The following is a 72,089-nucleotide window of genomic DNA, read 5'->3' on the forward strand; positions in this document are numbered from 1 at the left end:
GTACGCCAGACGCGCTTTTCATCTACATAAGACTTATCAGTGACGCTCATATCAAAATATTTATAAAGCCAAACAAGTACAAAGTTGAAGAGCATTGAGGATTCAAAATTCCATAAAGTTGTGCCAATAAATGTTTTCTTTAATTTTTACGGAAATTAAAGGATTTAATTTTCATTTGAACCTAACATTCTTAAAATTGAGAATGGAAATGGGGGATGTGCCAAAGAGACAGTTACCTGTCAAAAGAGCAAAAAGCAGTCGAAAGCCACCAATGGTTTTCAACAAAGCGAAAACATCCATCACTCGAAGGCGAGCTTCACCTGGCGCCTAAACACACATGTGTACTAGTTCAAACTCCTAAACATAAAAAAGAACTTACTATTAAAAAAATACAAGACTGAAAAAAAGCAGAGACTCATGGCTTGGAACAAGCACACTGACTATATTCATGGTGTTAAATTTGTATTCTTCATTTTACTTTTCTCTCTCGTCGAAATCTGTAATCATTGATTAAACAAATAAAATATATATTTGAAACAAATCTTTTAAATAATTTAAACCAAAGCATGGGATTCTAGGAGCATGTGAAAAGTTTCTTGATTCACAATACAATTTTAGTATATGCTACTTCTATGTATGTATAAGTTTACCTTGCCATTAAAATAGCCTGATACAAATTTTGAGTGTGTAGCCTATGGAAATCCAAGAAGGCCAACACAACTAAATACAGTTTCAAATAAAACTATGAGATATGAATAAACAAAGCTTTCCCAATGTCTTGTATATATTTAAACACAATGTATCTCGGATGATCCTACATTTACTTTTTTGCTAAAAAATCAGATATGACTACAATAGTGGAACATAAAGCCATAATAGAAACATACTGGTTCTCAAATAAAGGCAACAGTAGTATACCGCTGTTCAAAACTCGTAAATCTGGGGACAAAAAACAGAATCGGGGTAACAAACTAAAACTGAGGGAAACGCATCTCAAAACTAGATCGCACAATAAAATCCAAATTGTGCATCTATGATATTTCTCTACTTATGTTATGTTCTGGTGTTTTCTGATGTGTATCCCAAAAGAAACATTGTCACTAGAGTGCAATAGTAGTTCATCTTGGCTGTATTTGAAAAAACCTTTCCGAATTACGGGTCCTAAATACTCTTCAGCTCATGTTCTTCAAGTAATTGTAAGTACTATAAGGTAAATCTGTAAGTAATATAATTACTCAAAATGAGTAAAGAGTAATTATATATATTTAAGTGCACCATTTTACCAGGAATAGCTCATCCAAATAAAATAATTGCAAATGTAAGACTGGTGATTTCCGTATCTATTTAAATAATCCACATGAACATATTTAATTATTTGGGAAATAAGCGGGACAGTCTAATGTACAAAAAGCACATAGGTCAGTCACCATGTGGTGAAAAGGGGACTTGAATTTTGTTCACCTGCAGATCACTGAATAAATTGTATCAATTCTTTTTTAACTAACTCGTTGTCTTAGAAATAATTAAAGACTGAGTCTATTGAAAATTATTTTACAAATAATTACTGAACATTCATCATTTTCATCTTTTTAAGTGTATTGTCAATCATTTATCGACAACAAAAACCTTCAACATTATTCTATGAAACATAAATCTATAACCTGATAACATATAATAAACACATGCTGATGTCGTGCTGAAATTATATCAACAATTACATTGTACCTCTGATGAGATATTGTGCACAATGCACAAATTTTTATTTTTAATAACATGAAGACAAAGGTCTCATCATGATATTTTGAAATAGAGTACCGTTTTATATCTCATTAGTTCCCGTTTTTCGTGATTCAATTCACATTTCTAATGCAAGTAGTATATTTCTTTTTAAAGTGCTATCTATATCTCTGTACAGACAGTTACAAAACTTTATATCTGTATTTTCAACTAAAAAGAAAATACGGGGTTATTTATACAGTTTTATTTGAATATGAAAACATTGTTTGAAAGACTATTCATTTGGTTTTTTCTTTATCTAAGGAAACTCATGAAAATTGTACTGATTTTATGCTACAATCATTGAAAGTAGTATATCTTTTATAATCTATTTTTCAATTTCCTTGTTGGCCGATATTAATGATATCTAACGCATGCGCGTCTGGGGAGGGGCACAATTTTGGACATATAATGTTTGTTGGTAATTAAAATGTAACGTTAGATTTAACAGAACTGTTGATATTATATTCCGTTTTCCTTTTGTATCATATTGCATTGCGTTCTTATTTGGAAAGGTAAGTTCATTTTGTTTATTCAAATTAATGTTAAGGATAGTAGTGATTATGAAACAGAATTATTTAACTTGATCATATCAACACTTTTAGCGTTTGGTATGCCCACAATTCAATTGATTAATAATTTAAAATAATTGATATGAAATTGAGAATTGAATGTGTGAAAGAGACAACAATCCGACCATAAAACAGACAATATAGATTGTTGGGTTTCATTAATTTTGATGTTGTAACATATCAAGCGCGAGCCACAATGTGAATTGTGTTGGCAAGCAGGCGAGGCGGACAAGAAAGATGTTTCACGTTGTGTCGAGCGGTTGATATTTTACGGTATCTTTACGAAGAAAATCGTAAAATCTGTTAATCGTTCTTCTTTTTGTCTTCTTATATGGGCCTTCACAGACGAATGTAAGTTTGATGTCTCCTGACAGATTGTGTCGTCGCTGAAAAAGTCCTGATGACAATTAGTGCCGTCGCTGTCAACGGCTGCTTAAACACTGTGCTGTCACTGATAACGCCTGCTCACACATTGTACCATCGCTCTTATCATTTCACTTTCAGCCATGGCGTTGTCAGTTTATTTTCGATTTATGAGTTTGACTGTCCCTCTGGTATCTTTCGTCCCTCTTTTATCCTCTCCTCAAGCTTTTTGACGTCGATGATAATGCCTGATCACGTCTTAACACAGTGATACTTAAGAATCGTCTGAACAGGGCGAATAAGATGACAGGAAGGACAACATCTCATCAAGGCGGGAATGGCGTAATAAATATCTGAACAACATTTGCCGGAATATTACTGACCAGTATAAAGACATCTATTTATTTCTCATAATTTACGAAGTCATTTTAAATCGAATGAGATTTTGTCATAGTGAATTTATTGCTTGCAACATTTTCGAACTTTTGCTAACGGCTGTTGTTTGCAAAATAATTAATATCTATCACTATTATTTAAAGGGCTTTTTAAAATTAATAAATGCAATATATTTAGTTTTTCAATACTATTTATTAAAGGACGTTTATGGTCCAATGTACTTCTTCCTTTCATAAAGCCATCATCATGCAGGAATAATTTCATCATTTTTTTTGGTTTAAAGTACATTCAAACACCACAGTACAGTTAACATGAAGTTTGCGCTAAACCCAAACCCGCGGTATGACAAAACAGTTCGTGTGTCTGACATGGAAATCTGAGGGATTGGAGTATAATAACAAAAGACCTGAATAAATGTACATTGCAGGAGTTGTAACAACCACTGACCATCCTTGTTAATAATGCCATCAACGAAGTCTTCACTGTGCTTAAACTTAAGTTACCCACAGCCCAAGATGGCGGACTCTAAACTCGTTGATATTCAATTCATACAAATTGTACCTTTTGCGACGTTTTTCATGCAGAATGTAAATATTTATAGGATTATTGAATAAAGAAATGACTAACAATTACCATAAATTTGTTAATATAGAGTTCACTAAAGCGCAAGGTCAACTTTAAAAAATGCATAAGATGTCCGTAACTTTTTGATCGAAACTAAGCAGACTGTCCGTAACTTTATATTTAGATGTGGGTAACTTTTGATTTAAAATTTTAAGAATTATAATTTCAACAATTAGAAGACAATTAACATCATATTTGTAAACTTCGCGGCCGTTTATACTACTCATTCACCACCAAATGTGATTTTATTAACGCATCATACTTACACCACAGACTTTTATGTGGGGTTTGTGGTACTCCATCCTGGTTATGGTTTGAACTTTTATTTACTGAGGTGCGTCTTATCGACGTTTTTCGCTTGTCAGACCAAGGCTTTTCCATACTCTTTAATGATTTGAGTTTAATTATATGTTTGCGGTTTACCTTCACCTCTGTTTCTTTCTATGTGTATTTTGATGAATACTCTTTGACGCGGCTCGGTATTTATACATCCGACCAGTTAGTTATAGTGTTATTTTTTTTAATATGTTTCCTAGTATGTATTTTTGCTTTCTTTCTATGTTATCAGGGGTTGTTAGACTATTAAATTACCCTGTTGTCCTACGTAGTTATTTATATTTTTATATACTATGTCGAATTGTTACTCTATGTTGACTGCTCTTTTCCTTATATTGTCACTGACTTTTACCTATTGTGTTTTTTTAGTTTTATTCAGTTTAATGAGATTTAATGCAACTTGCATACAAATGAAATATGCAGCTAGCTGTAAAACTAGGTTTATTCATTTATACAAAATGTCCTTTTTTTTAAGTTTTCCCATTTACTGTAAATCTTGGCCAGGGTGCCGCAATATCACCGTGCGCAACGTACCAGTGTGTCCAGATTGACACCCCTTTTATTTTACTGTCAATGCTGATGGGATTTGTTTTTTGTATGAGAGAAAAGTGTTTTTGGCTTTTTCAAAAAGACGGAAAAAGTTTGTGCACTTAAGTCTCGTATAGTCTATCCACTGCATGCCTGGGCAATTTGGGTTCCCCTCCAAAATCCCGGATTCACGCTACCCTTGTCGTTGCTGGTAGAAAATCAGTAAGTGTATACATGCTACATGTATGTGTAAAAAAATACTTGTGTAGACTACTTGTTCAAAAATAAAAACGAACAATGATGTTTCAACAGTTTATCTGCTATGATCGGAAACAACCATCCGAACTAGGCGATTCGGGTACCCCGACGTTATACAAAATGAGACCCGAGTTTTGCGGATTTATCGTGATTTTTTTCATATTTTACCCAATTTTGTCTTCCATCGATACAATGAATTATATCATACTAGACATCTACTTCGTTTTGTGAATATGTATTCGATGCAATCTCTATCATCAGTTTAAACATTACATCCGCGTATGTCGATTCTTTGAAAGTTACGGACATCTCTATTGGTATGATGAAAAAAGTTACGGACAAGTTGTTTTGAAGTTACGGACAGCCTAAGTGTTTAAAATCGTGCTGTGATCGTTTATTTTGTAGAATTTAATCACCTTTCCAGTTTAGGGGTTTCCCTTAACGATTAATACAACTTTTAAATTCAGTTGTTTAATTGATGCATTCGTGGTATTGTTATTCTATAGAAGAAAAGTATCTAACCGACGCAAGGTGGCTCCATCTTGGGCTGTGGGTAACTTAAGTTACCGACAGCCGTTTAAGCACAGTGGTCTTATTCTTATAAAATTCAACGAATATTATCATAAGCAGAGGCTTTTTCGCTTTTTGAAAACAGTCAAGTGTTCAAGTCCTTATCAAAAGAAATATCAATGCGACTCATCATAAAATGTAGCTTGATTTTATATTCATAACTAGTACAATTCAATTGAATATATTATAAATCGAATACCATTTTATATTAGAATTAAGTTATATTACAAGAAATCGATCAATCACTGTGTTTCACCACCTCATCAAATAAACACAGATAATGTCTTGAATAGCTTTAGTTGGTTATTGCTGACATTATCAAATGAACACATATAAGATATTTAGCTTCCTTTAGGGATTTTTCTGATTTTCATTCTTAATTTTCAAAAGACAAAACCAACGACAAACATCGCGAATAGAGTAAACTTCTGCAGGATAAAAAAAAATCAGCAAATCAGCAAGGAACACAAAAACATAAGACACAAAATATCGATCTATAGGTAATCTCAGCTACTGAAGCTACTGACTAGTTTAAAACCAATGAATAATTCAGATTACTGTTTCCCAGATTAAGATGTCATTTAATAAATGCGCTTTTCTTTCGTTGTTAACACAGCCAATTTTTATTTCCAGTACGACTCGATAAAAATACGGACAAATATTATTCTACCGAAATATGTTAAAATGAGCATATATGATAGAAAATAAGTATTTCTTCTATTATCGTATTAAGACCCTTTAACAGTCTGAGAAAAATCTGTAAGACCATAAGTGAATATAATGTGAAGCAATACATATGTATGAATGTTTTAATATACTAAATACTTGTTCCATATGTGTTAGAACCGATAAAAACAATATTCAAAGAAATCATTACAATACATAATCAATAAAATTTAAGAATTTATTTTCTTCATCAATAGAGCTATAACCTTAAACATATCTTAGTCTATCTGCTATATAAACACAACGACATACAAATATCCAATTTTTTGAAGGCATTGTAATGTATATAAATTTTTATTTCTTTAAACGAATCTTCATTTTTTTAAAATTTAAATAAATTACATAATAATGTCTTTTTCGAGTAGAATCATCCACAGAAAGCGGACTACCCGCTGGATTATCATGACTATCCTGTTACTGTTGACATTTTTTTTGATAACTATTGAGCAATTGTATTGAGAATGACCTCTTGCTGAGATCAGCATGTAGTGATATCAGATGACCAGATTCCAAAATGACAAAAAAGACAAAAAGATATCGGTGAGGTTTGCACTAGCTTAATTTACAGATCTTAACATATCTTACTGCTAATAGCCAATTCTTATTGTTTATTCTTTTTTTTATATTCAAAGAACCAATACTTGTATGTATTTCAGTTACACGGTTAATATTGATACACAAAAATAAAAAGTCTACCTTATGCAAAAGATATGAACAGCTTGGTGTTCACGTTCCTTCTATGCTTACAAAACATAGTGACACCCGCAGCTCTTACACATGTACATCAAACCAGAGCTGCAGACTTCCTATCAACTACAGATAAAAGAACACTACCCTATATTGAAAACAGGAATATTGATACACCATCCCTCGATAGTACGTACAGGCAGTCTCAAAGGCGTCAGCATGAACTAGTTAGAGAGTAAGTATTACTTATTATTTGTTTGCTGAAAACATTTTGGCACTACTTAAACAATGTTAATAGATTATATTCTACACAATAAAATAGAATATTACCTGTTTTTTATTTAGATAAGTAGATGAGTTGTTTGATTCTTAATACATAGTAGAAAATATGCAACCGACTTTAGAAGAACTGTCAAAATATTTATGACAGTTTGTTTAATTGTTTAATTGATAATTTTAATTAGATATAGCTTTTCTACCTGGCTGGTCTCAAATTTACCTTATCGAATTAGAGTTCACAGTCTTCACATTATGCAAATAAGATGCAGGACAAAAAAAGTCTACTCATTTAGTTTTGTGCCAATTTGTCATCGACTTCTGTGTTTTAATATCCCTTCAAAATCTTTTGTATCTCTTTTAATATCCTTTCTTGCCTATTAAGCCATGGTGTTGACAGTTTAATTTTCGATCTTGAGTTTAAATGTTCCTCTTGTCTATTTCGCCTTTTTTTTTAAACGTTTTGGAAATGAAAGCCAATCTTTCTTTAAAATATCTATATTTCAGTAAAGTACTTGTAATTTTCCAAATATGAATATACAGTCATTGGATGGTGTAAACTTTCCACTAAAATCATACACCATTACACTATTGACCATACACCATTACAACATACACCCAGTGCTTGTACACCATACACGTTACACTTTTGCAACATACACCTTACACATTACACCATAATGCAATTTATTTCAAAGAAAGCGTGCAACTACAAAATTATCTATTTATTAGAAAAAACGAATTTTGATCACAATATTGGAAATAGATGTATAAAATGAAAAATCAGTTCTTATCAAAATTTTGTTTTCATAGTTTGAATGTCGTTAACCATTCATTCACACCATTCCCGATCGCACGCAACACCATAACGTCATTCCCCTTACACCATTCACCTTCTACCATTGCACCATATGCCATACACCATTAAACTATACATGTTATTTTTTTTAAGTTAACACAATTCAAGTGTCGGTTAGTGTATATAAAGGTATATAATATGAAACTTAGAGCGAGGGACTTGACACCGAGCTCTTAGTTTCATACTATATACCTTTCTATACTCTATCAAATTTTGCACATATTGTCAACTTGAGTTATTCTGTAATTAGACATGTTTTGGTGACTAGATGTAGCTTATTTGCGTAGTTTTGTAAATCTACTCACTTATATCATTGTAAAAATGGGATTTCAAAAGGCCCTTGACTTTAGAATGAAAAGAAGGTAGCTGCTGGTGTAAGTATGTTTATTGATATAAAGTGGTGTTTTATTATACATGTACTTATGTACATGGTAAGATGACAAAATAAATTGACCAAAAGCAGACAATTCTTAAATTGCAGTGAAAGCTTTACATTCTAGAAAACATTTTTTAATTTTCACATAAAAACTAAAACTATATTGAAAATGCTTTTGAATGAGTACAAAAAGTTGGATCCCCTCCCATGTCTTTGTTTGAAACACCTTTTAAAAATGGCCGGATCTACCCCTGCTATGTACCCATAGGTAGTTTAGTGGATAGTTTACAGGCATGAAATATGTCACTGGACATTAGGCAACCAATAATCGACCAATTTTTGACGAAATATGTCAAATTGCTTTATCAATAGTTTCCCTTCAAAAGATTCATGGTTGTTGACTCTGTTTGTGTACAAAGTAATTGCATGGAAGATAAAGGATTACAAATTTTAGATGGAGTTGTACTTTAATCAAGGCATAAAAACCATAATTGTTACTCTTTATTTTAATGAAACAACTTTAATTGTCAACACAAAAAAAAGGATGTTAAAAATCTGTTTGAAAACTAATTACAAACTATTTAGTTAAATTTGGAACACAGTATTTATTTCAAAATAGCCAGTAGCAAGTTTTGTTCTAATATCTTGATTACAATACAATGAAATCTTATCCTTGTGGTCATTCATGCGTAGTAACTTAGTACACGGAAAAAGTATGTACTATGAAAATTAGAAAGCAAATTCAAGCATTTTGATTGGGCGAGAAGTTGTAAGTTTGTGCTAAGGGCAATATATAAAACAGAGAAAACGAATAAAGGAACAATCTCCCCATCCACCGAAAAACATTGAATAATATATATATATAATATTAAATGAATGTTTTGTTTTCTCGCGATCGATTTATGACTTATGAATACCGATATACTTTCTGTTGCTTTTATTTATCTAGCTATTAAACAAGGTTTTATCACTCATACCATTCCTTCATTAAGAAAATCATGTAACAAGTCAGGAATATGGCAGTTGTATTAATTCGATTTGATGTGTTTCAGCTTTTGTTTCAATTTAACAATGACCTCTTCATTTTTAACCTTTATTGGAATTTGTTAAAATCTGGTTTTACTTTTTGATATTCCTTAAGCTAGAAACAAATCAATCTCGAAAATATAACTGCTCAGCTGTTTTTTTCAACTAATCTTTTCACAAATACGGTGGTCAAAATCGTTTTAATACAAATAGCAGTCTTATATGATATGCAAATTAGTGTTTAACTGATATTTACAGAGAAAGATCAACAACTGGAGAAACTATCGAACAGTGGGTTTCCAGTGTGCCTCGCTTTTCATCACAGTATGACAGCCGGTATGTATTACACAATAAAGCATGTGTTGTTTTAAAATACATATAATTTCTTATTACGATTAATAGACAAAAGTCGGATTAAAGTGTCAGTGTGAGGTATTTATTATACTTTGATCTATTTTACTACTCTTATCTTGTAATGTCTCTTTACAGAGTCCATCAGTATCAACATCTGTCTGAAATTAAACCAAACATGTAAAATATACAAAAAATCCTAATCTGTTCATAGCAAAATTCTAACTTCTTATGGCACTAAATATAAATCATAATTTTGGTATTGTCTGGCAACAACTGTTACACATTCTACATGCATGTTGTCTAAAATCTTAAGACACTGTACATAGAGTATTCTTATTCTTATCCTGTTGATTAATTCACATCACAAATTTAACTGTGCCAGGGTTGCAACTGTTTATTTCTATTGGGTGTCATTACATGAGATAAATAAAAACTATTAATTTACTGTTCGTTCTGATATTTATGTCTAAAGATATCTAAATCTACTTACGCATTGACATCTCATCAAATACCCAAGTTATAAGTGAACATGGTAGATTAATTCTGACAAAAAAAGATATCGTCCATACGATACATTCTCCCCGGTATGCTCCTCAACTAGTTATATAATAGTGAACGGAGTCCAGCCCAGTAGTCAGCACTTCGGGGTTGACATGAATATCAATTATATTTTTAATGAATTTCCTATTGACAAATTTTGAAATTTTCGAAAAACTAAGGATTTTTTTTTATCCCAGGAATAGATTACCTTAGCCGTATTTGGAACATTTGTTTGGATACTTTGGATCCTCAATGCACTTCATTTTTGTACTTGTTGGGCATTATAACTACTTTGAAGTGAGCTTTTATGGTGAGTTTTAAGTAGACGAAACGCGCGTCTGGCATATTAAATTATAATCCTGGTACCTTTTATAACTACTAGGCTACTTGCTGTACGAATTCCAATCTTTGTCTATAATTATTGTCCTCAACCAAGTTCCCAGCAGGAACACGATTCCTTGCTCTACCAAATGATAAATTATTTGGACACAAGTAAGATCCTTCATTTGGGTCGTGTTTTTTGTACCTGTCGGTCTCCCATTTATCAAATCAGAAACCTCCAAAAAATGTCACAACGGATGTTCCTATAGCAACCTCCAAACTTCTTTTCACAGATTTCATCAGTGATTCGCTAACACCATTTTCCCATGGGGCATCTGAGAATTTCGAATCGACCCCGTCCATTTCTTTGTCTTCACCAAATGTCTTAATTGGCTCCCAGTCCCATTAGTTAACAACCTGCTACATTTCGTGCCCGTTGCGTACCGTGTGTAGCTCCTACTCAGACTATGTCAAACGGTGTCTGAGCAAAAAGTTGATGAACCAGGGGTATGTCAAAGAACGGTTCGTCCTTTTTTCTGAAAAAGTTCATCAGAAGATATCAAGACCTTGTTGATAAATATTCCGCTTCAAATTCACAAATAATACATGATGGTCTTAATGTATATATTCTGCGTACTGACGTTGTTTGTTATATTAACTAGGTGTTATATTGTTCTTCTATTTGTCTTTGTTCAATTATTAATGTTACTTTTACTGTTTGGTCTGTTTAATGTGATATATATTTGACGTGGCTCGGTACTTATATATCCCGTCAATGTGTTTGTATTAGCTTTCATTTTGCTGGTTTGTTTTGTATATGCGACATATTATTCTATTAGATGTCATTGTGTTATTGTTTATTATATATTTGATAATACTGTGAACGACAAACAACAAATTATCTCATTCGTGTAGTATTATTAACTATATATGGATACTTAAAAATTCTAAAAAATTGCTGGATAATTTTAATCTCGGTTTATTTCTGTAATGATCTAATTAAAAACCGATCTCTCATCGCTCCTGTTTCTGATATGTCGCGTGGGAGATCTAACGAAACCGGCTTTTAGGTCACATGTGAGTGAACTAAAAGATTAGAATTTATAATGATATGCAAATGAGAAACAGGAGCGATGAGAGATCGGTGTTTAATTTGATTGTTTCTGTAATTACTTCTAACGTAACTTTTATAACCCTGCATACCACCATACACCATGTGAAATTAAAACTGGTTTGTATAGACATTGATCGACAAATTTTTTTTTATGTGACGTTTGTATTTTCTGACGCCCAACATACGAAGCAAGGAATGTGTTTGTTAATTTGATAGATTCTTATTGTGTTTTTTGTATATGTTTATTTGTCTTGGGATTGTAACACAGTGATGATTGCTGTAACTATATTTTGACTGTTTTACCGATTATAAAATTGAGAATGAAAATAGGAATGTGTCAAAGAGACAACAAACCGACAATAGAACAGACAACAGCAGAATTTCACCAACAGGTTATGTCTATTGTGTTTACGCATCGTTGTAAAAATAACGGAATTTGATTCGACTATCATAAAAGTGAAAGGTTTAGCGCTATAATACCTGGTTCAATCCATTTGATTAGGGACTTTCCGTTTTGAATTTACCTCGGAGTTTAGTATTTTTGTGATTATACTTTTTGTTAACCTTTTACTAGAAATATATCTATTATTGTTATTTGGACAGAGATGTATGTCATGTGCTGCTATTTATAGGCACTTATATTATTGTAATTTGGGATATATTATAATCAAAAAGGGATAGGAAATTAAAGAAATTAATAAAACTGTTCTTCTGATTAGTGGTGAAGTATAAGGTAGTTCTTCCTGCATGGAGAAAAAGATCACACTTCGTCAAACAGTATTGAATTCTGAATAAAAGAGGGGCGAAAGATACCGGGACAGTCAAATTCAGAGATCAAAAAATTAACTTTTCTTTTTTAAAAGACTATCAAGGATTGCTTTAATTTTACTCTCTGCTAGATCTTTGATACAAAAATAAGTCTAGGTTTGTTAAGAAAAGGTCGAGTAAGATTCAAACTAGGTCGAGTATTGTTGACATTAGGGCGAGCATGGTTCAACAGCGTATTAAAGGATTAACTACTGGTCGAGTTAAGGTCAAGTACAAGTTAAGACTGTCAAGTATGGTTTAGACTACAGTCGAGTGTTATCAAATAAATTTCAAATCAAATAGACTGGTCGAGTCAAAATCAGTACTGTCGAGTACAGTTATAGACCATTTCAGACTTTTACTGGTTTTAGTATATGTTATTATTGGCAAAGAGACAATCCGATATTTATAACATTTCAAGAAAATCAAATGATCGAAAAAAGATAGTTTGCTGCACTAATGATTTTGATACAAATATTGTCCAAAATAATAATATTACAATAAAAGCCATTGTATGAGGCCAATTACGAATATATCGATCAAAATGATTACGACCCCGGACTCTGTCCTTATTCAAAATACTCTTTTAGAGCGATGTATCTTGGTACCGACCTCACATAAAGGCTACAATTGTATAGTGTGATATATTTTATTTCAGTTATCTAGCAAGCAAAGTTATAGGTAAACCTATAGTTTATCCAAGATATGGTGATATTCCTGGAACATGGGCACAACGAACAAGAGATGCCAAACAGTTTATTGAGGTATGACAAAAGCTGACAGCTTGATAAGATTGAATTAAACTTCAGTATTTACTTAAAAAGTAAAATCACAAAAATACTGAACTTAGAGGAAAATCAATGCGGAAAGTCCATAATTACATGGCAAAATCAAATAACAAAACGCATCAAAAACGAATGGACAAGAACTTTCATATTCCTGACTTGGTACAGGCATTTTCAATTTTTTTAAATCTGGTTTTATAGCGCTAACCCTCTCACTTTGATGACAGTCTCATCAAATTCCGTTATATTTACATTGATGAGTTAACTAAACAGACACAATACATCAGTCATCATCGTATAACAATTGTAAAAGGACCAATTTAACAGAACACAAAACACATCTATCTACAAACACATTCATTGATTTGTGTGTCTGACGTCCAAAAAACTCTGTATTGGTTATAATTGTAGTGTGATACAAAAGATAAAACAGCACATATTCACAAATGTGATTAAGAGTGGATCAAACTAAATTCCATATTATTATTCTGAGCTTCGCCTGTGAAAGATATATTTTCATTGTAAAATGATAAGTGGTATAAAATTTATAGATGTGGTTTTATTGTCAATGATAAAGCTCTCCACAATGCACCAGATCAAACAAAAATAAAGGAATATAGGTAACCGAACGGCCACCAACCATCAGCAAACCCTTACCCCATAGTCAGCTATAATATGCCACAAAATAAAAAAAAACATAAATAAAGGCAACAGTAGTATACCGCTGTTCAAAACTCATAAATCCATGGACAAAAAAACAAAATCGGGGTAACAAGCTAAACTGAGGGAAACGCATTAAATATAAGAGGAGAACAACGACACAACATTGAAATGTAACACACACAGAAACGGACTAAGCATTAGACAATATCCTATGAGAATAACAGATATAACATCAAAACTAAATACAAGAATTTGGGATAGATAAGTACCGCGACACGTCATATAGTTATGTGAATTCACACTAAAAAATAAGAGAAAACAAATGACACAACGGAAACACAACGTTAAAATGTAACACACACAGAAACGAACTATAATATAACAATGGCCATATTCCTGACTTGGAACGGGACATTTTTAAAGGAAAAAATGGTGGGTTGAACCTGGTTTTGTGGCATGCCAAACCGTAGCAGTTCAAACTCAAAAACTAACTGCCCAATTTATACAGAAAGAAATGAAGGAAAGAATAAAAAGTTCATTTGTTCATGTTCTACTTGAATGATTCTTAGGGTTCCTAAACAAAAATATTTACTTTGTTTTTTTGCTGATATTATTTTTAAATGGCAAACCACATGTTTAAATGCGTTTAAATACTATTACATGTTTATATTATCTTTTAGGTGGAATTTAAACATGCAATCTATATACAGAAAATAGATATATATGAAACATTCCATGCAGGGGGTGTAAAAAAAATTTCTGCTAAGAAATCAAACACTCAAAATACGTATGAAGTTATATGGCAGACAAAATCAGTTACTGACTTGAAAAGCAGCAGAATATTTTCACCTAACTTTAAGGTAGTATTCTTAAATTTCTTAAATGTTCATATAATGATTGTAAGAATGTTTTATATCAGGTCATTGTTAAGATTTACTAGTCCTTAAATTTGTTTAAAGATTGACAAAGGTTTAATTCATTTTAGAAAAACGAACTTTACTAGTTTAATATGATCCAACAATTTATTTTAACAACAAACATGTGCTTCATTTTGCACTAGATTTCGGCCAATGAATTGGTAACTAATCCAGCACAAAAAGTCAAGTACAAATAACTGTATCAATGCTTTTAAATATGGAAAAATTAATACAAATTCGGAAGGCAAATTGATGTTCCGTAAACACGTGATTTACACCATGGAATTTTATTCTTAATATGTATACACTGTATTCAAAATAATTTGTATGTTATATATAATTTATACTTTACTAATTTAGTACATTTACTGAGCTTTTCCCCTGGAAATTCAGAAACTAATTACAGGGATACTCGGGCAAACGCTGTGATCCGAGTCAATTGTTTTTTTGTTGATTTTTTTACCGTGACTAAAATATTTTATTGCACTCTATTGCTGTTAACAATTTACTTAGTGTACAGCATTGCATTAAGTATCCCTGATATATTAGTTATTAGATATCCAGGGAGAATATCTAATAAAAGTTACATTACAATATTGCAATATTTTAAATGATTTCATGTTTAACGGAGGATTTCACTTCCATCTGATAGTGGTTTTTAATATTCAATAAATGTGCATCGTGTTTGCCATCATCATCTTTGTAGGTTTGGATAAATGTAATGCATAATACTTAGACAGTTTGTCTTATTAAAAAGGTAAGTTGACCATAAATTACGCGATGTTTTTAATCATAAGTGAAGTTTTTAACTTATTTGAAAATTGAGGTATTTTAGACTATTAAGGTAAGATCATATAAACTACTCAGGTAAACATGATTATACACAACATCAGATTGTACAACACAAAGTTTTCAGAAATAAAATAAAATAAAAAGTAAAAGAAGTAGACAAAAAGTGTGTATTATACAATATTGAATAATATATTATTTTTTAAACCCGTGTTAGATGTTAAAGTACATTATAGTCACCTGACATGCTCAAGTCATGTGACCTCAGAGATATTTATTATTACTTATGTAGTTTAGGGTTTTTATTATGAATTTACTGTTTTTTCATTTAATTACATTATCCGAGTCAATTGTTAAAACAGCAGATATGTAATAAAAGATATTTACTTGGGGAAAAAAATAATAAAAATTAAATTATCCACAAGAAGTATATTTTGTATGGAAATTTTATTTTTTCTGCTAATAAATGGGAAAACAAATAAACTCATCATAGATACCAGGACTAAATTTAGTATATACGCCAGACTCGCGTTTCGTCTACAAAAGACTCATCAGTGACGCTCGAATCCAAAAAAGTTTAAAAGGCCAAATAAAGTACGTAGTTAAAGAGCATTGAGGACCAAAATTCCTAAAAGTTTTGCCAAATACAGCTAAGGTAATCTATGCCTGAGGTAGAAAAGCCTAAGTATTTCAAAAAATTAAAAAAAATTGTAAACAGTAAATTGATTAATATAACCATATCAATGACAATTATTGTCAGCACAAAAAGTGCTGACTACTTGACTTGTGAAATTGTTAACTGGAAATTTGCAATCGTCCCGTTTGCCATAGATGTTAGTGTGACGTCGTATTCTGTGTCAAATTGAGGAACAGATCAAAGGTATGAAGCAGTCTTTCTAGTTACAGTAGTATCTTCATTTTAAGTTCACTGGGATATATGAGGTTTGAACAGCGGTATACTACTGTTGCCTTTATTTATTTGAGTATTCGGTAAAATCTGGGTTATTCGCTGATATTATCAATATATTTGAAAGTAAAATATAAGAATTTCGCAAGGTGCTTTTTTCCTTTTGTCTTTTAGAAGGTTCTGACTGAATTCACTCCATACGCGTACAAAAACAAATCGGCCAGTAGGGGTGCACAATTAATATCCATTGAAATAACGACTGTCTGTTGAAAAATCAACCCTCAAAACTCAACTAATATATTGTCAATCAAAAAGTATAGCATTTTGATAATATCATCATCAGTATATTTCTTCTTGTATATTCAGTGTGTTTCTTCACAAAATCAGAGTTATTATAACCCAAAACAAGAACTTTGTATTCTACAATTTCCATTTTTATCGTAAAAGCTCTTTTAAAAGAGATGTTGAAGTCGATCCTCTGAATCTCCATCTGGTTAACACCACTAGTAAAATATGTCTCATCACAATATTTTTTAAGGCCATCTTTTACTATAGAAAGAATAGAAGTTAGTTCTTCAGAAAGATGATTAGTCGAACATTTTGATGATTCAGTTATTTATCATTCTTTATATATATTAAAAATTAAATACACAAAAAGAGTTTTAAAAGCATAATATATAATTCTGTACACCGCTTGAAAAGAAACTTTTTTTGTATATATATATATATATATATATACAAATCCATTTCATTTGTACTGCAACGCCAGAGCGGTTGTGACCATTTACTTTTACTTTCATCCGTCATTCTGTCATTCATTCATTCCGCAACGACCAGTTGTACGGATTTTATTTCTAAAGGCCTTTAAATATTGAACTGATTTTGAGTATGTTAGTCTACTGAAGTGAGTTACAGATCGAGTTCACGATTTGTTCATCTCCGCTAATCTGTGCCGTTGAACGGTCTTTAAACTGTTTGTACAAGAAATAGTTATACGGACCCTTTTTCAAATGTTTACTCCTTAAATGGATCGAAGTTTTTTTGCGGGCTGAGCTATTTAAGCTGTGTAAACAAATTTAGTTTTTGAAAGACCAAAAACACATAAGCCATGCATGTGTCGTATAATTTCTATCTTTTACGAATAGTGTCCAGATTTGAATCCAAAATGGTGATGTGGAATTAAAAAAAAAAGCGCACTATACCAAATTAAGACCGTGTTCACATTTCGTGATTGAGTCAAATTCGGTGTGGTTTAAGTGTACTCAACACTTAAACAAATCTGTTTTACATTCCTATTGATAAAAAAAATCAATGTTCACAAGTAGTTTCAAAAAAATGTTCGACTTTATGCAGTGGATAGTCGATGAATATTCATATATTGAATAAGGACTGTTTAAAAAACTAGGTTTATTTAATCCATTATTTTCTACTATAGAAAATACCTATACCAAGTCAGAAATATGACACATGTTATCCATTAGTTTGATGTGTTTGAGCTTTTGATTTTGCAATTTGAGACTTTCTGTTTTGCATTTTCTTTGGAGTTCAGTATTTTAATGATTTCATCTTTCAGATAATATAATAAATTAAAATACTAACCTATAAAGTGTGCATATACAATGGCCTATAATGGTTTACTTTCATAAATTGTTATTTGGATAGAGAGTTGTCTTATTGGCACTCACACCACATCTTCCTATATCTATATATAGTTTACTGAATAGAAAAGATACCTATAAGAAGCGAAGGATACCTTAATAGTTCATTGTCAGAATTAGTGTTGAAAGGTTATTTAAATTATTTTTATCTGTGATGACTTCCTACATTTACGATGTCATTTCGTTGAAGCCATTTTTTTTTATCTGTCTAGACTTTAAGAGTGAACTTTTCAGGGTACTTTAAGACCCAATTTCAGCATAAAATCTTCATTAATGGCTAGAATTTTTAGGAAACATACAAAGTCTCACATTTCGTTTCTTTATTGATTCAAAATACATCGAGAAATATGAAAAAAGAAATGATAAAATCAAATATAAATCCATTTGAGTTGGGTAAATATTCATTTTGTTTTCAAAAAGGTTTTCCACATTTTTCAAGAAACGTCACTTCCGACAAACATGACAAAGATTGATATGTACAAAATAAAGAAGGAATATATATTTGACATTGCACCTTGACAGATGACAAAAACTTCCAAATGTGTCTTGAATTCTTCAGAGACTTTGAAGGTTTTGATAATTGACGTTGATTGTACTGTAAAAATTAGTAAATATTGACATTGAATAAAAATGTATAACAACACTACGGAACTCTAAGTTTAGATATAGATTAAATCGATGTCAGGCCATACATGACAATTTGAGAACAGTTATTTGCAAGCGTTTGTATTAGTTTCGACTTTCAGAACAACTTTTAACGTGTACTCAAATCACATCATTGTCATTCATATTTTGAATATATATTTTCGACTTTAAACTTTGAATGTATGATACCAAATTCAGAATCTTAATGTTTCTTGATTTACCAGAGACTATCATTTCCATGTAAAGTTTTGAAGATTGACGTGGATTGTACTGTATCAAAATCCTGGGTGGAAATTGATGCAGTAAAAATTACTGGAAAGAAGCATATTTCTTTACCTTCAAGTAAGCCTAAAAGAACTGAACAGTGGGTATCCAAGGTCATATCATACTCCTCTCAGTACAGTGATAAAAAGTAAGTACATTAGTCCAATGTTCATCTTTCAGTGTCATTATTTGATAGCTTTTAATATATCCATTTGTTTGATTAATTAATATAGATTATTCTTTATAATGTAAGAAACTTTTTTGTGCAACCCGATTATTCGAGTCTATTATCCTTTTCTTTATTGTTAATTTTCTTATTCTAATACTATTTTTTATCTAGCAAATAATTTAAACTTAATAGGAAATTATAAATCTTTCACAAAATTTTATGTAGGTATGTATTTTTAAATTTAAGTGCAAAGTATGTCGCTGTGATTAGGAAACATCTTTGATAAGGCAAGGAAATGACAAAAATTTGATGATCCGACTTCATATATCCTAGTCTTGGATTCACCGAAAGATAGTGTATGATTTTAAGGCAAGAAAAGGCAGTAAATTGCTAAACAACACAATGTCTTGATAATTATAAAAAAGACGAGAAGTACCTAGAATTGTCATGGAGTAAACATCGCAAAAAAATAAGAAATTGAATTTTGTATTTATCTATTCACTGGTCGCAAACAAATTGTGACGTATTTCTTTTCTATTTTTAATTTTGTCAAAAAAAAAGGACAAGTCATGCTGTAAGAGTCACTTTAATGATGTAAAATACAAATTGTGTCATCAAGTCAGTGTAACAGTCATTTTTAATTCAGATGGTCTGCATCTAAAGTCATAGGACCACCTAATGTGTATCCTAGATATGGTGACATTTCTGAAGCATGGGCTCAGAAGAGTAGAAATGCCCACCAATATATTAAGGTAGATATTATTTTACTGTAAATATTCCGATTGCACTATGCAACGCATTGTGATGACCAATACTCATATCATCAATTATTTTGTATAAAACTAATTTCGATTTACATCAATTATTTCGCTCTCTTGTGGAGAGTTGTCTCATTCCCACTCATACCACATCTTCTTTTATAAATATAATAAAATATTTAATTAAATTAATTTTCTTATATGTTACCAGCATACAGACTTTACCTAACTTTTTCTTATATACACCTGGGCTCTAATATATATAAGTGTCTAAGAATGTAACTTTAACACACTAATGAGTGTTATAAAATTAGTTGTTATATTTTACATATTATTAACGCAATATTTCGCTAAACAAATTAGCTTCATCGAGCGTGTGCATCTATCTAGGTGAAATCGGATGCATGACAAAAAATATCTTTGAATTTTGAGCTACACAAAATTCGTGTAAAAGTTTAACATATTGATTGATGGTCTATATAAAACATATTTTTGCCGTTTATTGTAAATTACAATTTTAAAATCTAAACAAATAGTTGTTTTAGTTAAATAGAATGAAATTCATGATTTATTCCTTTGGTTTTGGTTAGAACTGTTTTTCATCTCTCTTATTTAGTCCACCAGGTTCAAGAGTACGCAGCTGATGCATCCAGAACCTTTCCCTCTGTTTTCTCCTTTCGGAGTCCCAATTTTGGTTTACCTCAATTATTTGAAAGAAGATATTATCAAAAGTATGTCCTGTTCTTAAAAGGTGTCTCGTAATTGGACAGTTTCTTCCTTTTGTATAGAACGACCGGTGATTGTTAAGTCTGATGTTGAATTTAGTTTCTGTTTCACTAACATACTGCAGCTTGCAAGTTCCACAAGTAAGAATATAAATACTATTTTCCGTTTTGCAATTAGATGTTACATAGATGTTGTATCGCTGCTTTGTTACTGTGCTGCTGAATGAGTGGTAAGTGTTAACGGCTTAACAGCACTTGCAAATGCTTCTACCGCATTTTTTGCCAAATTTAGAAGTTTCTTGTTTCTTTACTTTTGATGTCACAAGTATGTCTTTGAGATTTTTGGGTCTGCGATAGGCGATAGCAGGAGGTGATGGAATTTCTTTTAAGAAAGAGTCATTATTTTTTGTGTCAGTCTGATCCACACCTAGATAGATTGAATGTTGATTGTTGCTATTTTTAGAGACTATATATATATATTTGATCCGATGGATAAATCTGTTGTAGAGTTGTCACTGACTCAGACGTACTTATAAATATAATTATTTTCTGTGACTGTATCTTGCATTAATTTGTAGAATCCTTTACTATAGATAATTGAGCTGATCTGTAACAATAACATCTCCATGCTTTATATATCATGTACTGTTGTACGACGCTAGATTAAAACTGACGAGGAAAGGTAACACATGGCCACCGAAAGCTTTATTATATTTTTGAAACCCAGGTGGTCGTGTGGTCTAGCGGTACGGCTACAGTGCAGGCGATTCGGTATCAAGATATCTCAGTAGCATGGTTTCGAATCCCGGCGAGGGAAGAACAAACAATTTGCGAAAGCATATATATATAGATAACACCCGGCCACCGAAAGCTTCATTTTTATGAAGCCCAGTTGGTCGTGTGGTCTAGCGGGATGGCTACAGTGCAGGCGATTCTATGTCACGATATCTCAGTAGCATGGGTTCGAATACCGGCAAGGGAAGAACAAAAAATTTACGAAAGCAAATTTACAGATCTAACATTGTTGGGTTGATGTTTGATTTCAAGATTATGGTCTTTTTTCGACAACAGAAAGAAAAAATTTGGATATACCAGTTACGAACTCTTGAACCTGATGGACTAAATGAGAGATACGAAAAATAAAATTAAAAACAAATCAAAACCATAATCTTGAAATCATACAAATTGATTTATAGAAGATCATACAATTTATCGAACATAGATATACACAAAATACATCAGTTATACATAATTCATAATGTCACCCGGTCGACAATGTCGGATGACATATTGCTTTTCCTCTGTTTTTTAATTATTATGCCAGCTTTTTTGTCCATCCGTTTTCTCATAGACATGTGTACCAATTTAAATGAATAGGTACCACAATGAGAACCACAAACTCTAGTTGTGTGAGAACACTTTGAAATTTTTTAAATGGCAACCATTACCATGGAATCTGCAAAAACGTAAAAAAAAAAAAAAAAGGCTAAATCTTTTATTAATGAATCTGAATAAAACTTTATGGAAATGTTGCCTGTTAAGTGTGGAACCGCTGACAATATTTAGTTTTTTTCGAAATGGCTGCCATTGCAATGGAAACGTACAAAACGTTAACATTGCCCCTATTTGAAAACATATTAAAGTGCTATTTTTTTTCAAACAATATAGTATCAAACCGAATAATACTTCGCTCATATGTAACATGTGATCAGTCAATGTGACTTTTATCTTTGGAATTTTGGAAAAGGTCACCGTTACTGTGGAAACAAGGAAAATCCAAAATGCTCCAAATTTATTGAAAATTTAAATAAATGTTAAATGGCAAGTATAGATGACTGTTTTAAATATAAATTTACAAAAATGGCTGCTATTGCCATGAAAACAGTAAAAATCAGAAAAAATTCAAACTGGTCAAAACTTTCTGGTATTCAACTTTAAAATTTTCTAAATGGCTTTCGTTTAATGGAAATAGGGGACCAGGAGGAAATTTTTGCTTTTCCTAAAATCTAATTTTGGAATAGCAATTCTTGAAATAATTATTGTTGTATATAGATGACATGTAGTCTACGCGATCATAGGAAATAGTATATGTTGCTTGCGTTCTTCTACAAGACATGAAATCGGGCACAACTGTTACATTTTGATATGCGATATATATGGAGTTTTTCATACACAACTTTGAATTTTATATCATCAGTACATTATCCATAGTTCAGTGACTTATACGGCTTAAATCATCTGGTTAATTTACCACTCTTTTCATAAATTGTTTATCAAACTTGAAAATATTCGTCTACAAAATAGTTATGCACCTTTTGTCCGCTTTTTTTAATATTTGAAAATGAAACCTCGCTTACGTGAATCATCTGATTCCCTTTAACAAGGATTTAAAGTGGATCATTTTTTACTGTCATATATATTCTACTACTGGCATCTGCAGTATAGGACTTTTACTATATTTCGGAATATTGTGACCGGAAGACCTTATAAAATCAATTTCTTACGTTATTGGTGCATTATTTTCAAGTACGTTAAGGTCGAGATAAATAGTATTGGCGCGATGCATAGACGAAGGTCAATACTATTGATCACGACAAGCTACTGTAATAAATAAACATATGATAGATATCAGGATATTAATCTTTTATTTGAGCCTGTGGCGCGTTTCGTATACAAAAGACTCATCAGTGACGCTGGGATAAACAAAAATTAAAAGGCCAGATAAAGTACGAAGAAGAAGAGCATTCGGGATAAAAAAATCCTTAAGTTTGCCAAATACAGATACAATAAACCTATTGCTGATGTAGTAAAGTCTAAACATTTATAAAAGATTAAAGATCAATATTAAATGATCAATCATTCATTCAATCGATAAAATGACTGTTTATATAAGGTGAACTTAAACTGGGATTGCTAGATTAAATTTGAATAATCAACTTTCAAATGATGTGTTGCTAACATGAAAGAGGGGGACAAGATACCAAAAGGACATTCAAACTCATTAACACTATATACATGTAATGGTTTGTAAATCCAACCGTATATTTAACGTAATTTGGCTAATATTTTTATATTAACAAGACGTGTTGAAACAAAGACATATTTGCAAGTTGTATGTTTGAAAAACATAGCGTCGCTGGGCTTCTAAAATGTCGTTTATCGCAAATTTTGCGGTTTGGGGTTTTACACATAGAAAGATTTGGCGGGTCTTGTTACATGTTCTTCCAAAATGTCCCATCTCTTAGCTAATCGAATTCATTCTAAAACGACATGTGACAAAACTGCCACAATTGATTGTATTGGTTCAATATTAAGGAATAAAATGAACTTGGACCAAAAGAAGGTTTTTGTCATTAGTATGGTTGACAAGACAGAAGCGAAACAGAAGAAAGCTGAAAATAGTAGACAGAAATATTCATTCAAATACCTTTTGAAGAAAAATGAACATCGAGTGTTGGTGTTGAAGAAAATGTTTTTGTCTACTTTAGCCATAGGAGAACGGACACTCTACGACTGGTTGATGAAAAGTGGAAATGGTATTCCTGAAAAGCCTAATCAAAGATCATCCAATCATCGAAATCCAGATGGAAATGCAAGCGCCAAAGAATTCTTGAAATTGTTGCCTAAAAAGCCTTTTCATTATTGCAGAGCAAGTACGTCAAAGATTTACTTAGAACCAAATTTCACCAGCTTTAGTGAACTATACCGCGAATATAACAACTTTTGTTCCAATAGAGAAAAAAACGTAATAAGTATCAAAGTTTTTCGAAGGATTTTTGAGGACGAACATTTGTCATTATTTCAACCAAAAAAGGACCAATGCGATATATGTTGTGCTTTTGAGATGAGCAATGCTTTTGAGGAAGAAAATAGAAATCATGTAGATCGAAAGGAAAAGACGAGAGCAGAAAAAGCTTCTGATAAAATTAGGGCACATACATCTAATGACATTAAAGTAGTGACTCTAGATCTACAGGCGGTACTTTTATTCCCATTACTCAAGGCTAGTGCCTTGTATTATAAGACTAAATTAGGGTGCCACAACTTTACAGTTCATGAAATGGATTCAACACACGTAACATGCTATTTCTGGACTGAAAGTGAAGGAGAACTCACAGCAAATTCTTTTGCATCCTACCTTAGCGATTTTATAGATAAGCTTGAGGGTTCGAAAGAGCTTGTCATCTACAGCGATGGCTGTACATATCAAAACAAAAATGTAACGGTATCAAATACACTTCTTCGCCAAGCCTTTGAAAAAAAGATCACAATCATTCAAAAATATTTAGAAAAAGGACACATACAGATAGAGTGCTATAGCATCCACAGTACTATAGCAAGTAAACTAAGAAACAAACCAATCTACTGTCCGCAGAACTATATAGATCTCATTAAAGATGCAAGGCCACACCAACCCTATGATGTAATATATTTATCACACGAATTCTTTGAAAGTATAGTGAATTGAAGTACTACTCATCCATCCGACCAGGAAATAGGGTTGGAGATCCTGTTGTTACGAATATAAGAGTTATTAAGTACACAGAATATGGGTCAATTCAGTACAAGTTAAATTTTCTGACCAATATCAGGACCTCCCAAGAAGATCGAAAGTTGGTCTACCCAAGTGTAGATGATACTATTGAAAGACTATATTTATCGCAAGTGCCTATCAAGAAAGCTAAATATCAACACCTACAAAAACTAAAAGCTGTTATTCCAAGAGACTTCCATCCCTTTTATGACAGTTTACCACATAACTGACTTATTTTGAGTGATTCTGAAAGATAAATAAACTCATCATAGATACCAGGACTAAATTTTGTAAATACGCCAGACGCGAGTTTCGTCTAAAAAAGACTCATCAGTGACGCTCGGATCCAAAAAAGTTAAAAATGCCAAATAACGTACGAAATTGAAAAGCATTGAGGACCAAAGTTCCTAAAAGTGTTGCCAAATACAGTTGAGGTTATCTATGCCTGATGTAGACAAGCCTTAGTATTTAAAAAATTACAATTTTTTTTTGTAAACAGTCAATTTATAAATATAACCATATCTATGATAATTCATGTCAGCACAAAAGAGCCGACTACTGGGCTGGTGATACCCTCGGGGTAATAAATCTCCACCAGCAGTGGCATCGACCCAGTGGTAGTAAATAAACTCATCATAGATACCAGGACTAAATCAAAATTGACTAGAAATAGTTTGTTTTATCCATCAACAAAACGCTGGTAAAATAATCATTAGAGTCGGTCTTGGTATTTAGTAAATTGTGAGTTTTATTGTGTTTCTCATATTGGTACATGATAGCAGTCAAGCTATCCAAAGATATTACACACTCAATGGAATCGTCTGTTAATGTTTAGGAAAGATGTTTTCTTTATTCAAACCAAATAGTTTGATTGAAAAAGACTTCTCTAAAAATTGATGTAATTTTTTGAAACTAAAATATATCGTATATGTGCAAATTGACACACACTGAAAGGATTAAAAAGTCAACTTCTGGATCTGACAATAAAAGCAGAGGTCCAAGTAATATTTGTCTAAGATCCATACCAATCAGAGAAGGTTAATTCTGATTTTTCCTGTTAAAATGTCAAAAATAAAAATAAAATAGAAATATTTTTGCTTGTCCTGTAAAATTTGCCAAAACCCGTATACAACATTTTAGAAGCCCAGCTACGATAGAAAACTATGCAACACGAAAACTCGAAATGATCACAGGTCCTTCGGCAGGTATGCAAATCCTTCTCCACATTAATGTGAATTTATTTGCAGCATTTGTAATCAGGTTTTTTTTTGTGAGTAATTTAATTTAATTTGAATTTTTAATTTCTTTTATTATACATGTTATAGGTTTCCTTTCCTAAAAAGACTTATATTGAGAAGATAAACATTTATGAAACTTTTCATGCGGGAGGCGTGTCATCGGCCTATGTCAAAAATCCAAAGGGAAAATTGATAAAAATTTGGCAGACAAATGCTGTTTCTAATATTGAGTCCAGTAGGATATTCTCACCAACTTTCACAGTGAGTACCATATTTTGTATGCTTTTAAAACGACAAATGATGAGGTTAATGTAAATGAAACAAAATCCCAAGTTAATTACATATCAAAGTTAAATAAAATAACAAACGTTGTCTATATTTTATAATGAGACTGGTTTTGTTATATAGTCTTATGATGTTCAGTGGTATATAGTTGGCAGTTACCTCTGATCAGATAATATCAATACTTGTTGAAGCTAGTTAAAAGTATTATATTCAATGCGACTCTACAATATTACAATGACTATCAATTCGAATTCAGGACCTCCATAATTAAATATAATATCAAAATACTTTAAATAAAATGTCATAATTGATATTTTGTAGTGTTTAAACTAAAGCAGTTTCTTTTTCTTCTTCTTCCTGATACGGGAAAGACTCCGGTGCCGGAGTGTGGAATATTCTGGAACTGTGGCGCTATGTAGATGCAAATGGAGTTTTTTGTATTACAAGCCTGCAAATGTCTTCGATTTTGATAGTCTCGGGGAACCTCTTTTAAGGAAAAGCTACTTTCCTAAAAATACTCTTACCTCTCCTTGGCAGGGGATATGTTTGTTAAGGATGTACTTAGGTGAGGTTTTGGAATTTGTGTCAAATGTTCGGACTCCATGGTGGTTTTCCATACAATACAATGTAAAATATTTTGCCCCATAACACCCATTAATTTTTTCATATAAAACTTAATAGCTCATGAAATGTCATTTACCAAAATTTTAGAAGATTCTTAATTTTCTTTCTTTTGTTTTGAGAACTAATAATACCAATGCAAATATAAGGTAAAAGTCAGAGTCAGCCATTTCCCGCCATATTTTAAATCTCAAATATCTCGAAAAGGAGGTCCATGACCTGTCAATATTTCTAGCTTATTTTAATCCTTAATTGATGCTCTACCAGTTTAAAGTATTAATTTTAACTTCTTAATTTATTGATTTTCACCTAACCTCACCTAAGTACATCCTTAATCGAGAAGGTTATTTGTTAATATTATTAGCAAATGACTGACCCAAAACAGATATTTAAAGCAGTCTAAATCAATATGTAACAAATGTTATGTTGAGTAAGGCTGTTGATATTTAAACAATTTTAAATCAACTTGTGACAAATGTCTTTTTGAGTCAGTTTGTTGCTATCAAACTCACTATATTTCAGTTTATGACAAACTTCTATTCTAATTTACAGAAATTAGTATTTCCTTGCAACGAAATTTTAGTGAAAGTAAATTGCACTGGAACAGGTCCAAGCCATTATGTAGAAATTGATGCTATTAAGATTATAGGAACAACAGAACCTGGAACCGAAACCAAACAAGTTTCGTATGAGCATCCAATGTGCAAACCTTATCAGCAATGGGTATCAAGAGTTGTTAAATTTTCATCCCAATATGACGTTACAAAGTAAGTTATTTCATTTCAATACAGAATGTTAATAAATTTGAAAATATTTCTTATTCCGGTTTCATTATGAGTACTTTTTTGGGTTTTTTTTGTCAGAAAAAATGTACACAAACAACCTGGTTGCATATAGTAATGATCAACCTTGTTTTAAAAAATAAATACTGTGGTTTCAAAATATTATGAAAAATTATTTTTATAATCCTATCATTAGAAGTGTCTTGGTTTAAGCATTACAATTTGTATATTCGTGTGTACAATCGCTCTGATTGTAAAACGTTGTATGGTAAACTTGTTTGAATTATCACTTGAAAGATGAACGTTTTTGTGACATGCAATTTCTTTAGCTTACATTTAAAAAACCCGTTTTTTAACTAATCAAACGTATAGCTTTCAAGAACTATACGATGGTTCGTATGATGTTTATGTATAAGAGAATTTAGGAGTAGTGTATTCGTAAACAATAATCAACGAGCGTCGTTAATCAGAAGTTGATTATCATTTATAAATCCACTATCTATTATTATTTCTTTTGTTTAACCAATTTCTCACATAACGATTGTCTTTTTAATATTTAGATTGATTCTGTAACCATCCAGGCAGATTGTTAAATCAAAGCTTTTGAACATTTTGTATAACCAAGATTACGGCTTTCATTCTAATAAACGAAATGTACTATCAAAATTGATTATTTGAACGTTCCTTTTAGGCGTGCTTTCTCATTGATATTGTCATTTGATTTCAGGTGGCCAGCAAAAAGTGTTATAGGAAAACCTACAGTGTACCCGAAATATGGGGATATTCGTGGAACATGGGCACAAAAAATAAAAGATTCAAAACAGTTTATTGAGGTATGGCGAAACCCGACAATTTTTTTAACATTACATTTAACTTCTGTATTTAATTTACAATCAGAAGCGGTCTTATCAAATATTTATTAATCAATAATCCAGGTGAGTGGTGTTTTCCGAAAATACAGGCAGTGATTAATGACACATTATGTATTCATTAGTATTTTTCCAGTAATGCTTTAATAGTATACGATACAGTTACATAGGGGAGAAAATGACGTTGCTAACGTATATTTGTTTTCGCAACGTTAAACTCGAACAAACGAGAAAAGATTTATTACGAGCGATTTTTACCATGAGCTTGAAAACGAGTACATAACCCGGCCCCTAATTGTGACACTTGTTGAGACAAAGGACAAAAGATGCCAGAGAGAGTTAAACTCATAATTAGAAAAAAAACTGACAACGCCATGGCTTAAAATAAAAAAGACAAACAGACAAATAATAATACAGAAGACACACCATAGAAAACTAAAGACTAAGCAACACGAACCCCACCAAAATGTTGGAGTGATCTCAGGTGCTCCTGAAGACGCCAATTTGTTATTGGAATACGATTAAAAAAAACAATAAATTTAGTTTTCTTCTGTAAAATAAAAAAAAAAATTGATAAAAAATGAATTCTTTTTCATTGAAATTTGCCGAGTTTGATTTTATTTTGATTCCATAAATAAAGGCTACAGTAGTCTTATTCATTCATTTATCCTTTTTAAAAAGAAACTGAATAGAAACATGGGATCTGTACATTTTGTAGTTCCATTTTTTAAAATTTCAATTTGAACACAGCGAAATCTAAATAGTGTTTTAACTTTATTATACATGTGGATTTACATGGGAGGTAAATTGTTATAGCCGTTAATTTGTACCTCTCATAGTCTGGGATTAGAAATGTTTTTTCCAGAGTTTATTTCACTTGTTGTTTGCAAAGCAAACCTACCATGGCATTTAAGAATAGCTTTTCAAAGCTTTCACAACAAAACGGCTGAAAACATCTTGTTTGTGTCTGTCCCAAGTTAATGAAATTCAGTGCTTGTCATTTGCTACAGTATAATTATTTGGTTTTCGTTCATTATTTTGAACATCAACCAGACCATTAATTTTCGAATTTGAATTTTTTTACATTTGTCATTTCGGGATCATTTTATAGCTGACTATACGGTATGTGTTTTATGCATTGTTGAAAGCCATACATTGACCAATATAAGTTATTTTCTGTGTCATTTGTCATGTTTTTGAAAGTTATATTATTGGCAACCGTAACACATCTTCATGGACAAATATTGACCGAATTCCACAGATTCTTATTAAGAAATGGAATATAAAAACGGTTACAATAGTTTAGTTTAGTTTATTAGAGAAAACTCAGCCGCAGAAGACTGCGTAACAGGAGCATATTTATATACACAATATTAATTACAACATATTTCATAATACAAACAGAATACATTTTTAAATAATACATCTTCAGAAATAAGTTTGTGTTTATTACAGTTTTAAATTAGACAAGCATCTTTTCTACCTAGTAATGCACCAGATACAAAAATCGTCAATGAATGTATATTAGGTAAGCTCGAAACCATATAATATTTGAATATATAAAATCTGATACAATCGAGCAGGTTAAAGCAAAAAGGGTAAAAAATTTCGCAAAATCCGGAAAATGAATCAGAGCATGAATGCGATGCATCCCTTAGTTTGATTAATAAGTGCACATACTATTTTAATTATTTATTTGAATTATAGTTTTAAGATTAATCAAACCTAGATATTAACCTTATTTCTTCTAATTGTTTTTGAAATGGCGAACTACACGTCTCCGTCTTAAGAATTTAAAATATTAACATTATCTTTCAGGTTGAATTTAAACAAGCAATCTACATACAAAAAATAGATATATATGAAACATACCATACAGGTGGTGTGAAAACAATTTCTGCTAAGAAACCAAACACTGACAAGTATGAAGTAATCTGGCAGACAAAATCAGTTACTAACATGAAAAGCAGTAGAATATTTTCACCTGCCTTTAAGGTAGTATTCTTATATTTCTTAAATATCTTGTCTACAAAATCATTTATAAAGATTTTCATTTCATAACAGTCACGTTTAAGATTAAACATAGTCTTGATCACGTTTTAAGTTTGACAAAAGTTTAATTCATTTTATAAATTAGAAAATACGGTTAAATGGTCCGCTAGAGACTAGAAGCTGATATTTGTATTTTAACGGTATTCTATTCCATAAGATATCAGATATAACCCATTCCAAGACATAAAAAACATAAATCATGCATTAGTTTTAAAAACTTTTTGCAATTAGATTGTTCTATTCTGATATAGAACTCTGAACCAAATATTATTCGGTTTGGAATCCTAAATTGTCAGGTTGAACGAAGTAATAGATAAAATCACGTGAAATAAGCTGAGTAGTATTGAATTCAATTTTATAATGATATGGTGAATGAAGAGATGTAACATTCATTAAAGGTAACAGTTGCAACGAGTTTGTCTTTTTTCTTATAACATGTTTAATTTTGGTAGCAACCTCTCCCTCCAAAAAAAAAAAAAAAAAAGAAAAAACAGAAGGAAATAATGAATCAATCAAACTTATTTGGAATGTTTACAAAAAAATGAAACATTTTAATGTAATAGTTAAATATTTTTTCGGGGTTTACATTGAACAGAAAAGTATAACAACAATACGAATACAATTAAAACAGATTAAAACGAGGGCAGTCCATAAAATGACAATTTAAGAGAAGTTATTTGTAAGCGTTTGTATTAGTTTCGACTTTCAGAACAATTTAACACGTGTATTCAAATCACATGATTGACATCACAAAATATTTTAAATATATATTTTTGACTTTAAACTTTAATGTATGTTTCTTGAATTCTTCAGACACTATCATTTCCATGTAAGATTTTGAGGATTGACGTGGATTGTACTGCGTCAAAATCATATGTGGAAATTGATGCAATAAAAATTACTGGAAAGAAACATAGTTGCTTACGTTAGTAAGCCTAAAAGAACTGAACAGTGGGTATCCAAGGTCATATCATACTCCTCTCAGTACACTGCAAAAAAGTAAGTACATTAGTCCAATGTTACATTTAGAGCAGTCGTCATTTAACTTGAAAGTTTTTAATATTTCCGTATGCTTAATAATAAATTATAGACCGTTCTTCATAATGTGAGAAAGACTCAAGTGAAACCCGATCATTTGAGTCTTTAACCCTTTTTATACATTGTTTATCTATTTATTCTTATACAATTTCTTATGTTGAAAATAAATTCAAACTCAGAACTTTTTATTAGCAAATAGTTTGCAGAATGTTGCTGTGATTGAGAATCATATTTGATTAGACGAAGGAATTAAACAAATCTGATGTTTAAGCCTAGTCAATTTAGCTCAAAAAAATAACTTAACCCGAAATTTACTGCAACACAAGTTTTGTTTAGTGCAAATAATAATATAGAATTGTACTAACAACATACTAAAATATACGAAAACATACTGAAATTGTTGTCCATTCGTTTGATGTGTTTTGTCATTTGATTTTGCCATTAGCGATTTGTAGTGAAAAAAGTTGAAAACTGGAAACGTAGAAAATCAATTTGTCAATGGTTAATATTTTAGAATTTTGATCTATATATATATAAAGAACATACTATTTTATGTTTATTTTGTGAGGTCTTTTAGTGATCAAAATCAATATTTGGGTAATTTTGGTTGAATGTATGTTTAAAAACAGAAAACCGGGGAAACGGGAAATGAAAAAATTGACAATTGAAACTGTCGAATAGGGATCTTACCAGAAAGTAGAAAATACTATCTGATATTAAGATGATAACACAATATTGACTGTTGTACCCCTATTTTTGACATTTTTACTCTTTGAGTATGTTTGTTTTGTTCATGCATCGTTGACAGTGTAATGGAATTTGATGCGACTGTCATACAAGTGAGAGGTTTAGCTAGCTATAAAACCAGGTTCAGTCCACCATTTTCTACATTAGAAAATGCCTGTACCAAGTCAGGAATGTGACAGTTGTTATCCATTCGTTTGATGTGTTTGGACTTTTGATTTTGCCTTTTGATTTTTGATTTTCCTTTTTGAATTTTCCTCGGAGTTCAGTATTTTTGTGTTTTTACTTTTTGTGTTAATCTTAAGAAGTTCTATAGTTATAAGTATTAAGAAACATTGGTTTTATTTCTCATACAGATAAATTTGGGCCAGTATATCCAGTAAAATTTGGAAACATCACAAAGTGTTGACAATAAAACCTTATATTGTTTTAGAGCAAACATCGCAAAAAAAAGCATTTGGACGACGCATGGTTTCTATTTTCATTTTGTTAAAACCTTCTTAATAAAAAAAGACAAATTGTAAAAGAGGCACGTAAATGACATCGCACTCAAAATATGAGTCATTATAAATTCAGGTGGTCGGCATCTAAAGTCATAGGACCACCTAATGTGTATCCTAAATATGGTGACAGTCCTGAGGCATGGGCTCAGAAAACTAGAAACGGTGAACAATATATAAAGGTATATATTATCTTAATGTACTAGATTGTACTATGCAATGCAATGTGATTACCAATATTAGGAAATAGCTACATGTATTTAAAAAAAAAATTAAATTAATTTGATATATTCTTAGATGTGAAAATATGATATGATGTACAAATATTAACAGGACAATGCACAATGATATGAGCATTTCTGGATTTTTTTTCACCTCCAAGTAAAAAATGGTTTGTTTCGATTCTGGTAGAACAATCAGCGAAAAAAGAAGTGGTGGTGTAACGTAGATACTCACTATTTTTAATACGTACCACCTTTGATAAATATATAGTTTGACGAAATAATTTTCAATTTTGTAATCGATCTATGAACGACAAAAATTAGTACATGTAAATCTACCGTTGCATGTTGTACAGTCTATAATATATTGGCACCTACGTTTTTATAATGTTTATAATATTGTGTTATAGATCATTCTTTTTTGTTCAGTTTATGTATATTTGTTGGTATCTAAATATCTTTTTGGTCAGGTTTAGGTTCAATCTATATTTCAAAGTATGTATTTGTATTTTGAAATGTTACACAACTGTCTCAAATTAGGTTGAAAGTGAGTGCCTCTTAAAACGATTAAAACAGCTGAACTTTTAGACAATTGTCCTGAGTTCTGTTATTCAGTAGTTGACATTTGTAAGTGGTGTTCATAAGTGCTTCTCGTTTCTCATTTTTTATATAAATTAGACCGTTAGCTTATCCGTCGGTTTTTGTTTTGTTACATACGTCATTTTGGGCCCTTTGTAGCTCTTTATGGCACTCATGCCACACATTCGCAATATCTATAACTAGTAAAAACTGACAGTTTTTTGTTTTGTTTTATACCTCTTGGGAAATTTTCTCAATAATTTAATCTCAAAAATATTTGTTTAAATGGCAGTGTCCAGCTATAAACTGCAACAGTTATCATAATAAAATATTACAGTTTTTAATGGTTATGATTTATAATATTCAACCCCTTGAAATTTGCTTTATAGACTTCGATTTCAACTGGACATGTTCTTCTTCAAGACATGATTTCGTGCACATGCTATGTCAAATTTTGATATGAGATATTCATGGGGTTTCCTTTTTAAACATCATGGCCTTTTTTCATCCTCAGTGTTATCCCCCATAACAATTCCTTGCTTTATACGGCATGTAGTGCCTTGTTAATCTCATTGCTTTTACATAATTCAAAAACACTCATTTACACATTCGTTCTTAGAATAAATAGGCTCCTGCTATTTTGATATTGATGTAAGGGCTATCTGAGATTTCATGCTCCATTTGTGGCCATTATGTTTTCTGGTCTGTGCATCCGTTCGTCCGTCCGTTTGTTCGTCCGTCCGTTCGTCCGTCTGTTTGTTCGTTCGTCTGTTCGTTTGTTCGTCCGTCTCTCCCCCTTTACGTTAAAGTTTTTGGTTGACGTAGTTTTAGACGAGTTCAAGTCCAATCAACTTGAAACTTAGTACACATGTTAACTATAATAAGATCATTATAATTTCAATGCCAAATTAGAGTTTTTACCCCAATTTCACGGTCCAGTGTACATAGAAAATGATAGTGCGGATTGGGCATCCGTGTACTATGGACACATTCTCGTTTCATATAAATACATAGAAAAGAGAAGCAAAGAATGCCTGAGGGACATACAAACTCATAAATCGAAAAAAAAGTTGACAACGTCATATCTAAACGAAATCAACAGTTAAACAATGGTACACAAAACACAACTTAAAAACTCTGGTTAGAAATATTTCCTGTGAGCAGCAACCATGTATCAAGGCAATCATGATGGGAATAACAAGCCCTGGAATAGTGTATCAACTGGAAGATAAATACTTCGTCTCTTTATACTTTATCCTCGGATAGGATATGGTAATGTTATTCGTATATCTATCCATGTATACGCCAGAAATATATAAACAGAAACATAATTGATACATAAAAAGCGTTTGACAGAAAGCTTTAATACTTTGAAGGAATATTTGTCATTATGTTTTTTTGACAATCTGATTTGACAATGTTAATGTTAGTCATTGGTTTTTAACCGCGTTTTCTTTTGGTTTGATAAATGACATCTCATAGATGCAAATTTGAGTCACCTTAAAAGATAGTGAAAGATCTCACACTTTGTAGATGTATTTGCCATCATGTATGTTCATGAAATTCTTTACAAAATTTACAGCTGAAAAAAGTCATGTCTTAGAACTCTTATCCAAATATCGTGAAAAAGCAATTGAGAACCGTCTGTTGTAAAGTTGTCACATATTTAGGTGTATTTATATACACAGATATGTATGTGTTCATTAATTAATGTGTATATTTTGTATTTGTTTTGGAGAAGACGTTACTAAGTTGTAAAACTTGTGTCTGATCCTTTTGCCATTTTGAACAATAAAATATATTTAAACTAAACAGATATGTAGAGAGTTTGGAAAAAAAACTAAACATCACATGTTGTAGGCATTGAATTATCTAGAATATGAGTTAATACACAGATATATAAAACTCTTAAGATTGGTGTAACGATACTGATACACGGAAGTAGCAGTATTGTGTTATCAAATCGGAATCTTCATATTAACCATATGTTTATGTTCGTATAGTAGTATTTGATCTAGGTCAACTGTATTGCTTTGATACAAAGACAACAGTAAAACATAATACAGATGATTTATAATTCAATTGAAAACATATCATGTATATAAGTTAAACTTTAACTGGCATTCATAGATTTAATTTTGATAAATTAAGGCAGTTGTAATGTAATTTCAAAGTGGCCGTCTATTCTAAAGCCAAGACAATAAATATATAAAGAATAATTTCAAATTCCAAATGATGTGTTGCTAACGTTAATGAGATTATATTTAAATCATTTACTTTATGATTCTTTAAAGGTTATTTATATCTTTATTTTTGTTCCCTTACAGGTCTCATTTCCTAAAAAGATTTATATAGAGAGGATACTGATTTATGAAACTTTCCATGCAGGAGGAGTAGTATCGGTTTATACCAAACCGCCAAATGGAAAATTTACGAGATTTTTATTGGTATTCAACCCATTGTAAATGAATTTGTAACAAATTTCTTGTTGACTTAGCTTGTTGTTATTTAACTAAATGTCTTTTTGGGTCAGATTGTTGCTATTTAACTCACTTAAAATCAACTTGTGACAAATATCTTGTTGAGCCAGGCTGTTGTTATTTAACTCACTATAAATCAACTTGTGACAAATACCCTGTTTAATCAGGGTCTTTTTTGGTTTTTAACTTGATATAAATTAACCTGTGACAGATGTCTTGATTAGTCAGGCTGTTTCTGTTTAGCTCTCTATAAATCAATATGTGACAAATATCTTTTTTAGTAAGGCGGTTGATATTAAACCACTAAAAAATCAGCATGTGACAAATGTCTTTTCGAGTCAGGCTGTTGATATATACTCAATATCAATCAATGTGTAACAAATGTCTTGTTGAATAAGGCTTTGCTATTTAACTCCTATAGATAACATGTGACAAATATCTTTTTGAGTAAGTATGTAGCTTTTTTTACTCACTATAAATCAACTTATGTCTTTTTGAGTAATCTTGTTTTCATTTACTTACTTTTTTTGTACAGAAATTATTTTTTCCGTGCAACGAACTATTAGTGAAAGTGAATTGCAAAGGAACAGGTCCAAGTCATTATGTAGAAATTGATGCTATTAAGATTATAGGAACATCAGAACCTGGAGCCCAAAGCATTCAAGTTCCGTATGAGCATCCAAATAAGAATAACATCTTACAACAGTGGGTATCCAGAGTTGTTAACTATTCTTCCCAATACGATGCCAAGTCGTAAGTTGTTTCATTACAATATAAATAGGAATTTATGATAGCAAATTTTCAAATGTGTTTCATTATGACTAATATCTTTTTCTTTATTAGCAATATGAATAAAATTGAGAATGGAAATAGAGAATGTGTCATAGAGACAGGAACCCGACCGAAGAGCAAATACTAGCTGAATGACATCAATGGGTTGTCAATGCAGCGAGAAAAGTATACACGTACAACATTGTTGCTAATACACTACCAAGAAGTTACCCCCGTCTTTATGGTACATTTCTGGTACTGTTCGGGAAGACTTAAATCCTTGTCTTGTTATACTTTCTATTAATGGTAACTTATTCAATACACCCATTACTAGACTTTCAGTACTGTTTCACTACTTATTTATTTAGGACTGTTTTTTTACGGAATGTGTCATTACTGTTTAAGTATACATCACTTTTCAGTGCACGCATTAATGGATCACTTTGTTCATTTAAAAAAGTCCTTTCTTTAAGTACGTTGCTGTGCATCTTTTTTAAGGTTTAAATTTGTTTCTATGTTAGGGACACTCACTTTGTGTTTTTTTTTTTCTTACATTAAGTCACGATGTTAACATTCAAAATTATACAGTGATGCCAATTTAGATATAAGTATCATGTTAACAGTACGTCGAAGCGGTAAAATTTAAACTGCTTTAATCAGAATAGCATGTGAACATGAAGAGTGATGGCTTTTATGAAACGTCAGATTTGTAGTTTCATACTGATGTCCAACACACTGATTAATGTCTGAAAATTGTTATGTTTTTTTTTTTTTACATAAATGTATGTTGACATGCTAATGATTGATTTTGCTATGCATTTTTATAGATATATAATTTCTTGTACTGAATTGGCTGTGCTTGAGGTCAAGGTCTTCAACAGTTGGTTTTAGCTTTTTTAGATATGTTGGCGTTTTGCATTACTTACAGACACATTTATTGTCAAAACTGAATCTGGTTCGTTCAATTGATATGGTAACTTCATACTGAACAGTCTATGTTTTTTTCTCCTCTATAGTTATAGGGATCTGAAGTAGTAACTATAATACACTAACTGTTTAAATCTTGAGAATGAATCCGGTGGGTCCAATTCTAATAATTATATTTTATTTCAATATTGGTTATTTTCATAATAAAAAGAAACATAATGCCAGGTCTCATTAATAAATTTCCATGTATATGCCCATTGAAAAATTTGTAATGGTTAATTAAATCTAATATCATTGACAGATTACATCATTTATGATGTAATTTCTTTCACTTATAGTTTTGATATTGTGAATAGTATCTGCGTTTATAGTAACTTATCTATACCAATCCTTCTTTAAATCTGCAATCTTTCATATCAACTTTTACTGAATAAAACAAGATGAAAATCTCAAATGTTTAATTTTCTCTTTTATCTACTTCAATAACTTCCATTGCAAGTACAATAAATAATGAATGAAGACCATGAGAGTAACAACATGTTTCCTTCTTTATTTGATGTTTTTAATCACTTTTTTCTCAGTCTCTTTTAGTCAGATGTATATCTTTGTATCTGAAACGGGAAAGAAGTAAAATAACACTGCTTAGACAACAAAGTTATCATTTTTAAAAGTCCAATAATAAGGTCCGTATAAATCAACCATATCATACTGTGTTCAATATACACGCATGGCTACAAATGATTTTATTACATATTTACAAGGTTCATATTATTTATAGAGAAAAATGAATAAAGAATTGAATAATGTGTGATGAAAAAGTGTAGCTGATTATTTTGCTGTGATGCAAATTGAACTCAAGTGTGTATTCTTGAGTTTGTGCTGTGTTGTTTGGTGTATACGTTTCACTCGTACATGGACGACAAATCCCAAGTATACTCTTTAACAGGGTTATTCTAAAAACTCTGGAAGCGTGATGAAAGGAATCCTTGGTCACATAAATAAATAAATGGATCTTGGTGTAGTCTGAACGAAGTCTTGCAAGTTAACATAAACACAAAGTAGATTAAAAGTTCAATACTGTATTATTCAAAATCCAAAGTACATGTTAATTACAATATGGTTAAATGACTCTGAACAAAGAAATATTCTACAGGAGGAAGGTGCCCGGAGCCCGGACCTAAGGTCAACCGAAGCTGAGGTCAACCGAGGCACCTGTATACAGATAGCAACGAGGCACCAGCTGATTAACTTGATTGATTTTACATTTAACAAGTAAAATCTGATTAAAGGCGATACAAATAGATTGTAATAAATTACTTTATAGCGGTTAATGAGAACAAGTAATCTTGTTATACCATGATAATACAATCCAGAGATGCATGTTATAAACGAAAACCGTTACAAATCTATGATTTACCTACTTGAAGACTCGTCTTATACGATTTGGAGAAGATTTTTAGCGCCCCAAGTCTAGGTCGGCAAATTTCCATGTTTTTCTAAATAGGATGAACTCTAAAATTATTTTTTCACAATTGAACTGTTTCATATTCCTCATATCGGGGCCTTTTATAGCCGAATATACAGTATGTGTTTTTTTTCGCCCGTTGATGAAGGAGGTACAGTTACTTATAATTGATAACATCCATTTTATCTGAAAGTTGATGAATAGTTGTCTCATTGGCAATCCTTCTACATTTCAGTATTTTAAAGAGCAGTTTGTTGAATTTTAATTATTAGTAACAGTAGCTATTCTTTAGAAAAATGTAATTATTGTAATGCTAAAATTACAAACTGACAAATGCCCCAACAGTGCTCAGTGAACATTTTGTTGTAGAATACCATGATTTGATCGTTCTGCAAAATTATCATTTCAATCTGACATTCCTTTTCGAAAAACGAGATCTTTGATCGTATTGCTTTAAAGCCCTTTCTTCAAATTATGTCCTGCTGTAGTAGTCATTTTTGGATCGGCACCAAAAACATGTATTACCAATTTTTTTTTTATTTAGGCACAATATCAAAGTAGTCTGTTTAGCAGGTTACTGAGAGGTTGTGTGTACGGATATGCACTTCCAATAGGGTTCTTTGTTAACCTTATTGAAATATTTCAATTGTTGAATACCTGTATATGTCTTTCTGTCTGTTTGAATAATATCGTTGTTGGTTTTTTCTCTCATGAATGTACTTCAACATTTCATGTTATTCAAATAACATAATACGTGCAAACTTAAAATACTCAAACTTAACAAATCCTAGTTAAATGTAAAGATACACATATCTTTAATTTTTTCCCCAAACGATTTACTGTCACCTTTGAAAACAGTTTTATCTCTATCTCATATATTATCTGTTCAATTCAGTTTTAGTTGTGGATCTATGACTTTATTTTCTTCGAAGGCTTTTCAAAGGAAGATATACTTGGCACGAGTACAGTTTTATCCTGTCCTGTAATATTGACAAAATTTCACATACCATTGCATAAAAGAAAATAACCATCACTGGAAGTTAACAAATCTAATGTTTACCTTTTTTACCTATGTACAAGCTGTATTAAACATGAAACCTCAAGTTTCCAAAATTTTCTATAGAAACACCAAATTAAAAAAATAATGGTGCTTTGAAACAACCAAGCTATATGTTTTTGACCCAGACATTTTCGACTGTTAAATATATTAAGAGATATTTTATTCGACCTTTGTCCGTATGCAACCCAATGTGACGCACTTTGAATGTGTGGTGTAACATCTTATGGACATCACAATTTATTAATTGTCCCTAGATAAAAAGATTGTATCTAAGTTTTACAAAATTCTGTCAGGTGGTTCATAAGCTACTGCTGATATATACGCGGGACAGTAGGAAAAAAGGAAATACTCCGTCATCAGTATATTCATGTACCTTTCATTTTAGAATGATGGCTTATCCTGCCACATATGTGAACAGGACTTATATTTTTATGATCAGCAGATGAAAGTCTTAATGCATATATTTCTAAGCCAAAGTAGAACCGTGAAAATGAAGTCTAGGTCAGATGAACAATGACATACAGACGACTTTGGAGTATTAACAAAAGGGATGTTCCTTAACATTGTCAACTATTCTTGTAGATGTTTCCATTTTCAAATAGGATCTATATGTTATCCTTTTTAAGAAAAATCCAAATAAACGAAAATTGGCGCAGGGGGATATAACTCTCAAAAGGGACGAAAAAACACTTTAGGATTATATCTACATCATGTCCTTATAAAGTCATGATATCTTTTAAAAACAGTAGAGGGGGGCATATAACAAATAACAAAAGGGAGATAACTTCTAAATTGATGATAAAATCATAAACATTGTCATCTGGTAAAACCGCATGGTGACGTCTATGATCAATGGTCCTTTGGTTTTCATAACTTTGATCGAAACCAGGGGAGAGCACGTAATCAAAATATTGGAAAGAAAAAAAAAACGAAAACAAAACTAAACTATGAAAAACAACGTAGGGGGAAGACCTCAATAAGCTGTACCTAGAGGTCATAGTATACAAACATGGACATAAAATAACTCTATAGAGCTTTGAACAATATTTTTGCTCTGTTTTTTTCGTTTTTTTTCAATAGCTGTGATTATATCCTCAATTGAAAGAATAAGTTATTGTTGTTTCAAGCAAAAACTTGATTCTACAATTTAAAATTTTGTTGTTGCTATATAATATTGTAGCTTTTAGTAACTATCTAAAGGCACATGATTATTTTCTTATTTATTAGCTGGCCAGCTTCTAGTATTGTTGGAAAACCAAGAGTATATCCAAAGTATGGTGATAAACCAGGAACATGGGCCCAAAAGACCAAAGATGCCAATCAGTTTGTTGAGGTAACTTTAAAGTATCAATCTTGATAACTAAAAAACATTGTCATTATTGATATTGACCATTTGCTTGGGATAATCTTTGAGAATGAGGAGTATATATAAAAAGGAAGATGTGGTATGATTGCAAATGAGACAACTATCCACAAGAGACCAAAAATGCTCATAAATGTTATTCAGTTTGTTGATCTAAAGATATCATTGGTGAACTAATGAATAAAATGAATGATAATAAGTCTTTTGTAAACCGAACGCGAGTCTGGTGCAAAAACGCAATTTCGAATCTGGTATCTATGATGAATTCAAATAGATACCTTTATTGATTTAAATCACCCAATCGGTATACATAATGCATTGTAAAACTAACTTTGAACACTGATTATTCAGTGGTAGGCATTCTGAACAATTGCTGTCAGAAACTTGTTTATCTAAGAACCTAACAGTTAAATATTGTACTCAACCGAATATCGTTAATAATGTTTCTTCTTTAATGCTAGCTGTAAAAATATTTGGAAATCCAAACTAAATTGTAAAAAGTAAATAAAAAGCTAATAAGGCAAAGCGGACAAAACGTAAAGCACAAAAAAATGTAACTAATCAGAATTTTGCGGGAAGCAGATATATTCTTAAATGTTAAATGATTACAAAAATGTTACAACAGGACATTTAAATAACACAATATCTCATGATTACCATATCTGGACCAGAGTGCTTATTAATGAGAATGGACTGAGGATATATTCAGGAACTATAAGCAACTCAGCTTATTACATCTTTTGAGATAGTGGTAGAAATGTTAAAGCACTAAATGCACATTGTAACATTAAATATCCCAGTAGCAGAGATTTCAACCCAAACGTAGTTCAGTAGAAGTTACTTAAACAGTATAAATTACAGCATCAGATAAGAATTTTTAAAATCTCAAAATAAAGAAGAAGATTATAAACCGAAATGAACAGAAAGAAAAGCCAACGACGAGCAATGAATCAAAGCTTTGATTGAAGATGATATTCTCCTCGTTTTAAACAATTTTAAAACGTTTGCCTCATCAATTTTATTTCAAATTATTCGTGTTTGCATGCTTCTGAAATAGTAATACTCTGGTGAACCACCAACAAACAGAGTTTTCGACCTAGTGGTACAAAGCTACTTTTGCATAGGTACCATTTCTGTACCAAAAATATGTAATACTGAACATGTACTTCTAATACTCAGTACAATTTTGGTACCTTAAAATTATTGTAATATTTAGGTACATGTATTTTACAGTACTTGATTTGTACTTGAAGTCTTAGTACTACAGATGTGTTGTTACACCGTTACATTTTCAGCAGTTTGTCTATTTCAAATCTCTTAAAATTTGATTATTAAACATTGAATATTGCAATCACTGTTGGTATTATTTCTGTACCAAATTTTTTAGTACAGAACAAGTACTTTAAAATACAGGTACCTAAATATTACAATAATTTTAAAGTAAAGAAATAGTACTAAATATTAAAGGTACATTTCCAGTACTACAGATTTTTAGTACAGAAATAGTACCTATGCAAAAGTAGCTGTGTAGTGTTGAAATTAAAATATTTGCAAATTCAAAGCTAATTTAAAAAACTAAACTTTTTTATCACAATTATACGTATGTGCATTGTGTTGTATATTCTGATATATGTGTAGAAATATTGATGAAATTGTTCCTATCCTGTTATAGGTAAAATTTGAAGAAAAGATATTCATCGAAAAAATAGATATTTATGAGACGTATCATGCAGGAGGTGTGAAGACAATATTAGCCAAACATCCACATGGAGAGTGGTACACAGTGTGGAGGACAGCAAGGACATTCAATAAGAAGACCAGTAGGATATTTTCTCCACCTTTTAAGGTAAAATTATAATTTTGAACTCTTCTTGCTTGAATATTCTTTAGCAGAAACAAGACTTTTTTATTTTGTGTAAAAAGGATTTTATTTCGAAATAACAAGCAATAATTGTTACTTTATGGAAGCATTTATGATTGAGTGTATAACTTTATACAATGTTCAATTTAACAAGCTTGTCAAATACAACAATTTGTTTAAATTCATTTTTACAGAAACTGATCTTCCGATGTAATGTCCTCAGGATTGAAGTTGACTGTACTGCATCTCGTTCATGGGTTGAAATTGATGCCATTAAAATTTCAGGAAAAACGTTTTATGATGGTATGTAAGCAAAAGCTATATAATATATGTTAATAAACTGGCGTGGCATTTTTAAAAATAATATAGTCAACTTATTATAATGTCTTTATTATTTATATCTACCGATAGTATTAATTTTCAATCAACAATTAGCTTATGCATATATCTGTTTAAAATCTGTTCATTTGTATTAGCAGTTTGACTAAAATGAAAACACAACATTTATCTTAAATTAATTAACCATCATTATTTATTTCTTTAAAGCTTTCGAAAACATGTTTCAGGAAGGAGATAATGAAAGGTTCCAAGTAGTGCCAGTTTTACAATTTGAAACAAATGAAATGTATAAAAATATAAAATTTAATTGTTTGCACCTGTCGTAAGTCAGGAATCGGATGATCAGGGTTTGTCGTCTTTTTCATAAGTGTTTCTCTTTTTCGTTTTTATATAGATTAGAACGTTGATTCCCTGTTTAAATGGTTTTACACTAGTAATTTGTTGGGCCCATTATAGCTTGCTGTTCGGTGTGAGCCAAAGCTCCATGTTGAAGGCCGTACCTTCATCTATAATGCTTTACTTTAATAAATTATAACTTGGATGGAGATTTGGCTCATTGATAACCATATTTACACTTTTTTTTATCAACATCACCATTTTATCAAGAACGTTAACAGTTTCAAACACACGTTTAGAATGAAAAGAGAACTCTGACGTCGAAACGAGTGTCTGGCGTAGAACTTTGCAGTTTTTACACACAATTAAAATTTCAACAAATAAAAGTCTGAAGCTAAACAATAAAAACCGAACACCAAGAAAAATGTAAAACGAAAGGGACCTTGACAAATTTCAAAATCAACATTTTAAACATATCAAGCGAACGGAAAATAACTGTAATATTCCTAGCATAGTACAGTCCACAGGGAACAGTATCATAAAGTTACATTTTTCACTCGTACCATTGATAACGTTTTATTAAATTTTTAAAAAGATGCATTATTTATTCATATTTCTATCAACTAAACATGCATTTAACAAGCCATTATATTATTATTTAAGTATAAAATATAAAATGATCTATTTTATGCATGCCTTCCGCACAAAATGATTTGACGAATAATTTAGCCAAGCTTGTCAATAATCCAATGTTTAGTGATATCCAGTTTGATGTAAATGGAGTAAAGTTCCTTGCTCATAGGGCCATCTTGTTTGTCAGATCAAAATACTTCAGGACCAAATTTGATTTGCATGAAAATGGTTCAAAGGTAAGAATTAACAGGTTTCAGAAATTTTTCAACCATAATCAAGCCATACATTGTACACCGTCCAGATAAGTTCATGGCTAATGTGAGAAAATTCTAAAAACTTAGTCCACAATTTATTATAAGGAAATCAGTTAAGACTATTGATTACGAATGATTAAAGGAGATAAGAGTAACCATCAAAAGAAGTAATAAAAAAAATTAAAACCTAAAAGAGAGGCGAAAGATGCCAAAGAGTATTAGAAATAAAGGCAACCTTAGTACATCGCTGTTTAAAAGTCATAAATCGATTGAGAGAAACCAAATTCCGGGTAGCTAACTAAAACCGAGAGAAACACGTCAACTATGAAAGGAAAACAACGAAATAACAGAACACATCAAATCATTAGTTGAAAACAATTTTTTTTGTCATTGCAAAAAGCGAAAAACGATCATAAGACAAACCTAATTTTACAAAAGTTATCAAAGGTACCAGGATTATAATTTAATACGCCAGACGCGCGTTTCGTCTACATAAGACTCATCAGTGACGCTCATATCAAAATATTTATAAAGCCAAACAAATAGAAAGTTGAACAGCATTGAGGATCCAATTACAAAACTGTAATCGTGTTAAATTACTTACTTTGAGAAATATCATTTATAAAAAAAGAGATAATTGGCACATATTGTTTTTGTAATACCTGAAAACATATGAGAAAGATAAAATGTTCTAAACTTGTTTAATTGATATGTTTAGCCTCGGTCACCAATAGTATTAAAGGGCATAGAATCAGGAGTATTTGCTGTTGTATTAAATTATGTATACACACACAGACTTCCGCCATTTTGTTCAACACATGTTCTACCATCTGTCTGGAGAAGTAAGTTAAGTACTTAAATGATATACAATTACCTTACAATTTTACTTTAATGTGTTTAAAAGTAATTATTGATTGAAAGTAGTAACTATTAATTTGCTTACAATGAATATCAATACTTCACTACTAAATATCATTCCGTGTACAATATAAATATTTATCTTTTGTTTACAAATAAGCCGTCTAACACATAAAAATACAATCTGTTTAAAAATTTGAAAATTTAGGCAAAGAACTAGACTGCTGTGTACAGCTAACAATCAATCCAGTTATACAGTGCACATTCTTTACCTGATGCGTTCGTTATATCTCGTTGATGATTCGAGAGGCAAATAAATTTAAAAAAATCATCATCATTTCGGGTATTCTATTAAATTATAATGTGCATTATTTTCAGCTGCTGATAGATTTGCTATGAATGGTTTAAAGGCACTGGCAATTTTGAAACTGAAAGAATCATTAACTATAGACAATGTTATATATATTTATCAAAACGTGATAAACGGGCAGCCTGTTATCGGTATGTTTAACGCATTTGTTTTTTGTTTGTTTCTGAACACTGAATATTTCTACTATATCTATTGAAGCATACCTACACAAGCTTACGAGGGTCTTTTATCAAGGCAATTAATCAGTATTTTTTTACTAGTTTTCTTAAATTCAGGTCAACAATGTCTGCATGTCTGCACTTTACTAGTACATACCTCGACTGACAAAAGTAGCTTAGCCTAAACTCACGGTTTTTTAACTACTTGCGGCCATACATCATGTATTGTGCTACAAAAATAGATAGGGCTGCCGTTTGGAGAGCTCATTTGAATCCAAAATCTATTTCTATTATATAGCTTTGAACGCAGGATTTAAAGTCAGGCAGGCAGAGTACCCCTGATGTCACATGATCATAAAACATCTAAAACAAATACATTTTGGTACACAAATAAACAGATCTGACAATGTAGGAGTAAATTTATGCCTGTACCAAATAAAGGCAACAGAAGTATACCGATGTTCAAAACTCATAAATCGATTGAAAAAAAAACAAATCCGGGTCATAAACTAAAACCGAGGGAAACGCATTAAATACAAGAGAATGACGACACAACATTAAAATGTAACACACACAGAAACGAACTAAGCATTAGACAAAATCCGATGAGAATAACAAATATAATATCAAAATTAAATACATGAATTTGGGATAAAAAAGTACCATGGCACGTTTTATAATAATGTGAATTCACACTCAAATATAAGAGGGAACAAACGACACAAAAGAAACACAACTTTAAAATTTAACACACACAGAAACGAACTATAATATAACAGGACATTTTTAAAGAAAAAAAATGGTGGATTGAACCTGGTTTTGTGGCTTGCCAAACCTCCCTCTTTTATGGCCATGTTAAATACAATATTAAAATGACAACACAACATTACCGGACTACAATACAAATACATAGAACACAATTGACAAAGAAACACACTAATAATAGCTAACAAAAGGCAACAGGTTTAAAATTTAATACGCCAAAAGTGCGTTTTGTCCACACAAGATATATTAATGACGCCCAGATACAAAAGTTTGAAAGGCAAAACAAGTAAAAAGTTGAACAGCATCGAGGACCAAAAATTCAAAAAAGTTGTGCCAAAAACGGCCAGGGTTTTCTGTTAGGTACCAGAACATCCCTGTTTAGAATAATTTATACATTTGCAAACAGTAAATTTTATAAAATGACTATATAAAAGATATATAGGATAAAACTGAAGTATAAACTAATTACAGAAAACAACTGGATACATTACATTACCCAAAAAATTCCATCACAATCTAACACAAAAAAATAGACACAAACGAATAAGTCAAGGCCTCAACGCAAAGTGACGTCACATTTGAAATTTTACAAAATGACAAAAAAGTGACGTCACATTTGAATTTGTAAAACAGAACATCAAAAATGAATAATGACGTCTCATTTGAATGAATAAAACTATCTGTCGAAAATAAGATAGAATTAGGATTGATTTAATGATATATTTGTACTAAAACTGATATTACATTTAATAACAATGAAAATTGCAATACTGAAGTAACGTTAGACAATTACCCATATTCTATGTCCGGTTAATTCAGAATCAAACTGCAACCGTAATGCATCGTACAAATCACGTTGAACCAAATCTAATCTAATTAATGAAGACGGTGATTAATTTTCTTTAATATAACACATGAATATAACCGAAAAGACGTCAAGACATTTGACAAAATCCGATGAGAATTACAAATATAACATCAAAACTAAATACATAAATTTGGGATAGACAAGTACTGTAACACGTCTTATAGCAATTCGGATTTACACTCAGCAAAACAGTCACAATCGGGAACAAGTAACGTTTGGTAATTAAAAAATAAGACGACGTAATGACAAACAACAATCTAACAGGCGGACAAAATTTCCTTAGCTAGTTTGGTCAAAGATACATCGAATGGATCAACCAATTTTAATCTGTCCTCTTCATAACTTTGTTGCAGCAGTTTCTGCGTAAGAAGCACACTCCTGTATATGAAGTCCGTATAGTGTGAACAAGCACGAGAATAACGTATCAATTGAGATATGTAATCATCATAACAAGGGATAGAGGGTATGTTTGAAATGGGAAATTGATAATTAAGAAGTTGAAATCGTCCCGTTTATCATAGATTTTCGGGTGAAGTCGTCCATTTGCGTCAATATTGAGGAACACATCAAGGTATGACGCAGTCCTTCTAGTATCAGTAGTATCTTTAATTTCAAGTTCACTGAGATATATGAGATGTAAGTAATGGCTGAAATATTGGTTATTCAATGATAAAACATAATCAATATATCGGTAAAGTAAAATTAAAGAATATCGCAAAGTGCTTTTTCTTTTTGTCTTTTAGAAGGTTTTGAATGAATTCTGCTTCATACGAGTACAAAAACAAATCGACCAGTAGGGGTGCAAAATTAGCACCCATTGGAATACCGACTGTCTGTTGAAAAATATATCCTTCAAACTCAACAAATATATTGTCGATCAAAACGTCCAGCTATTGATAATATCATCTTCTGTATATTTTCTGTTAGATTCAGTGTGATTCTTCACAAAATATGAATTATTGTAACCAAAAACAAGAAATTGGTATCTACGATTCCAATTTTTATAGAAAAAGCTCTGTTTAAAAAGAGGGTGAAGTCGATCTTTCAACTGAGCATGGGGAACATAAGTATGAAGCGTAGAAAAATCAGAAGTCTTTATTTTGCTGCAAAATTGCAAAGATTGTGATCGAAAATTAAGCAGTTAATTTTTCGAATTTTTGAGAATCCACATCTGGTTAACACCACTGGTAGAATAATTCTCATCACAATATTTTTGAGCCCATCTTTAACTGTAGAAAGAATAGTAGTCAGTGCTTTACAAAGATGTTTAGTCGAACATTTTGAAGACCCAGCTATGTATCGTACTTTGTATGGAGTTTTGTGTAATTTAGGTATCCAGTATAATGATGGTAAATTTTCTACGTTTTCTTTGATGTTGATACCAAAAGAAAGAAGGACAGATTTATGATTTTGTAAAAGTTCGTCCTTGGTAAATGATGTTAAAGAATATGTAGCGTTACCAGTAGTTTTATTTATTCCAACCTCTGTTGTTAGACATTGCAAATAATGATTTTACATATGAGGACAATATTATTTGAGGCTTTATCTGCTGGCAAAACGACATATTTGTCATACAAAGACAATAAAGCATCCACAACATCTGGATTCTTGATTCCAAGTCAGGAATATGATAGTTGTTTTCTATTGGTTATATGTGTTTGAGCTTTTGATTTTGCCGTTTAGACTGTTAGGTTTTATAGATTTTAGAAACAGTATTTACAAAAATTGTTAATTCGAAAAAATATAGCATACGATTCATTTTAGTAACCCTTGTTGTAAACCCGTTTTGGCTCCAAAGATTGTAATTCGAAATTAGGATATCAACATGAATACTTTATTATTTTCAAAAAGACTCTGCAATGTGAGATATATCGCACAATTTCTTTATAATAAAAAAAGGAATCAAAAGAGCAAAAAAAATATGTAGGTCACCGTGCTTATTTTCGAGATATTAGCCATTGAAATTTTGGCGGGAAAATATTCTCTCTTGACTTTTCATAGATTTATCATTGACAAGTTGAAGTGCTCAAAAACTGTTAAAAAGTAATTAAATTTTATAAGACTTTTACAAATGGTTTATCATTATACATTTTAAAGATTTACAAAAAGAAAAATGGGGGTCACCGGGCAAATTTTGTCAAGGCATGCAAATGGATAAAACCAGAGGATTCCGAAAATCTGACAAAAAATCCAAAACATGACAAGCCAGCTTCCTTAAGCCAAAATTTTAAGATACTTCATTGTGTAAGTCGATTATTTGAATATTAGTGCTAATCAATTACTATGCAGTTGATATGTCATTTGAAATTGAATATTTTGTATTAAAATTTCAAAATTGTATTATTATAAAAGTTATAACTTGGTCAAGGAAAAAAACAACAGACATGCAAGTAGTGTTTTTTTTTAAATAGAACAAATTAATTAAATTGTAAACCCAGATGAGTACATTTGTTGAATTTTAATAATTTCAGATAACATGAAAGATGAGTGTGAACATTTTTTGCAGAATCATATGGCAGAAGTTATGAGACATAGAACCTATAAGAACTTAGGCAACGACTTTATTACAGAATTAGCAAGGACAATGGGTTAAACTGGCTAATAGTTTGAAAGGTATTAAAAGCAATCTATAAAAATTTCATAATTTGAGAACTAAGTATAGGAAGTAATGATTGACAGGAATAAATTTCTCTATCAGGAGTAAGGCTTTGCTTGATCCTGGCTTATATATTGAGAAAATTTCAAATTTTAAAATTTACAAAGCAGTATTTGTGAATTGAATACCAATGAAGTTTAAAACTTACTATTTGTAATTACAGGAGATGTAAGAAAAATCAACGACCAACAGATGTAAGAGAAGAGAAGATATAATGTGCATTAGAGATTGATTTGATGACGAATACCATCGAGGTGTCCGTAGGATTTACAATCAAAGAAGCCATTAACATTATGATAACAAAAAAAGTTGTGTATTTTTTGCAGGTTTTCTCATTATTATTTTCTTATTACTATATTTTTTATATACATTTTATGGTTAGCGATTTGAATATGTTTCTGGTTTTCTGTTATTTCTTTTATTCTAACATAATATTAGTGTTTCGGATTTTGTTTATGACCTTCTAGAGATTTATTTATTTTCGTACAAACTTTAGTATTTTTATTTTAGAAATGTAAACAATTATACATCATGAAATGCCAAAAAAATATAAAAACTATTGTTCATTGCTGAATCTAAAGAGATTTCTAAAATCATTGTACAAAAGTGTTATAAAATAAGAATTAAGACAATAAACAATATAAAACATATGTCAAATAAACTCATCATAGACACCAGGACTAAATTTAGTATATACGCCAGGCGCGCATTTCGTCTACAAAAGACTCATCAGTGACGCTCGAATCCAAAAAAGTTAAAACGGCCAAATAAAGTACGAAGTTGAAGAGCATTGAGAACCAAAATTCCTAAAAGTTTTGCCAAATACAGCTAAGGTGATTTATGCTTGAGGTAGAAAAGCCGTAGTAATTCAAAAAATTCAAAAATTTGTAAACAGTAAATTTATAAATATAACCATATCAATGACAATTCATGTCAGCACAAAAAGTGCTGACTACTGGGCTTGTGATACCTTCGGGGAATATACTGGATTACATTTATCTTTCTCACAACAATATTGGCAGGTAATTTGTAAAATTTATAAATTATTGCTGTTTTTACTAAATAATGGATATGCTGGGAGATATTTTGAAAACAGTTTGTTCTTTGCATTGCACTTTCTGTTTTTGAATAATAATGTTCTCTTGAATAAGAGAGGTAATTTTATTTCGTTTTTAACATAACTGTGCAATGATTAAATAATTTTGTCCCCCTAAAACATATTTCAACATTTTAAGCAGTTTATTTTATTATTTGATGTTTCAATAGTTATCATGTCATTGATAGTTTAAAGAAATCAAAATGCTAAATTTCTGAATTATTTTTCATTTTTCGAACAAGATTGATATTTAGTTTATTTGATAAGAAAAAATACTTATAAAAATCATAATACTTTACATAGATAACTTTTTATTTGCACTCTTTATTCACATTACATGCATAACATTTGAGGTTTGCTTTTTTCATTTGGTTATTGCTATTATTTACATTAAGTCGTCAATTGTTTTTTTTTTAGATGTGAATCATTACCTGCTATATTTTACTGATAAAATCAATTAATTATTGGCCCTTGTTTGGTCTTTGTTTTTTTCATTGAATGCAAAGTTGTGTACAAATCTCTAGTTTTGTTTTTAAAAAACAATATACCCATGATACCAGGAAAGATAGTGTACACATATTTTCATAATATCAGAAAATAATTTATTAGAAATTGACAATGAAGGTCTGTTGAAAACAAAACTTTACGATAAAAGAGATGATTTCAGCTTTCCAATTGTGAACTTTCCATTTCTAAGTAGCATCATTCCAGAAGCACCTGCATACGGGGTATATATATCCCAATTGATACGATATTCCCATGCTTGCATTTCCTATCATGATTTTCTTGATAGGGGGTTGCTGCTCACAAGGAAGCTATTAAACCAAGAGTTCCAAATGGTGAAGTTGAAATCATCCCTTCGTAAATTTTACGGACGCCATCACAAGTTAGTTGAACGCTATGGAATAACCGTTTAACAAATGAAATCGGATATGTTCCTTACGTCTTAACTACAATTCCATTCCCTTTCATGAATGTGACCTACCGAATTGGACTATTTACCGGATTTATTATCACATAAGCAACCAACAGGTGCCATATGTGAACAGGATCTGCTAACCCTTCCGGAGCACATGAGATCACCCCTAGTCCATTCTGGGGTCTTTTTGCTTATTCTTTAGTTTTCTATGTGTCATTTGTAGTATTGTTTGTCTTTGTCTTTTTTTTTTAATCATGGCATTGTCAGTTAATTTTCGATTTATGAGTTTGACTGTCCCTCTGATATCTTTCGTTCCTCTTTTAATAACATCGATCTAAGTTTAAAAGAAAATAGAGTACTATATTGAGAGTTTTTTCTAATTACTTTTTTTGGAGGTGCTACCTTATTTATGCACACCCCGAAACTACGTTTATCATATCTACCACTGATGAAGTATAACGTACAAATAGGGTGACACGTGTTATTGAAAGTCATTGAAAAAGTAAAATAATGAATTCCAATTCCACTTAAAATTGGCTTAAGTTTTGTGTGGACGTAGCGCGCGTCTGTTTTCAACCTGTTACCTTTGAATGGCTATTATTCGTTGGTTTTTCTGTTCTATATTTTCTCCCATTTATCTGTTTATTTATTGTAACCCTGTCATGTAATGCTGTAATTTCAATGTTATAATTAACACTGCCATTAAAGCGGGAGGTTTGGCATGCCAAAAAAAATGCAGGTTCAATCCACCATTTTTTCATAAAATGCCCTGTACCAAGTCAGGAAAATGGCCATTGTTACATTATAGTTCGTTTCTCTGTGTGTTACGTTTCGGTGTTGTGTCTCTGTTGTGTCGTAATTCTCTTATATTTGATACGTTTCCCTCAGTTTTAGGTTGTAATTCGATTTTGTTTTTTTCTCTATCGATTTTTGAATTTTGAACAGCGGTATACTACTGTTGCCTTTCTTTATCTATCTTCTTCTTTCATATTCATGACTGCTAAACGTAGTCATAGTTGAGAGCAATACCATTCTTCGTCACTGATAAGGCTTTTTCAAAGGCCCTGAAAGTACAATAATCCCAAAACCTTCCCTAACCTGGGAAAGTGTTGTAACAGTACAACATAAGAACGAACTTTAACAATCAGTTGTAAAAAAAGTTCTCTCATCAGATGGATACAAATACATATACTAAACAGAGTGGACGTGGCCGGATACTTGTATATATCCCAACAACAAAAAGACACTAAGTACAGATCTGAGACTAAACGCAGTAACTGACAGCTACTTCAAAGCCACTAACAACTGAAAAAAACGTAATGATGCATCTATGACTCAATGACCAATCAGTACATATCCATCATCCATTTGATTTACTATAAAGACGTCACAAACAATTAGAGAAAACATGACCTTGTGCAATGCCAAAATACAGGTATCGACAGATTGTAGATTAATGAATGTGTATATGTATATAACAATAACATTAAGTTTGCTTTTAATTTACTGATAACAAACAATATTAATACTAATAAAACAATATTCAATGATCTAATTAAAGTGTTGAATAGGTAACCTTTTAGAATAAGATTAATTTAAGAATGGATAAGTTTATAAATTTTCTATCACGGTAAACAACATTTTCCGTAAAATGAAGTTTTTTACGGGTACATTTACAACCAAAATTCAAAATCAAATCTTTACAGAATAATTTAGTAAAGGTTTTAAATAATTTGTGGTAACGAAATATCTGGCTTGTTAATTTACCAGTTATACATAGATTATGTTCGTTAAAATCAAAAACTTCACAACAGACACAGGCATATCGAACGAGATGTGAAATATAAACACCGATGGAGTCAAAGGAATATCACCATCCAAAAAGGATTAATTAACAATAGAGAATGAAAAATTGTCCCTTTTGTCGTATATTTTAACGTGAAGTTTACCTAGTAAAACCGAAATATCTAAATTTAGGAAAGGACAGTTAATACCGTTTAAATTTGATTTATTCAAAGTAAGTTCCTTTGGATAAATTTCAGCAGTATATTGAAAAAATTCTTGATTATTGAAAAAACAAATATCATTAAGATAACGATAAGTGTTGTTGAATTTATAAAATAAATGCAATTAAGACGGGTCTTTACTCAGGTTGGTCATAAGCTGTGATTTATAACAGTACAAAAACAAGTCTGCTATTAAAGGGCATAATTAGTGCCCATTTGACTACCTCCAACATGTCGATAAAATGGGTTGTCATCACACCTCCAGTAAGTATATCTTTTATTTATATATATTGATAAGACCGTTGGTTTTCCCGTTTGAATGGTTTTACACTAGTAATTTTGGAGCCCTTTATAGCTTGCTGTTCGTTGTGAGCCAAGGCTCCGTGTAGAAGGCCGTACATTGACCTATGATGGTTTACTTTTATAAATTGTTATTTGGGTGGAGAGTTGACTCATTGGCACTCATACCATATCTTCCTATATCTAGCATATTTCCTTTTCTCATTAGAGAAGAGGGCTTTAAAGAGTTGCAGCAAATATATTTGCATTCAGATTTACCAAATGCATTGGACTTATTTTAATAGATTATTACATTTAGATACACTACTATACATAGACATGTGTTGATTAATTAATTAAAAAGAGTATTATGTCTTGTTAAAAAATAAATTGTAGCTTATAGTGGATTTCTGAATAACTACTTAATAATGTAATATAATTCATAATAACTTCTTCTAAATATAAATATAAAAATACAAGAAAATATTTTGACCTGTCTGTTTGACGTCGTAAAGGCAGATTTCATAGGATTAATCATCAGTATGATTTCAATTGATATTTCGAAAAAGAACTAAAAGGTGGCAGTGTGTGATATTTTGAATGTTACATTACCTATGTATGAAACTTTTTCCCGTACAACACCAAATAATAAAATAAAATGAATGTCATTCTAATAGTTGTTGTCCTGTCGTTTGATGTGTTTGAGCTTTTGATTTAGTCATTTGATTAGAGACTTTCAGTTTTGAATTTTCCTCGGAGTTCAGTCTTTTTGAGATTTTACTTTTCACTGTTGACAGCTATGTATAATTGCAATCCTATTTTTATAGTTTTCGTTTGAAGATTTTACATAGTCTGTTTTGGATTTGATAGTCAAAATTGTACGTTCATAAATTTTGAAATTATAAAGAAACTATTTTTTTTTTATCTCCATCAGGTAAGGATGACTTTATGATATTTGTAATGCCTTGTTTGGGTAAATATAACTCTTCAACTGTGTCGGTTCTAATACATAATCGGATTTCAAATATTAATCTTTGTGCGTTCCTGATAAAGGTATTAAAAAAAGGGATTCGGATGCATAAACGTTATACCGTGTTGTTTTCATTGAACGTATCTAAAGGTTTACAAATGTTCTGCCCATACGATGAGTAATGCCGACAATTTGTTGAAAAAGTCTACCTCCAAATTCAAAAAATATGTTGTCGATTAGAAAATCAAGCATACTGATCACTTGTTAAGTTGTGTAGCATGTTAACTTTTTGTTCACTATTAACAAAATATGCCTTATGGTATCCCAAAGTAATACACATCAATTTCCCCCCCAGTATTTTTAAAATTTAACATTTAAGTCAAGAAGGATTGCTTTATTTAGCAAAAAAAGTTAATCCGTTTTGGCATGGTATCCTGGTTAATTTTTCCAAGTTAAAAAATAAGCTTAAAGCTGAAAACAATACGGAAATTCTGTCCCAGTACATATGGCTGAAACCAAACATCAAAATGGATGGCAAGATGATTTTGAGGTTCAAATGTATTGAAAATAGTATATTTTCATTAATGATTTGATGTATGATAATAATACATTATTCACATAATTTTTATGATGAATTTAAAGAATTATGATATTAATACTAATTTTGTAGAGTTTATTGGTATTTTAAGTGCGATTCCGAAAAGATGGAAAAGCATAATAGAAGGTAGTTCAAAATTGCAAATTATTGAAAATAAATTAATAGATAAAGTTAAAAAGGAACCAAAATCTTGTAATTTTTTCTTTACAATTTTTTTGGAGGATAATAAAGTGATATCTTTATCTTGCCCAGAAAAATGGGAAAGAGATTTACATACATGTATGCAGATTGAAGATTGGAATGCTTATTATTCCATGCCCTTCATTATGACCAGAAATTCTTTTTTTACAAAACTTTGAATTGAAGATTGTTCTTAGGATTTTACCATGTAATTCATTTTTATTGAAATGTAAATTAAAAGAAACTGAACTATGTACATTTTGTTCAGAAATTAAAGAGAATATTTTTCACATATTCTGGGAATGTAATGTATCACAAAACTTTTGGCTATCCGTTATAGAGTGGATTAAAAAATTATGGCATCCTCTTGTCGTTCAGTGCTAAAGAAGTTATTTTAGGTTTGTCGGAGGATTTTGTCAACAGTAAAATAGTTAATAATGTTTTGTTGTTATTCAAGTATTATATATACAAATGTAGATGTACGATCATGTCACCCACAACATATGGTGGAATAGAATATTTAAAATATTGGATTAATATAGAAAAAATACTCTGTATGTGTCTTAACCCCTGTACATAAAGTAAAAATTGATCAGAAATGGAATTTGTTACAAACAGCTTTTATTTAATTTATCAACAAAATTATTTGTAATCTTTATATTTATATCTTATTATATACTAAGATTTAATTGATCTTTCAAGTATTACTTTATTTTCCATAATGTGTATCGAATACTGTAGTATGTAATTTCACATGTTTCGTAAAAATAAAATAATTACAAAAACAAATTTCCCCCACAGTAGAAGCAATATTTTGCCATTTGATTAGGCACTTTCCATTTTGAATTTTCCTCGGAGTTAAATATTTTTGTGATTTTTTTTTTTAAAGATTCTGGTACTGAGATAACCATATTTGTCAAATTCGAGAATAAGACTTAAAACATGCAGAGGAAGCTTTAATTTCTGGTCTGGGGGATATATTAATGGAACTAAATAAGAAAAGTTTGAATTGTTAATGAAAAGAACATCATCAAACATCTTAATGTGAAAGTAAATGACCGAGTTTTTTTTTTATCTTTTTGTTTTTGAGAAGTTTCTGAAAGAACTCCGATTCATATGAAAATAATAACAGTCGTTCCCATACATGAATGCCATAGGAATTCCGACAATTTGTTGAAAAAGTCTACCACAAATTCAACAAATATGTTGTCAATAAAAAAACTCTTATTTACTTATTTTCTGTGTATCATATTTGACCTTTTTGTTCATTTTTAATAAAATATGCAGTATGGAATCGCGAAGTAATAAAGGTATGCTACCCTTTATCAGGTTGAAAAGCATTGTGGATTGTTTCTTTGACGGCAGTCATTCAATAGATTGCACAGCTTCACTTCTAAGTTGTGATTTCAATATTTGAATAAGTTCTGGATTGTATTGTACAGGGAATCTAACGTTCCCAAAAGAAGTTAGCCAACTGAGTTAATAGCGCGTATATGTACGTAAAGTGAGTTTCGGCATTTGTGGTTTTGAGTAACGTTTGGCATATGGAATAAACATTTACCAACTTATTTGGTATTCAAGGGAATGCACTAATTACTCAGACTTTGTTAAATGTCACCAGTGTCTGAGCAAAAAGTTGATAAACCAGGGGTATGTCAAAGAAAGTCTCGTCCTTTTTCTAAAAAACCAAATGATAGAAAGGTTCCAACCTAGTAGCCAGTACGAAAATACGGATTTTTTGTGTTATTAAAATTTGCTGTTACAAAATGTTAGAAATTATTATAAATAAAGTAATGTATCTACCTCATGCAAAGCTCTGATTCCTTTCACGGATTTGGCTATACGTTTTGGACCTTTTTGGATTATAGCTCTTCACCTTTTATATAAGCTTTGAATTTCAAATATTTTGGCCACGAGCATCACTAAAGAGACATGTATTGTCGAAATGTGAATTTGGTGCAGAAAAATTGGTACCGTTAATGTTATTCCAAGACCTTGTTGATATATATTCCGTATCAACTTCACACAAATAATACACGATGTACTTGAAGTATAGATTATGAGAAATGACATTGTTTATCATCTGAATATCTTTCATTTGTCTTTATGAATATTACTTTAACTGTCTAGTCTTTTTTTTTTTGGAGGTATCCATTTGTCGTGGCTCTGTACTTATTTTTGCTAAAATCCTTTGTCAAAAGCCTTTTTGTGTTTCTTTGTCACATTTGATGTGGCTATGTATATATAAATCCCGTCATTAGGTTATTGTACTATGACAATTTGTGTGTTCTTGTCTCTAACATTTGCCGATATGCTTTGTCTATATGCCTTTATTGTTTTTCTTTTTTACATATCATGTGACTTGTACTTATAGATCCCGTCATTGTGCTACATGTTTATTTACAAATTTGTTTGTTTTATAGTGATTAAGATAATAACTTAACGTTGACAGTTGTACCGCTATTGCATCTGTTTATTTTGTTCGTACATCGTTGTCAATATTATCGAAATCTTTGCGACTGGCATACAAGTGAGAGGTTTAGCTAGCTAAAAAACAGGTTTAATCCACAATTTTCAACATAATAAAATGCATGTTACAATTCAGAAATATGACAGTAGTTACCCGTTCGTTTGGTGTGTTTAAGCGTTCGATTTGTTTAGGGTCTTTCCGTTCTGTATTTTCCTCGGAGTTATGTATTTTTGTGATTTTACTATTTTCTAATTTTTCGGTTTTTCTCGAAATTGATTATTTCCAGCAAAATCGTGAAACGAATACAGATTTACAGAAAGAAAAACATTTGACCGAGAACAAAGATTTCACATTCAAATTATAGTCTGTGATAAGTCCTATTGGTCAATAGAAAGAAAATCGTTTAAGAATCTAAAATCAATGTCTTATTTATTGTTTTCCATTTAAAATTACAATACAGGTAATTTTTTCACACGTTTTCTCAATTTCATAAAATTTGATGTTTATGACTTCTTTTCAATTATTTTTCAACAGTTATATGCAATAGAAATTTTTGCTATAAGAATGTAATATTGCTGCGATTCTTTTGATAGGAGTATAACATTACCTTGTCATTGTGCTTTTATCTGTTTGCACTCTTCGTGCTCTTTTCTCGGAATTTAGCATGTTACCAATGCAAGCTTAGTTATACACAATTATTGCAACTAAAGGGTTCGCTTATTAGTTATGAAGTTTAATTAAATATAATGATTTAAACCTACAATTAATCAAAAATCATGCAAATCAGGTATAAAGAAATTAATCTGCGATAAGAGTGCATAGTAAATAATCATTTAAATAATATTTACTTAAATGTATACTATCAGCACAAAGGATATAAAATCGACAAATTAAAGGCGGTCACGATTTTTGTGTTTATCCATTTGTGCATATCGTATAGTTCTCATTATTTTATTATGATATAAATTATGGTATAGAGTATTTGTTCCAACAGGAAAAGACATTATGACAATATTTATAACAAAGTTTCCATTGGAACTTCTGTTAGGTGGAACAAATATACGTTGACAGCTCAACAATATCTACATACTCTTTTGAAGAACCTTTGTCAACCCAGGTTTTAGTAGGTTTTGAGTTATAATGTGTATTCTCCTGTGTAGTTTACTTCGTGTTGTGTTCTTATACTTCTATATGTCTGTTCTTCGTGTGGTATGTCTTAAAACTGCAGTATGTCTTTTCTACGTTTTATGATTTAAGACTGCTGAATGTCTTTTCTACGTTTTATAATTTAAGACTGCTGAATGTCTTTTCTTTGTTTTTAGTCCAGTCAAACTAAGATTTAACCTCAAACTAATTGCAACAGAAAATGTTTTAGTTTTAATCTATAGCATTATGCCCTAAATATACACAGAAAAAAGTCCCATAAAATCTAACTTGAGGAAAACTCAAAATCAGCATTTTTAATTTCCTATGGAAATTAACATTGGAAGGGGAGATAACTCCGCAAAAAATAGTATTTTTTTGGTCAGTTTTTGGTTGATTTTCTTGAAATTTATGTAAAGTATGATACTTTGATGGGGTTATAAGTTTGTATTTGACTAAATTATTTAATCATCTGCTCATGAAATGTACAAAACCGAAGTGTTATGGATAGTTTTATTTTTTTGAGCATTTTTCATTTAAGAAATTGCAAATTTGAAGCTTTGTGATGACCATTTTGAAAAAATAATGTGAAAATCTGGTATTGTTTATATCTGTTTATTTTATTTTTTCAGCATCTTACTTTTCTAAAGAAACTTTAAACCACAAAAAGAGTAATACATGCTTAATTATTTTTATCAAATTTGAGATTCTTTACCTTGACGTGTTGAAAAATTCAATAAATTGTCAACTAATGAATGACGAAATCTATATTATAGCTTGATAAAGTATATTAAAACACCTTTAGAGTTGTTTGTTATACTCTAAAGACCGCTAAAAAATCAAGAATCAATACATTCTGATGAATAGAAGCGGTAAAGTTATAATTTTTTATCAATTTTTATTGATATTTCTGCCTTTTTTGCAAGAGTTATCTCCCTTTACAATGCAAATCTCCATAGCAATTTTAAATGGTGATTTTTTTTAGTCTTCCTCAAGTAAGATTTAATGGGACTTTTTTCTGTGTATATTTGGGGTATAATGCTAAAGATTAAAACTAAAAAATCTTCTGTTGCAATTACTTTCAGGTTAGGGTCAAATTTATGCTAGATTGACTGGACTATTTATGATTTAAGACTACTGAATGTATTTTTTATGTTTTATGATTTAAGACTGCTGAATGTCTTTTCTACGTTTTATAATTTAAGACTGCTGAATGTCTTTTCTATGTTTTATGATTTAAGACTGCTGAATGTCTTTCTACGTTTTATGATTTAAGACTACTGAATGGCTTTTCGACGTTTTATGATTTAAGACTGCTGAATGTCTTTTCTTTGTTTTATGATTTAAGACTGCTGAATGTCTTTTCTACGTTTTATGATTTAAGACTGTTGAATGTCTTTTCTACATTTTATGATTTAAGACTACTGAATGGCTTTTCAACGTTTTATGATTTAAGACTGCTGAATGTCTTTTCTTTGTTTTATGATTTAAGACTGCTGAATGTCTTTTCTACGTTTTATGATTTAAAACTGCTGATAGTCTTTTCTTCGTTTTATGATTTAAGACTGCTGAATGTCTTTTCTTTGTTTTATGATTTAAGACTGCTGAATGTCTTTTCTACGTCTTATGATTCAAGACTGCTGAATGTCTTTTCTACGTTTTATGATTTAAGACTGCTGAATGTCTTTTCTTTGTTTGATGATTTAAAACTGCTAAATGTCTTTTCTACGTTTGATGATTTAAGACTGCTGAATGTCTTTTCTACGTTTTATGATTTAAAACTGCTGAATGTCTTTTCTATGTTTTATGATTTAAGACTACTGAATGTCTTTTCTACGTTTTATGATTTAAAACTGCTGAATGTCTTTCTACGTTTTGTGTCTTGAGAAGGACGTATATATTTCTTCGTTTTGTGTTTAAAACTGCTGTATGTCTTCAAGTGATTTCTTTTCTTCGTTTTGTGTTTTAAGACTGCTTGATGTATTTTCTTCGTGTTGTGTTCTAAGACTGCTTGATGTATTTTCTTCGTGTTGTTTTATGACAGCTGGATGCATTTTCTTCGTGTTGTGTTTGAAGACTGCTTTATGTATTGTCTTCGTGTTGTGTTTAAAGACTGCTTGATGTATTTTCTTCGTGTTGTGTTTTAAGACTGCTTTATGTATTGTCTTCGTGTTGTGTTTTAAGACTGCTTTATGATTTGTCTTCGTGTTGTGTTTAAAGACTGCTTGATGTATTGTCTTCGTGTTGCGTTTAAAGACTGCTTGATGTATTTTCTTCGTGTTGTGTTTTAAGACTGCTTTATGTATTGTCTTCGTGTTGTGTTTTAAGACTGCTTTATGATTTGTCTTCCTGTTGTGTTTAGAGACTGCTTGATGTATTGTCTTCGTGTTGTGTTTAAAGACTGCTTGATGTATTTTCTTCGTGTTGTGTTTTAAGACTGCTTTATGTATTGTCTTCGTGTTGTGTTTTAAGACTGCTTGATGATTTATCTTCGTGTTGTGTTTAAAGACTGCTTGATGTATTTTCTTCGTGTTGTGTTTTAAGACTGCTTTATGTATTGTCTTCGTGTTGTGTTTTAAGACTGCTTTATGTATTGTCTTCGTGTTGTGTTTAGAGACTGCTTGATGTATTTTTTTCGTGTTGTGTTTAAAGACTGCTTGATGTATTTTCTTCGTGCTGTGTTTAAAGACTGCAGGATGTATTGTCTTCGTGTTGTGTTTTAAGACTGCTTTATGTATTTTCTTCGTGTGCGATTTAAGACTGCTTTATGTATTGTCTTTGTGTTGTGTTTTAAGACTGTTTAATGTTTTTTCTTTGTTTTGTGTCTCTAGACTAATGTACGTTTATTCTTCGTGTTGTGTTTTAAGACTGCTGAATGTTTTGTCTTTGTTTTGTGTCTTTAGACTAATGTATATCTTTTCTTTGTGCTGTGTTTTAATCAGATAAAGGAAGATGTGGTATATATGAGTTTCAATGAGACAACTCTCTATTCAAATAATAATTTATAAAAGTAGACCATTACACAGGTAAAATAGCTACGGACGTTTCACGGCCGTGGTAATAAACGTCCGTAAAACATCCGTAATACGGATGTATTACGGATGAAACGGTTACGTCCGTAAAACGTCTGTAAAAATACATCCGTAAAACGTACATGTAAAAACTGACGTAAAACGGATTGTCCGTTTCACGGACGTATCGTAAACATACGTATTACGGACGTTTCTACAACATCCGTATTACGGCTGTATCATATTCAAAGATGTAAAAGTACCATGCATGATATACGCACGACTGCTTATACATGTATAAAGTAAAATTCTTAACTTGCTTTCAACATTCTGCATGCCAGACATACATATGTATAGTGAATCTCTGCTTCAAGGCTATAACTTTAAATATTTGCATAATATGAGTACATACATGACATACATGTACATGTACTAATATAATTTTTTATATTAAAATAATTAACTTTTGTTCATTATGAACATCCATTCGCAACTACCCTATATTTTAAGCCTAGAAATAGCGTACCAATTATCAATAAGCACTGTTAATGTCAGAATTTCTCTCCCATCAGCCCAAAGAGTCAATGAAAAATATGTAAAATGTAAAATAAAAAAAAATCCCTACCTATCCTATTTTTTCAAAGATGTAATAGCTGAATAGCATGAACACAGATATTATTTTATTTGACCTAATTACAAAAAAAAGAAATTGAAAAAAATCTTTCTATATTTTTTTCTAAAGGTTGTAATTACAATTAAGTTGAATTATAAATACAAAGAGTGCTTGGCAGTGGCAGATCCAAGGGGTCCGGGGGTTGGAACCCCCCTTTTTTTTGGCCGATCAATGCATATGAATTGGGACATATAGTTGGACCCCCCCCCCTGTTTTTAAAATGGCTGGATCTGCCCCTGCTGGGTGTCTTTCAAACAACCAACTAATCATGCTAATGATGGATGGTTAAATAATTGCCATAAAAGCAGTTAAAACAATATAAAACATCTAACATTTAACCTTATTTGCAATGCTTGAGCAAAAATGACTGTAGTCTATGTATATATTGTACAAGGCTGAATTAAAATTACCTCATACCAGGTTTCACCAATGGCAATAGACCGGACTGTTGTCTAATATACTTGATTGTTGATCATTCTGATTATCTGTCCAAGTACAAAACTATGCTAACAAGAAATTGCACATGAGCATATAGAAAGTACCTGAAAAGTTTCAGATTGTTTAATGTCTGAAGTAGTTTCTACTGTTCAATGAGGATCATAAGATGCAGGGGGAAGGAAACACTCTTATCATGTTTTAATCACAACAACCAATGCAATAGTCACATGGTGTTCCTTCGTCCCTTATACATTTTGTACCCGCCCTTTAATCACGGGGGGTCAACTTCCTATTATTGGGTATACGGGGATGTGCCAAAAAAATGGGTCATAATTTTGCGAGATTTTATATAAAAATGACCCTCCTTTTTAATGACATCCTATATTAAAATGCATTTACGTTTGATAACTACATATTGATTCGGGGTATGATCTACATATCATATATAAATATGCTATTGAGAATCATTAATGGTCAATTATTATATTAAATTAAATCAATTCATTTGAAAGTTCACCTTTCAAACAAAGTGCTTTCAAATAAGTTCCCAAATGAACCCCGGTGAGCTAGTGCTTATATAAGCATGGCTCATATTTTAAATATTGTATATAAGTATAGGTCATTCTTTCTTAAATATTTATATAACTATAGGTACTGAATTTCAGTGAATGTTATATTAAAATGGGTACGTTTTTTGAGACAAAAATGGCACACCCCTACCAAGAAAATATCGAAGTTACCCCCCCGTGCCTTTAATATATTAAAGCCCTTAGAATGTATATGTTAAAGTAGTCTCAGAATCAATGTATGTAGAATACTGCCGATAACATTAAAATGTTATCATACATTTATCCTCCTTTGGTGTGGAATAAGAGCAAATTACCTGCTAGCTTCTATTTTATTGTGGGACTATGGGAAGAAAGGGGTACTATTTAAAGTATTTTTAGGCAAGACAGAAAATTAAAGTACAGGGCCTTTTGCTGTAGGTCTATTGTTAACGATGAAATTGGAAAGAGGATACCAATTACATTAAATTATAACAAAAAATACAATCAAACGAGATAAGACAGAGAATAAAAGATAAAAATATCAATATTTAAAGTCCCTTTAAACTTAGGGAGCTACCATTTCATTTTTATGGGGGGGGGGGGGGGGGGGGGGGGGGCTAGGATGAAATTTGAAAAAAATAGGCAGGACAGGAGTTTTGAGTAAAAAAAAAGGCAGGATGAGACACTTTGCAAAAAAAAAAGGCAGGATGACAATTTAGGTAAAAAAAAGTCAGGATAAACTAATAAAAAAAAAAGGCAGGACCGAATAGAGTGAAAAATAAAAAGGCAGGACAGAGATTACAACTAAAAAAAAATGCAGGACAAATTTTTTCATCCTAGCCCCCCCCCCCCCCCCATAAAAATCAAATGGTAGCTCCCTTACCATTAAACATAAACTGACTGATCCGGAAATTTGTATAAAGGGATGGGGGGGGGGGGGGCACTGACTGTTAAAAAAACAGGCCCCACTAGTCATGCCATGTACTAGCGAACAGTTCGGAACTTCCCGTGGCTTCTCAAAATTTGGCAACCTAGGCTACATCTCAATTGCAAATTTAGTAAGTACAATTTTGACTTGATTCGACATATTGACAAACATGATAACATAAGTGACACACTGACGACATTAAAAGATCAATGTAGGATAAAAAAAATTAAATCAAATAGTTTAGGGGTGTGGTGGATGGGTAAACATTGCTGCAAGTTTTGCTTATCTCACATCAATTTTACATGTATATTCAATCATTTTTTTCCAAAATTAAGTAAAGAAGGTGGGGGGGGGGGGGAGGGGGGGCAGTGAAAAAACTATGTTAATTAAGTTTTGTTTATTCCACATTGAACTTTTGATGTCGTCCACAAGATCTTGTGAGCTTAACGTTGAATATAGGAGGAGAATTATAAAACAAAATATATTGTCAAGTCCAAAATTTAGCCATTTCAAGGATCTATCAGGCTGATAATGTAGCACTGGCTATTATTAGAATCTTAATTGTATCGAGTAAATCAAGGAGACAGTAGGAAAACTTATAAGATGTTTCCTAATAATCATGATTACAAAAGAGCTTGACACGAAGTCCGATTGGTAAAATTTTGATTGCACTTAAATGAATACATAAGTGACCCCCCCCCTTCCTTCCCCGCCCATAATAAGTGTCCAAGACTTTAATTCTTCTCTGATTTAAGCTAGGATGTGTATAGTAAGTAAGTCAGTAATTTTTATTGGTTTGAAATCCAAAATCATAGGATTGATACCAAGACAATACACATTGGTTATACACAAACATCATGACAAACATACAGACATATATATCATACCAAATTCATAAAGATTGTACTATATATATATATATATATATACAGCCATGTATCACCATCATTGCTGGTGATCCTATGGATAAATCTAACTTAGACGTTCTTATACATGTATAATAATTTCTGTGACTGTATCTTGCATTAATTTGTACTGAACAATAACATCTCCATGGCTTATATATCATGTAATGTAGTACGACGCTAGATTAAAAGTATATAAAACTGACGAGGAAGGTAACACACGGCCACCGAAAACTTTATTCATTGTGAGGCCCAGGTGGTCGTGTGGTCTAGCCGGCGGGACGGCTACAAAAAAGGGGGGTAGGGGGGTTCTAACTATGTCCCCCTGCAAATACATTGATCGTCCCAAAAAGGGGGGTCCAACCCCCCTGGATCCGCCACAGATGTATGATAATGTCATGTAGGCCTATGTCTCCGATTCATTTCTTCATAGTTTTATATAAAGCGGCTGTGACTGATTTGTAGACAAATCCTTGTTTATAACAGAGGCCTATTTTAAAATACTCAGTGTACCACTTCTGAACTTTTTTGTATTTATTTTCAATACTTAAATCCCCATTCTTGATTCCAGACCGGGTTTCGGACTAACTCTCAATCATATACGTAAATGATCGTAAAGTGTATTCTCGAAAGCTTGACAAATGGAATACGAAAACCCGGAAAAATCACCGTTGCCGTTTTTTACACTATGACGCAACTCCATCCATGGACGCTCGTCGGCTGCTGGCTGAATTCATGTTTTACAGTTAAAAAGAATGGAAAGATGTATACTAGTCTGATAGATAATACGAGGACCTCTGGTTTTTCAAAACTGTTGGATCAACAAGTTATTATAAACAGATAAATTGAAATGGTTTGCTTGTCGATTAACTTGAAGAAACCGGGTTTTAAAGGGTAACACGAATTACCGAATAACAGTGTTATTATCCGAATAACTCATGTAATTACCGAATAACTCTTCAAATATCAATATTAACACATTTAAGTGACTTTTAAACATATATTATTGAATAAAATTATAATAGAAGTGTATTTTATAACCTAAAAATAAAAAAAAAGTTGCAGGTAAGTTAATATTGATCATTATAAAATTATGGATATCGGTGTGTACTTCCAAGATGGCGACCAAGGAAAACGTAAGAAATGAAGAAAAGAAAGATTGCATAGATGGCCAGGTAATCGGACACATTTTTCAAACAAGGTACCTCAAAGATGATTGTGGTTAAGTTTGAAATAATTTGGCCCAGTAGTTTCAGAGGAGAAGATTTTTGTAAAAGATAACTAAGATTTACGAAAAATGGTTAAAAATTGACTATAAAGGGCAATAACTCCTAAAGGGGTCAACTGACCATTTCGGTCATGTTGACTTATTTGTAAATCTAACTTTGCCGAACATTATTGCTGTTAACAGTTTATCTCTATCTATAATAATATTCAAGATAATAACCAAAAACAGCAAAATTTCCTCAAAATGACCAATTCAGGGGCAGCAACCCAACAACAGGTTGACCGATTCATCTGAAAATACCTGGGAGAACCCGTCTGATGCTCATGGGAAGGTCTCTGTTCAAATGCATGGTTATCCTGGTGCCATGTTCAAGAGATTAACTGAAGCAATTGAGGCTGGCTTGTTTGTGCATTATAGTCCACATGTGGTTATTTGTCAAATAGGTAGCAATGATTGTGACAGATATTCTTTTGATGAGACTGCCTTCAGATCAGACATGAATACTTTCATTTATGCTTGTCTTTCGAGAGGAGTATCAGTGGTATTCATGTCAGTTATGAAGCGGTCCGGGCCTTGGTATTGCACTCCCGATGAGCATACAGTTCGCCGAGAGATAGTGAACAAAATGATGAAAAGCATAGCTCTTGAAAATCATTTTGTACATTATTTCAAGCCAACTAATGTTTATAGGGTGGAATACGAAGCTCGTGACGGGATACATTTCACTGAAGAGGGTTACCGTGCCTTCTTAGTAGCTTTGAGGAAGTCGGTCAGTTGGTTTATTAACAAAGTTAGGAAATGAACTGAACTATTTTCTCAATGACTCCACGTGCAATGTATTTTGTTTAAGAAGAGGGTTTTTTTTAACATCGAATGACTAAAATAATCCAAAAGTTCTTACATATTTTATAATTTACAAATTAGAATTTGCCAGAAGAAAGCTTTTTTTAACAGGAAAACTCAAATTAACTTTATTAAAATATCTTTTTTTAATAATTTTTTATTTTAAATAATCAAAAATTATTGGTGAAACATTGAACATTATTACCCTTTGACAGAAAACTAACATAGGATGTACATATTGTATATAGTTGTAAATATTTATTTGTGTTCTATTTTTCATTATTATAATTATTGGTGTTGGTAATGCAGCCTTGGTATACCAAGACAGTCACAAGCCTGTTTAATGCAGAGTGTCCATACTGTAATATAATTTCATTATCTCTTAATGATTAATTATGTAATGGGCACGTGTCAGTAAACAACAACCCAATTAACAATCTAACAGAAGTGTGAGGTAATGATTATTTTGTTTATTGGAACTAATTAACTCATTATCACTTTCAAATTATTCAATGTATGAAAATAAATAAAAGTAGCAATAAAAAAAACGTAAATACTAATTTTAGAAGAATATTAATTGAGTATTATTTTATTATTTTTAATTCTGATTTTTTAGTAATTTAAATGAAGTAAATTAAATACATTTTAAATGAAATAAGAAATAAATGAAATATAATAAACTAGGTGAAAGATTGTCTTCTTTGAAATTAAATATTTTATTTTATTTTTCTTGTACCATGTTTCACTCTCTATTAATAATATAAAAAAAACCAATTTCGCATTTGTATAGCTTATAATAAAAGGTATGTATGAAAATTACTTACCTTTCTAACGCCTTGGCCATGTCATATTTGTTGTCTGTAAAGCAACAGTCCTTACAAAGGAACTTTAGAGACACATCTGACCAGGCCAATAACAATGCATCATCCATTGGGACACAAGCACTGTGAACCCAACGATCACAACAACTGCATTGAATGGTGCAATCAACACATTCTTCATCACATTGAACACACGGATATAAAGCCATTTTGAAAATGGAAGACAGCACACATGTATTCATGGCTTTTTATACAAAATTAAAGTGACTTGTAAAAACATTTATATTTGCCAATGAAAATCTTATATTTAGTTTTGAGAAAATTTTATTAGAATAAACATAAAAATCATCCATTCAGAAGCTTTGTTTTTATTAAAACAATCAATTATAATAATTTTTTGATTAGATTTGAATTGAATATGTGAAAATTCTTAATTACATTTTATTTAATGTTGAGTAATTTGTTATGAAAAGTAATTAGTGATTGGAGTAATTGCATTGCTTTGATGTACTGGTTAAATTTTCAAATCCTTTCTGAAAAACAATTATTAGACAATTCTCTGTATATACAGTAAATTATTTAATACTATATTTTCATAGCGTTTTCCTTTGAAGGCATATATGCAATCTTTCTTTTCTTCATTTCTTACGTTTTCCTTGGTCGCCATCTTGGAAGTTCACACCGATATCCATAATTTTATAATGATCAATATTAACTTACCTGCAACTTTTTTTTTATTTTTAGGTTATAAAATACACTTCTATTATAATTTTATTCAATAATATATGTTTAAAAGTCACTTAAATGTGTTAATATTGATATTTGAAGAGTTATTCGGTAATTACATGAGTTATTCGGATAATAACACTGTTATTTGGTAATTCGAGGTACCGGGTTTTAAACAAGAAAGTTGTGTGTCTTTTTGATGGATTATTTACATACCCGCTATTTTGTACTTGGAAAGCGCACCGAAAGGTAAATATTATCATGCAAATATTTAAGAAGATGCTAGTGGTATACTTTTCACGAAAAAACATTTGAATTTATAAATTTCATCGCATGCAAACCCGAAAATCAGTCTGACAAACATGACAAAGATCAGAAGATTGGCAAGAACGGACGCAAGTCAACTCGACCCACTGCCAAAACGGCCTACTTTTTTAACAACACGTCTCCCTTTCTAAAAATGTCCCACTCTTGTTAAGGGAGCTACCATGTGAGTTTTATTGGAGGTGGGGGGTCACCATGTCACAGGCACTTGTCTCAGAAAAAAAATTCCCTATATACCTTAATATAATACATATTTAATACATATATATAGGATTTTTTTTTCTGAGACAAGTGCCTGTGTGGGGGGTGCTTGGATGTTATTTGAAAAATATGCGGAACTGGAGTTCTGTCAACTTTTAAAAAAAAATGCAGGATAACATTTTTATCGTAGCCCCCACCCCATAAAAGTCAAGTGGTGGCTTCCTTACCAACTCGTCCTGCTTTAAAAAAAAAATTGCCTTACTTTATATAAAAATGGTTAAAATCTGTAAAATATACTCCTGCAAAGAATGGCCTTGCCCAACTTGCATGACTTGGGTAAAATCCAAATGAATATAATTAATATTT

General features: G+C 31.2%; 1 protein-coding gene and 1 long non-coding RNA gene across 3 annotated transcripts in view; both read left to right on the forward strand.

The window, feature by feature from the left end:
* The first annotated feature begins 2,244 nt into the window (after positions 1–2,244).
* Positions 2,245–52,845, forward strand: LOC143046883 (uncharacterized). Its single transcript, XM_076219939.1, has 19 exons — positions 2,245–2,291; positions 6,806–7,071; positions 9,632–9,709; positions 13,168–13,273; positions 14,638–14,817; positions 19,098–19,285; positions 19,953–20,058; positions 26,649–26,822; positions 28,020–28,234; positions 28,977–29,082; positions 30,937–31,113; positions 37,268–37,485; positions 42,183–42,288; positions 43,991–44,164; positions 45,547–45,723; positions 46,460–46,583; positions 46,978–47,100; positions 51,232–51,373; positions 51,580–52,845. Exons 2-18 carry the CDS (start codon positions 6,860–6,862, stop codon positions 51,351–51,353), a joined length of 2,586 nt encoding a protein of 861 aa, XP_076076054.1. The 5' UTR covers positions 2,245–2,291; positions 6,806–6,859; the 3' UTR covers positions 51,354–51,373; positions 51,580–52,845.
* An 18,515-nt stretch (positions 52,846–71,360) lies between these two features.
* LOC143046380 (uncharacterized) overlaps positions 71,361–72,089 on the forward strand; it is a 3,089-nt gene continuing 2,360 nt past the window's right edge. For both annotated transcript variants that reach the window (XR_012969150.1, XR_012969151.1), the window contains exon 1: positions 71,361–71,447. This is a non-coding gene — a long non-coding RNA (uncharacterized LOC143046380). The remainder of the gene's footprint in view (positions 71,448–72,089) is intronic.

Source organism: Mytilus galloprovincialis, chromosome 9 (genome assembly GCF_965363235.1).
Source record: "Mytilus galloprovincialis chromosome 9, xbMytGall1.hap1.1, whole genome shotgun sequence".
Taxonomy (NCBI): Eukaryota; Metazoa; Mollusca; class Bivalvia; order Mytilida; family Mytilidae; genus Mytilus; species Mytilus galloprovincialis.

Coding starts and splice junctions, on each gene's coding strand:
- LOC143046883 (XM_076219939.1), top strand. CDS start 6,860: ATGAACAGCTTGGTGTTCACGTTCCTTCTATGCTTACAAAACATAGTG. Junction 14,818..19,097: donor TATTTTCACCTAACTTTAAG/GTAGTATTCTTA, acceptor TTGATTTACCAG/AGACTATCATTTCCATGTAA. Junction 19,286..19,952: donor TCTCAGTACAGTGATAAAAA/GTAAGTACATTA, acceptor TTTTTAATTCAG/ATGGTCTGCATCTAAAGTCA.